Below are 72,089 nucleotides of genomic sequence, written 5' to 3'. Positions count from 1 at the left end.
GTTAATTTTTTTACCATTATATAGGATAGGAAAGTAATACTTTTAATCTTATTGACAAGGTTTTGCAGTGGGAAGGTTGGACAGGTGAAGCAGCAAGTGTTGCAGCTGTAGTACCTCGATAGTTTAAAATTAAAGATATGAAAGCTATTAAAGTTGAGCAAAACCTCATTAATTCAGTGAATTCAAGTTGAGGAACATCTATAGCACAGCTGGATCCCACAAAGCAGAACAGCAAACTGTGCAAGTCTTACTTATTTGTAAGTGTGACATATTAAATCCAATACATTATAGTAACAAAAAATACAGTTAAGCACAAAATTACTCACGCTCCTGGTAGGTTTAGGTTGAATGAAATCTTGTCATTTTAACAGTGTTCTTTATATGGCTGGAAGTAATAAGAGTTTTTAAGTTACCCAGTCAGTGTTGTGGCTAAAATCTGTGGACAGAGCTAAAATTTAGGGTAATGGCAGGGAGGTGTTGCAGCAGCCTGAAAGACTTGGAGCGCATCAACCAAGAAATGGTCAACCAGTGAAAATGTCTAAAACACTGATGGGCATTACGAAGATATATTTAATGATTTTTTTGAGACGGTCATAAATGTTTTTTGGCAGGGCTTTTTTTTTCAAGATATACACTATTCAAACTTTTAAAGTCTGAATTAATTTATATAACCATTTCTATATGCTGCACAGCATACTTCACTTCAGGGAGTGGATTGACAGACATGCAGTAGCATGTCTGAAACTATCAATTCAAGCAGAAAAGGTGAAGTGGCAGGGTGAGAGTTTCATAGGGAGGGTGAGAGTTTCATAGGGAGGTGTGTAACAATGGGTGTTGTGTCAACCCGTGTAGAGATGGTGAGTGAGTGGGGGGGGTTTGGGGATAAGTTCATGCCAAAGGTGTTACAGTGAGACTCACAGTCACCGGGTAAAATTGTTCTATAGTTTTGTGGGTTTTGTCATCCTGCTTTGATTCAATCTGGCACACTGCATGAGTGGGAGCAGACATTGTCTGTGGTAGCCTTGACAATTGAAGATCAGTAAGAGAGCAGCTCTGACAGTGTGATTTTCACAACCCACTAAACGGACTGTCGTTATTTTTATAACTCAATATGTGCTAACGTTTCATTTGACATGAACACGGTTTACCAAGATACATTTCTCTATTAAAAGGACAACGAATTGGGTCTCGCATGAAGATAATCCAGCTTGATGCAAATGTTACCTCTTTAAGCCAGCTGCTTGGAGACCTACCAAAATGGCCTCCTACCAGCTAAAACCCTGTCCAATGCGGGGGCTCAGCAGTGGCTGACCAGGTATGAGCTGTGAATGAAGATGGTGGATATTAGCACCAGTAGTTACTGGATGTGCGCCTTTTGTATGCTGCCATGCTTTCAATGCACCGGATAGAAATACTTTGCACACTATTTAGAACAGTGCATCAGCCAGGGCTCACTTCAGATGCAAACTATATAAAACTGAATCAAGTGGTATAAAAACATGAGGTTATTGGATTAATGAATTAAAAATAATTTTCTTGAATGCTGAATAAAGACATAATTCTCAGCCATCTTGTCTGTGGTTAATAACATAATGAAATTTCATTTCTGAATAAAAAAACACTTCATATTGGTGTTATGTGATATTCTTATATTCTGAGAAATTAGCAAATGATGAGTTGGTAGATTTTCAGTCATATTTTCGCTCACTCAATATTTAAGAGACCTCTGACAGGTCTCTTACTAGCTAACTTTATTTCGTTTGAAAAGGGAGACTCCTCCCACTCAGCTTTGTCATCATCTCTTAGTGGGTCATTGCCTGGAGAACTGTTAGATTTTTTATGGCTTGTTTTTAATTGATATTTGCAGTCTTTTGTACAAGTGAGTTCAAATGTTGATGTTTTTAAGATTGAGCACACCAGGATAAGTTTTTCTTTTCTTTCTTCTGGCAAACTTGATCTAAACAGTTGAACTATAATCTTAAACTGATGTTTCAGTAAACATTTTAACTACAACAGTCAAAGGCAATCCTAAACAAATGGGTTGTTAATCTTGAAGAGCTCAGGCTTTCAGAACTTTTGCAGTTTTCTGGAGGTTTGTTCCAGATAAATGGAGCATAGGAACTAAATGCTGCTTCTCTGTCTTTGGTTCTGGTTCTAGGTATGCAGAGTAGGCTGGAGCTAGAAGACTTCAGTGGTCTGGAGGGTTGATACGCTGATAACAAGTCTGTAATGTATTTAGGTGCTAAGCCATTTAGGGATTTATAGACTAACAGAAGTATTTTAAAGTCTATTCTCTGAGATACAGGGAGCCAGTGTAAGGACTTTAGAACTGGGGTTATGTGCTCTACTTTCTTAGTCTTAATGAGGACCCGGGCAGCAGCGTTCTGGATCAGCTGCAGCCGTCTGATCCACTTTTTAGGCAGACCTGTGAAAACACTGTTGCAGTAATCTATTCGACTAAAGATAAATGCATGGGTTAGTTTTTTCCAGATCCTGCTGAGAAATTTGTTGTTTAATCCTGGAAATGTTCTTTGGGTGATAGAAGGCCAACCTTGTAATTGTCTTTAGATGCTTTTGGAGTTTTAGGTCTGAGTCCATCACTACTCCCAGATTGCGGGCCTGATCAGTGGTTACTAGCTCAAGCAACTGAAGCTGTATGCTAACCACTAATCGCTCCTCCGTCGGTCCAAAGATTATCACTTGAGTTTTGTTTTTATTCAATTGAAGAAAATTTTGGCACATCCATCCATTGATTTCTTCTAAGCATTTATTCAGCGCTTGAATGGATTCATAGTCACCTGGAGACATGGTGATGTAGAGCTGTGTGTCGTCTGCATAGTTATTGTATCTGGTGTTTTGTTTGATTTTTTTACAATCTGAGCTAGAGGGAGCATGTAGATATTGAATAGAAGGGGACCCAGGATGGTCTTTTGGGGAATCCCACATGTGACTTTTGTCATCTCTGATGTAAAGTTACCTGCTGACACAAGAAAGTCCCTGTCCTTTAAATATGATTTAAGCCAGTTGAGAGCTGTACCAGAGATGAGATTGTGGGCTGCAGGTCAAAGTGGTAAAAATCGAAGTAATCTATGGGTACAAAGCAATAAAATACATTTGAGAAAATAATAATAATAATAATAATAATAATAATAATAATAATAATAATAATAATAATAATAATAATAATAATAATACATCTAACTTATATAGCGCTTTTATGAACACTCAAAGTTGCTTTACAATAAAAAAAAAAACAATATGACAGTATGACAAAAGCAAACTGTAACTTCCATAACGTTATTCACCTGTCAAACATTTTAACTTTTGCCACTTTCACCATCACTGCAATTGATGGCTGTCGATTGTTATATTATGCTAAGAAACATCTTTTTGGTCTATCAAATAATCTGACCTCATCTATGACAATACAAGTCCTCGCTCTCTGCTCTTCCAAACAATAATTGCGTCCTTTCATATAGATCAATTGGATGTTTAGGTTTACATATACATTTGTGCTCATGTGCACGGCGCTGCCTGATATAAAGCAGGTGAGGATTGTGAAATTAGTGCAAATAAAAATTACTATTGCATGTATTAAAACTGTGCTTTTTAAAAGATAGTGTGATAAATGAGCTGTTGTGTGTACCAGCAGAGCACTACAATGGGTTAATATGGAAGATCAGGTTTCATTTTAAGAAGGTCTATATAAGGCATGTTTTTAATGTGTGTGAAAAGAGCCTTTCAAAGAAAAAATATATTACAGCTTTGAAAATCAGGTTAAAGGCCAAATGTGATGTAATGTTAATGCTATCAAGATAGATTTCTGGCACCAAAGTATATTGAAATACGCCCTTTAAATAGAGGATTTCTAGTTTGCCATTGTATAAACAGTGTATCACAGTTACTAGTTTTCATCATATATTTAATGATATATTTATAATCATATGTTTTTCAGTCATTTTTGGGTTGGAAACATTTATATTTCAAACGCAAGGAAAGCTGACTGTCTTCAACTATCTCATTTCTGTACTTTACAGTTGTGTAAATGTCAGTCTGTGTAAATGAACCTTCCAAAATTGAGTTTACTTTATGAAATGTCATTTGATGTGCGTAACGGATTTTTTTAAAACGGTGACTATGCTAATGTTTTAAAAGGTCATCTTATTCTTTTCCCCATTTTCTGTTTTCTTTAGTGTGTTTGTGATTTTGAAATAGTCAGTTACAGACCTTTAATAGAGACTGCTTGTAGCAGTGAGACCAGGAATGAGCCACAAACTCTTAGAATCGTTAATGCAAGAGTCATATTTTCCTTTGTCTTCAAGCAGAGCCCAAGCAGGAGAAACTCCTAAATCTCCAGATAGGCCATGAAGTAATGTTGACTCCAGAGACAACACTTACATTCCTGAACCCTTCCTCAACTCTTTCCATCAGATGTGTTTCTCTAAGGATCATAATCCCAGAATATTAAAACTGTTTCTGAAACCCTTCTTATTCCAAATTCACAGGTTTAAACTTAGATTGCTGGAAGATTTATTCATCAGAACATACAGTTGTTGAAATCTTAGTTTATTTTGGATACTTGAATCTTGTAAACCTCACTGATGAGGCTGTTTAGTCTCCAGCAATAGAAATTATGCCCAGAAAATGCTTACAACACTACAGTATATTTTATATTACCTTAACCACAACCACATTTGTTTCCTATTAGGGTTTGTTTGGCTGTCACTCTCAGAGCTCAGCAAACCTCTACCTTTGTTCGAGACAGACAGGAAGTCCTGCTGATCTGCGACGCACAAGAGGAGCAGGAGCCGAAGACGCACTTCCAGAGGGCTTAAGGGAGAAGCTCATCCAACTGCTTCATTCAGACGGCTGGCAGTAAATACAATAAAGTCCACAGTGTTAGACGTTGGGAGAGACCAAGATTTTTGGCGATTAAAACGTATTTCACTTATATCTCCATATGCTCTAATAAGTTAGATGCCTTATTGTATATTAGCCCCATGATATTTATCTGTATTCCCCATTTCATGAACCTCAATTTTATTCCTCATAATCCTTTTAGAAATAATTTTCATAACATATTCAATTGCAGTTCTATTTATTTAGATTTAAAGGTCATGTTTCTTGGTATTTCTCCTGTGTGCAAGATCCCACAACTAGCATAATTTGCAAATTAATAAGCTTATAAATAATTCCCCCAAATTCATAATATATTAATAAATCCCACATTTCTCTTTTAAGACTCAGGTAATCAGACAAAACAATTGTTTTGACAATACAGACAAAACTACAATTTCACGACACTGCTACATGGTATTCTATTGTTTGTTTCCCATTAAAGAATTTAATGCTTTTTTTTTTCAAACATATAAGAATAAAATGCATTTGGGTAGAAACACTATGCTTCCTAGTATATTCAATCACTTCATAAACTGTATGATGTGTGTTTATGATAAGGGATGATTTTAATTACTATTAAAAATATCTCTCCCAAGTCCGTCTTCATTTGTTTAGCTGCATTTGTATGTCTTATGCGTACTTTCATAAACATCTTAGAGTATGACTCTGTGATGCTGATAACTGGTTTCAAAGATATCATTCTAAGAAGATTTGGGTACCACATTTACTCACAGGCTCATGATGACCACAGTCCTGGTTGCTCTGAAAGCAGAACATGTCCTCTGCTCCACCTTTACCAGCAATAAGACTAGAGTCATGTTTCATCTGGCCAGAATAACTCAGCGAGGTTCAACACAATTGTTAATGGTGGAACTGCGCTTGAGAGGTACTTGTCCAGGATTATTATTTTGTTTTTCTAGAAACTGTTAACTTGAGACTAACCAAGGGAGCAGAAAGTTTCACTTTTAAATCAATCCTTCATGTCCTCCAAGTTCAGAAAGTACACACCGTTGCCTCAAGCTTCACTTTTTTTCAGTCAATTAGCTGAACAATTAAACCAGAGTGGCCTTAAACGGCTGAATCGTCTCAAAGCTCCAAAACAATTGTGATTCAGATGAAAGGTGCTGCAAAATGTAAAGAAACGTCAATAAGCTACACTCAGCCTTGTGTCGTCTTACTCTTTTGAACAGATTCAGAACCGCAGTGATCGTGACAACTGAGTTCAAGGATTATTTTAAAATTAAGTGAGTCAATCCGAAGATGAAAAGAGCGTTATTTTACTGCATGCATTTTCACCGCATAATTTACGCATGAAAAGGATGTCATCGTTCCTCCTCCAAACCCGTAGCCTCTCTACTTGTCCAGTAGTCATCCTGTCCTCCAGCCAAGGTGTCTGTATGCCACAGAGTAACACAGCCCGTCATTAGCGCTATTATAGCTGTCACGGGAACTGCAGTATTGCTGACTGGGATGAGGTTCTGATCAGCTGCTCTTCCACTCCCCAGTCATTTCTTCTTCCAGAAATATAAAATGGCAATTAAATTGACACATAATGGCTAGAAATCCAGTTTTGTACATTGAAACCCGAACAACTTTGGTCTGTTTAGTAGTTTGCCCCACCTGTGCCCCCCCACCCCCACCCCCACCCTACATTATACTTTTACATAATGTGCTTTTTGTTACAGTGGATTATGGAGAGACATCGTTTTAGGTAAATAACTTGCCAGCAATGCCTTTTCCCACATCTGACACTGTAGTGTATGTATTTTGTTCTAGCTCTTTCTTTTAAATTTTATCTTTATGTAAATTTTCCTGCTGGGGTTGCACCTCCCATCAACACTCTAAATGTGTTTTAAGTGACAAAATCAGACATTTTTAAATTGGCTTTCTGAAGTAGGAAAAGTCAGTTTGTGGTGTACATGTTGACTCGAAATCCTGAGACTATTAAAAAAGATGACATTGAAGCCCATGTTTGCACATACCTATTGCTGTGCTACAAATAATCACAATGAAGTCATTTTATGTTTTCCTCCACATATCTGTCTTGTTTAGTCCTGACTCTTTTTCCATTAAAATTCAAATACCACGAGCTGAAAATGTTCAAGGGGAGAGGTTTAAATAGTCCAAAAAACTGGCTTTTTGAAGTGAACACTACAAACCTTTGTTTTCTTTCAAACCTATTGCAGTAGGGATGGGGGAATCAAATATATTTTTGCAAGGCACTGCGGGCAGACATGGACAATTCCAGCCAAATCAGAAGGCTCATATAGGAATTGCTTGGATGAGGGACGTGGCGCACGTCCTTGCAAAATGTGTCAATAATCCTGCACACAGAGGACTATGCAAAGCCGAAGAGGTTAGCCAGCGTGCGGTAATCTGCCCCCGTTGCAATGCAAAACAATGGATTGCAGCAAGTGTCCTGCCTTAGGAGTCAAGAGGAGAAGCACTGACATGTATAATTAAAAGTTGTCCTCAACATGCTGGAGTTCTGAATGAACTCAGAGTCTCTGAAGTTGTTGATATCCCTGCCCCACCATTCATGGCTGTGTCCCCATATCCAAAACAGACCAAAATAACAGCCAACTTTCTGTAAGAAAGGTGAGTTGGCATTTCACTCTTTTTTTTTCATCTGACCTCTCCTGGACTGTCAACACCTCTCACCTGGTGTAGAAGGGCCAACAACGGCTCTTCTTTCTCAGGAAACTGAAAAAGACTTTCTAGCTGCTTATAAACTTTTATAGGGCTACAATCAAAGGCCTCTTGTGTCTCAGCGTGGCAGTGATGTATGACGGGCTGCATGGCACAGGAGAGGAAGGATCTAGCACTGGTGGCAGGGATGCTGTCTACAAGATACAGACGTGGTCTGTGCTGTATGAGTCCAGAAAAGGAGCAGACGTTTTTCCACACCTGAGTTTGTCCCACCTCCATCAGGTAAACAATTCAGGAACATTAATTCAAAAACTAATAAAATTAAAAACAGCTTCTTTTACAAAGCTGTGAAGGCAATTGTTCCCTGTTGAAAATTAGATAAACCATCAGCCCAGTTCATAGTCTGTTTAGATGTCTATAAACATGCTGCTGGTTCCAGTGTTGTGTGTTATATTCAACTTCAGTGTTTTATTTTATATCTGAATATGCGTTATTTTCTATTAGCTATTGCACAGTATTTTTCTCCTTCTAGTAAGTCTTTTTCTTCTGTTTTGCAGTTTAAGGTTAAATTGAGCTTTTTCTTTCATTTTTTTGCTCCATGGATGTCTTATGTCTGTGTGTTGTATGTGAATTCTGAGCCGGCGTCTCACCAAACTTTCCTTATGGTTATATAATGGCAATAAAAACTCTTGATTATGGATTCTTTTATTTGTATGTTTCCCCCTCAGCACCCGCTGACACAATAAATTGCTTCTGTTGGATACTTCTAATCATAACACCTATTTTTTTTTTCATGCTTCTTGGACCAAAGCATGCTGAGCGTGATTGTTATTGTTCTTTTGTGCATGAGGGTCAGTTTGGAGCAGTAAACAGTTCACACTAGAGTGAGATATAGGCAACATTTTCAAATTAATATGAACAACCTCACAATATTTCAGGAAAAAAATCTGAATTGATCATTAAGACCTGCATTAAGACAGATTTAATTTTGGTTACAGATGAGTGGGAGATCTTGGAAACTTTATTCACTTGTGAAATACTTAAACTTTCTATTCATTTGGAATGTGCTGAGGTCCACATAGTTTTCTTTCAGAGGCGGTGGTAAATTTTTTGCATTGTATTTTAACTTTTTTGCCTTGGGTATTTAACCTTACTTTCGGTTAAACTTAAAGTTGTTCGGCTCTTATTTTCTTTCTCTATTATTTTTGTGGGGATTGGAATGTGTGTGTGTGTGTGTGTGTGTGTGTGTGTGTGTGTGTGTGTGTGTGTGCGTGCATTTGTTTGTCTATCACAGTGCAGACCAAAACTTGACAGTAGACCAATGTTGTGTAGACAATTGGTATTGTGAGGACATTTTCCAAGGTCCACACGATGCAAATTGGGCTAAAACTTAGGTTTAGGGCTAAGGTGGGAATTGAGTTTACGTTAAGTATGTACCTGTGACCTTAAGTTTAGGGTTAGAGCATAGAAAGTGATAGAATTATTCTTACCATTTTCTACATATTTTATGTTATTTACTATGTTCATTGCATTTATCATATATATTTACTCTTTACTACTAAGAAGTTTTGAGGTTTTAGATATTAAAGTGTATTTTATGTGGCTGATCTCTCGCTTATCATTGCAGAAGGTCTACAGAAAGTAGAGAAATATGTTATGACTATAATAAGTGTTTTTATTAACTCTATTCAGCCATCTGGAGTGTTTACGCATAACTGTACTGTGTGAACTGCTTGGTTTTATCTCGAAGGTCACAGTTGTTTTGCTTATCCCTACCCCTTAGCTTGACTATGGAACCAGGGATAACCTAATAAAAAGAGAGGAGGCAACCGAGTTGCTTTTAGAGCGTATTTAGAGATCTGTATTAAGCATCTCCATTTAGCTCTTCTTGCAAGTTTTGAAAATGAACTCTTCTGTTGTCTCTCCTCCTTGTGTTTGTTTAATGAATGTTTTAGGTGTTTGAACCTGACAGAAAGCAATCCAAAATGAATGGAAGGTCCACATAGTGTTGTACATATCAACGTGTGTGTACGTACACACTTGTACCTGAGGCTGAGGGAGAACAAAGTGAGGACATGTTTTTGTCCTCACTTTTCTTTTGAGCCAGAAGTTAGGTTTAGGCCTAAGGTGTCAATTAGGTATAAGGTTAGGGTCAGGGTAGATAGAGTTAAAAATGAATGGGAAATGAATCAGTGGAAATCAAGTCAAGGTTCTCGGTAAGTATTTAAAACAAGGATGTGTGTGTGTTGGGGGGGAGGGGGGGCTCTTGTTACTTCAGTAGCTAATTTATAATTGAATGGCCGCCTTCTCAATCCTAATTAAACTGTGAAGTGCCAGAAAATCTTAACCCCTTCAGTGTAGCTGGGGCCTCAGAAATGCCATATTTTCATAGACATGTCACTGTAATTGGATTTACACAAGTGTAACCGAAAACGTTGCAGCTAAAACCCGATATGTTTCTCATGCTCTAAACTCTGTCTACAGCACTGAAGATTCATCCAACCCTACATGCAGTACGTTTCAAGTGTCTCATTCTGATGGCAGCCCAAGCTACCTACTTCCTGATTAAATGAGCCAATGTTTATTTCCTAATCTGGGGTCTCTGATACACTGTGCGTAGATCACTGAACTCTCACCCCAACATTTACAAGATTAATGTTATGTAGGGAACAATATAAATCAGAAGATGTCACAGTGAAGTAAATTACTATGTCATGGTTCAATAGCAGGCACCAGATTTTATACCCCTCATTCCAGTATATATGCAAATACAAAACATAGTTAGAATAGTAAATTATACCCACTTCATGTCATGAATGAGTTCTGAGAACCCAATTTTCAGCCAGGCAACAATGTTCCATTTTAAAAGGTTTATTGAGGAGGATGAGAAATGGTAGAGAAGGCAGGAGGGGATGAAAGTGAGACCAGAGGATGCAGACTGACCAGGAGTAGCAGGGGTGAAGAACTTGAGCCGAAGATGAAGGCAGGAATTGACGGGCTGAGCAAGCAAGGAGACCTCACAAGAAACTGAGCAGACTGGCAGCACACAGACACTGGAAACCTTTTTCACTGAGGGCTGAGCACAAGCAGAGTTTTGTAATCCAGCAGGCAGACCACACAGAAACTGGGAGCGTCACGGCGGCAGAGCATAGGAGAGGTAAGAGGTAGTGTGGCAGTGAGGCGGGTATATGAAGGCAGGGGAACAGGTAAGCAGAGTTGGGACTAATTAGCGGCACAAGGTGGAACTGGTGTGAGCTGATGACTGGTGACCGAGGAGTGGAAGGAGCTGATAGGATGGTGACAGATGGCAGAAGGCTGATGGGAGTGGAACTAATTAGTCCGAAATGTCCAAAGACTATGACGCTTCATATATGTGACAGGAGTTGATGTTTTGCAAAATTTGTCTGCTTTTTTATGTTTAGACCAATGCAAAACACATCTTTTGATATACCAGCATACATGACAAGATGTCAATAATCAGTGACAGTAGTTTCAGGTTCATCTTTATTTTTTATGTATTTATTTTTCATAGTGGAGTTACACAGTGGTCTGTGGTTGCTTAGCACCAAGAAGGTTCTGGGTTCAATTGCAAACTTGGGTCTTTCAGTTGGGAGTTTGCATGTTCTCACTGTTGGTTTTCTCTGAGTACTCCTGCTTTCCTACCAAAAATTCATGTTGAGGTTATTGGTTTCTGAATTCCCCTAGCAGTCTAGAGGAATTCTGGCTCAATGACTGCTAAAGATAGACACCAGATCCCCCACCACCACCATCGCCAGGGTCAATGATAAGGGTGTGCAGATATAAATAACATATAATTTTACTGCCTTGATTTCTCTTATTTTATTCCCAAAAAAATACGTCCTTTGTGTGTTTTGAACATAAAGAAATCCGGTAACCAAGGAAAACACCTACACAGATACTTTTACCAGAACAACATGAATCCTGGCAAAACCCTGTTATCAGTGCAACTGTACCACAGGAGACAACAGCGTCCCTGCAGAGCTGTCACTAATCAACTTTCATTTCGGTTTTCAGCAGCTGCTGGTTGGACTTCACTGAATAGCTTCAGAACTGTCAAACACCGTCACACTTCTTCATGAACTGGCAGCTCCTGAGAGGAATTCATTAGACAAACCCTGGCTGTGCACACATCCAGCTTCTACGCTTCATTTAAAATCACCATATACTGAAGATGAGCTGCTTGGGCCTAAACAACGGCTATAATGTTCAGTATACTTTGTGCTTGAATCTATATTATACCTTCAAAGTGTACCCACTGGGCTTATGTAAAGACCAACAGCTTCCACTTCCAGTACATGCTGCTGCAGAGTCCTTTGACAGTGATGTATATTCTCTCATAAACACCAGAGATTAAAGAATAATAAAATGCCACCCTCGCTGTAGCTCAGACATGGTACATCTTCAGCAAGAATCCAGATTTCTAAATGAAGATGAACTAAGTGAAATGTAGCTAGCATATTGGTCTGAGAGCAAACACAGAGGAAGCTTGCTGCTCGACGTCCTGCTGAGATAACTCATTTCTCTGCTTTTCCCCCCCCTTTTTCATTTCATTTTTCAGTGTGGCAAAAACAAAACAACAGAGCAGAGTTTTTTTTTTTTTTTTTAAGAAATCCTGTGACATGAACTCTTAAACTGATCATACTGAGCTGTGCCACGTTCTGGGAGTTCTTTATTTGGATTCGTTCTTCAGTGTCCTGCCTCAAATCAGCGTGGGAAAGTTGTGACTGCACATGTCATATAACAGACAAACCCCAGCTCACATGGATTTAATTGTGTTTTGTTAGACAATTTAGAGGGTTTCAGAAAAACAACACATGTTATTGGGCTTTTGGTAACTTCCCACAGATTAGAAGGGTGCTTGTTATATTAGCTTGTCTTTACCCGTTTGTTGTCAAGTGCACACCTTCCTGGTCAAAAGAATGGATCCCAAATGAATGGCATGCTAATAAAGTGGAGACAATAGCTGAAAGTGGTGAAGCAAGAGGAGGACATTTTGTTTCATTTTCCAGATAAAAAGTGTGGCACTCCTCTCAGCATGCTGCTCACTGCAAGGGTTTCAAAAAAGTTAAATCTAGTGTTATTTTAGGCGGAATCTGGTACATTTGTTGACAGCTATTATACTTTTGTAATACAATAGGCCTTTTGAGATGAAATATGATAATCTTTCATGTTAGCAAATAAGATATTGTGCTATATATCAGACAGAAATGACCTCAAATAAATGCAAAATGTAGTTTTGAAGTGTTCATTTATTTTTTATTTAAGGGGAAAAAGCTACCCAAACCAACCTGGCCCTATGTGAAAAAAAAATCAAAGTTTTAAATAGTTGCGCCACCTATGACATCTAGAAATGCCAGCAAGTGTTTGTGACATCATTGTAAAGGACGTATGGACCACTTTTTTGCAGAAGAGTTGTTTTTTTTTTGTTGTTGTTGTTTTTTTGCACTAGTGGCCTTTATTTGTCAGTAGGCTGACAGGAAATGGGTTTGAGAAAAAGGGGGAAGACATGAAGCATTGGTCCATGGGCCGGGACTCAAACCTGGGACGGCTGCGTCAAGGACTGATTCCTCCGTACATCACCCGGTGACATCACTCCGCCCTGCAGACGTGTTTTAATTGGGACACAGAGGGGGTTTTCAAGCATGAACAAACTCCTTAAGGTCATGCCACAGCTACTTAAAAAGGTTGCACTGTTGTCTCATCAGTCCACAGAAGATTTGGTGGATCATTAGAATGATTTGTTGTTTTGTTTTTTTGTGGGAAATGTGAGATGGGCCTTTGTGTGCCTTTGTTCTGGTTTCTTTGGTGACTTCCTGAAATGTGCTATTAAAGTAATTTGGGTAGAAGTCAATGACTTTGTTTCTCATCAGTTATCAAATTAGTTTAGGTCAAGGCATGATGTGTTACATTTTGACATCTTATAACCTACTTCATATTGCCAGAGAGGTTCAATTTAAATTATTTCTTTAGTGTATGGTTTTGGCATTATTCCGGCCTAGGTGGGGACAATACAATTGTACTCAGTTTTCCAGAAAATGTGATTAATCAAAATTAATTAATGATATCACAAGGGGGAATTATTTTTCATATAAGGCATATACTTAAATAATTATATGAAAATTGGGCTAGACGGTGGCGCAGTCGTTAGCTGTGTTACCTTGTAGATATAAGGTCATGGGTTAAAATCCTTCACTGGAGTTTTCCTGTTTGGGGTTTACATGGTTTCCCTGTGCATGGGTTCTCTCTGGGTACCCCAGTGTCCCCTAAAGTCCCAAAAATATGCCTGTAAGGTTAATTGGTCACTCCATGGCGTATCCCGCCTCTCACCCTAAGACTGTTGGAAATACGCACCAGCTCCCTGCATGGATAAACTGGATAGGTGGTTAATTTGAAATGCATTTTGTACTTAATTGGGTGATTTAACATTTGAGTCACAATGTAAAACATTACAATGTGAAAAAGCAGAAACAACCTTTTACAGCATTGTAACAATAACCAAGCATATCATGTTCAATTTAGTTGTAGTTCAATGATATAGTAACAAATTGCAACAAATATATTGATGCCCTTTACAAACAGGTTAAATTAAAATGCATGAATCTAAAATCCAAATGGGTGAAAACCTGTTCAAATCAACCCATTCCAATGTAATCCAGCCATAGTTCAATGCAGAGCCCACTGCACAGAGTGCAGCTCAATCTGAGTTTTAATATGGTGCAGTAGATGTCTGTTGATGGTTTAATGCTAATTGGTCAAAAGTTGTCTGTCTGAGGAAGATAGTTGGTGAGTTGTTGACTGTGGAGCTGTCTGTAATTATTAGTAAGGATGCAGCCATAGCAGAAAGGAATGACTCCTTACTATTGCTATCCATTTTGGAGGTTTGTTTTTCTGCCTTTATCTCAAAGACTAAAGTAAACTACTAGCACACAGTTTCAGATAAAATCTTTATATCATCTAAAATTGTAGACTTCCTTTTTAAAAACTGTGTCACAACCTAACTTCAGGAGGCAATGATTTAAATCATCACTGTGTAGGTTGGTTTATTTTAATTTGCTAAATGTTGAGAGAAACTCATTTCCAGCATCCTCTAAGGTCATAACTGTTTGATTAAGGCCTTATTAAGAAATTCAAACCGGTTTCATCTTCTCCATTCATCCATTCTTTGATTATATAAAGTGCCATGTTTTGTAGGAGAACCCATACTTATGACGTTCCCACCTGCAAACTTCATATTTGGCATGGCTTTTTGGATGATGTGCAGAAACATGTTTCTTCTAAACACGTTGTGTGCATTTGGTTCCAAATAGTTCAGCTTTTGCTTCAGTTGACCAGACTATATTCTCCCAGTACTTCACTGCCTTAGTCAACTGGCACCATGGCATAAAGGCCTTTGTGGTTGAGAGCACTACTCTTTTTCTTCTGTGGGAAAAACTATGCCTGCTATGAACATAACTTTCTGAAGGTCTCTGAGTGCTCCTAGTCTCTTGGGCCACGTCTTTAATTATACGTTTGACTTTAGGAGGGACACCTGGTCATGATTAGTTTTAAGGTAAAATTACATTATTTCTACTTACTGATTTGCATATAGCAGCAAGAAGTCTTTCTAATACTGACTGGTTACAGCTGTTTTTGGCTTTCTATGCATTTTAGCCAATCCTTCTCTTCAGGTCTTTAGTGCTTATTGCATGTACCATTTTACTTTATTACCAATAACTTAATTTGTGGACTTTGTCCTGATATCTTTCTGTCTGTGAATCATTTGGGTTCTTATCTTTGGTAAGAACCACGTCATTAGAAATATTACAAATACAATTTACATAGAAAAACAAAACTTTGACATGTTCAGTACTTAATTTGCCTACTGTATTTAAGACCTAGCAGCATGTTAGGATTTGACAAAGAGCAATGTTAACGAAAAACAATTGAAAACAGAAAAGAGTAAGTCCTTAATATGACTAAATATTTCCTAAAAACCAAATCATTGCTTGGGCTCATGAACACCTTAAGAACCTTAGTCAGTGAACAGAATTAATGCAATAGATGGATTCAAACATCCAGGTAGATAGCACTGACTCCAGTAGTTTTTTTTTGTTTTATTTTTTTTATGACTACTTTTTACATCTATTTGAGTAAAAGTATATTGAAGCAGTGCTATTCTTACTAAAAAATATTTTCTTGGCTACTGTACCCACTTCTGCCAAAAATCTGTTAGATTATTTTGAGCTTTTATTGCATTGGACAGTCCTGAATCTAAATTGATTCCCCATCTAACAGCAAAGTCTACTTTCCCCTCAAAAAAAAGGCACAGCTGTGTGTAACAGGAGGAAGCAACGTGACACCCATGTATAAAATGCTATATCATTTAATCATAAAAGTGGTCACACATAGGGTCACATTTGGGTGAGACCCTGATGAAAACAGTCTACGCGTGTTTTGTGTCACGACTGCACTCTGAACAAAATTAATAGATGTGATTTGTTAAAACAAGTTGCTTTATAGTTATGGTGTAATGTTTTTTGCATGAAACTGTTTTGTGTGGACTGTTGGATTATCGATGGACTAAAAACATACCAGTTGTTGGTCAGGAAGGCCTTGAAAGTATAGTGTGTTTGCTTCATTTGGAAAATCAATCAGTTGCTTTTATCAGAAGTGCTCAAATGGCTTTCCCAACATAATAGCCAACCTTGAGACATAAAAAACAATTATGAACATTTTTTCTATCAATGTCCTTAGAAAACCTGAGGCAACTTAAAAAAAAGAACATATTCACATTGATTGCTTTGTCAGCACATTCTATGGGATCAAAGGTTAAGGTGAAGACAAACAGTTCCCAAAAAATAAGATGCACTTCTGATATTAAATCCTCCCACACTAGGTTCATGCAGGAAGTCAAATCTTTATTTAATTATTTAACCCCCATCTACATTTGAAAATCGTGGGCTTATACACAGGAATTGAGTCCGACTCTACATGTGTTCCCATTTTGTGTGTATGTTCCAAGTTGTAGTTTTAAGACGGTACACCTACAAACAGTCAATATTGATTTCTTTTATTCAGGATCACATTTGGTTTTGAATCTCCTTGAGAAACAGTTTGCATTCTTTCAGAAAATTATGCAAAGGAAAGTACACACACATATCCATGTTTTTTAAAATGAGCAAAAAATGTTCTCGCTCAGCTGAAAGTACAAGAACGCAAATTTAAAGTACAAAATGTTGTTTGTTTAGATTAAAAAGGAGAGGCGTTAGTTTGCATATTTAGCAGAGTATGGCTTTGTTAAATGTATGATTTTGGAGCATTGCATGGTTTCTCTGTTTTTGTAAAAATTGTGGAATAGTTAGTGTAAGACTTCAAGTTCTCCAGAGACATTGGACAAATACATCACCTTAACCCAGTAATTTAAATCAAGTAATTTTTCTCTTCATCGTAGGATTTTCATTATAAGCAAGGCCAGATTATCCAGTTAGCCATACTGGGCATGGACCCCGGCCCATTTGGGGTCAGGTGAGAAGTTCAAGGAAGAAAGTTTGAATTTAAGTATCACATATGGCACTCAACACTCTGTGCACAGGTGCCTCTGCAATTTTAAATCCAGCCCTGAATATAGGGTAAGTTCACATCAGATGCATACAGCCCGCTTCCTGTGCCAGACAGAACAGCACCACTGCCTGCCATCCACAGAGCGACCAAGGGCAAATCAATAAGCTTGTGTGTTGAGATAGGCTTGAATTGTCTGATAGTACATCTTGTTCTTTTTTAGTTATTTTAGTTTGTTCCAGCTCCTTTCAATTTCTAATTTTTTAATTGAAGTGTTAACCTTTACTTTAATTTTACATACATTATGAAAAAACACAGAGACTTCACCTCCTTTTCTCTTGTAATAGCAATGGCTCCCGGGAAAGGAAGTACGTATGCATACCTCAGATTGATTTGAAGAAGATGTGACTGATTAAGGAACATTAATTTAATTTCATGTAGCTTAACTTAAATACATGATAAGAAATGTCCTGCTAGTCATGTGGCTTTTCAATTTGAAACATTAGTTTAACGGCTATTTGTTAATATTATAACAAAGTCTTGACACCGAAGTAGCTCTGTCCAGCAATGCATATACCAGCACCTTTAGAGGTCACTAATTGAACCATCATTGCAACATGTTATGTCTCATTTGATGGGACGACATAGCAACTAATCAATGAATGGATAAAGCATAAACACAACCTTGCAGTTGCTTACATATTTCAATGACATACTCACGTCTGTAGTTTAGTTAACTGATGTAACATTAAATTTACAAGACTGGTGAGAACGATGTTGTATTGATTGTCTCAGACATGTCAGCCTAACTAGAATTTACAACTACTTCTATAACTGGATCCTAGTTTAAAAATAAATAAATCAAAGGTGTAGCTTAACCATGGGGTAGTAGCATGAAGACAAACCTCTGAGTATTTGCTCTGAGTAAAAATGGATCAGGTGAATGCTATAAATAAAGCACGATAAGCCTTTAGTTATTAATTGCTAGTTGACAGCTTACACATTTAAACCAACCATAACTGTAGAAACAAACCTCTATGCTATACCTTATTTTAGGGTAAAGTGATCAAAGCCATTGTCCAAACCTTTATATTTTCTGACTGTGAATTTAAATAGCTGGGTGACCATTAAAATGAAGTTATGTTTCTCTCGCCATCCAGTTTTTGACCTGCTCTTGTTAGCTTTAAATGACAACCTGAAGGCGTTTCCAAGATGTCTTTAGCCCGGTGTGACATGCCTGGAAGGATGTTAGTGATTTAAACATGTGATCTCCTTCATCCCTGTTAGAGGGCATTGTTGCTTGGTAAAGGTAAAGTTTTGAGGTAATGACAAAAAAAAAAAAGTTCAGCTGTTTGTTAAAGGTTGCTGCATGTCTTACCTTTTCATTCTCAACCCTCTCTGCCTAAACTCATATTCTATATGCCCTGCACCTCTTTGGTGAAGCAGAAGGCTTTCCTCAAACACTAAATGACATTTTTTTTTTCTCTGCCGTTGTTTTAGAAACATTTGGAGCCAAAAGGTTCCCCGCTATGTTTGCACACAGACCGAACAGTCTCGCGTGGGAAAAGCGTGTCCTCCGCCTCTGTTGTCTCCATCACAGAGCTGTCCCCAAGGAGAAACTTCCAACAGAAAAACAAGGCTATTAGCAAAGCAACCTGCAACAGAAAATGACTCACCATGCAGCTTCAGCACAGACACAGGCTTTTATAGCAGCTGTTACTCTCCGCTGTCTGCAACTAATAGCTAACTTTGCTTAATTTGTCACATAACTTAACGTTTCCAAGGAAGTACAGGTGTGTTCTCGTAATTGGCCACCAGAAATGGAAGCGACGTCCTCATAGCGGTGCCAGTAAAGATTAAAAAAATCAATTTAGTGACTTTCACACAAGACCTGCATGGATATTCATCTCAACATATGGGTAGGAGCAGCATGCATGTCTCTCGCCTGATGCTGATTAGGAATGGAGAATCAGATCAACCTATCCTGACTCCAATCTCTGTTCAGGCAAAACACTTGCCACCATTTTTTACTTTGATCTGCCTTTCTAAGATAGAACGATAACGCTGAGAAATATAAGACGCTGCCACAGCGGGGGTAAAACTTCTTAAACAACTCCTCCCCCAAGGATCATATCCAGCATCAAGTGTCTTTGTTGAAATCTCGCAGATCTGACAGGTGATAATTTACGATGGCAGCTTCGGAGCAGGGGACAAGTGTTAGCACAATCTCAATCCATTACATCTGCATGCCAGCTCATCCCTTTATGGCGATAAAGATATTGGCTTCAGCGGGCGTCTGGGTGCATGGCGTGCATTTCAACTCCGCTTATCATTGTGTTGTGAATTTTCTTCAAACATGTCAGTTATAAGTGTCTTATGGTCCCTGTGTCCCCTTGAACAGGGAATAAATACCTATCCTGCTTTACAGTTTTTATTGGTTGCTTTGACGCAGCAGTCAACTCAAAACCCACATTTTTCAAAACAGTTAACGCAGAGGTCTAAACAGTGGCACCAATGGTCAAAATTAAACATTTTGTTTGCAAAAGGCTCAAACTCTGCCAAAACATTTAACATATGATCCAAAAGCACATTTTGCCTTCAAACAACACAACTTGCACACAAATGTTTGAGCCCTTCCAATCATTCGTTACACAAGGGGCAACAAAATACAGAATACCACACTCAATGTGAATCAGTGCAGCATTGCTGGTTCATTGTAGCCAAAGACTGTATGCAGCTTACATGGCAGTGCCATTTGTAATCAAATTTGCCTTTTTGCCAAAAAAAATGGATCCAGAAGCAAATATGTTGTGATGTAAATTTTATTGATTCTTCATTCTTTTTTTCCACATAAACAAATGAAATAGTCCAAAAAAATGAAAGATTCCAACAGAAAATACTAGGGCTATTTGTTCCTTCTAGTCCATTTTGTCCTGACGAATAGGCCACATGGCTTCATCTACATCACATTCAATATTTTCCCTTGTGATGCACCTAGGGAAAAATCTTCTTGCATGCCTGATCCATCCTTGACATGCCTCTGCATCTAGATCATGGGCAGCAGCAGTCATTGCATTGAGCAAGGACATCTGCTCAACGGGACAGTGATCTTATACTTTCCATCACCATGCACTGAAGAATTCCTCTATAGGAATAGATACAGATGTATATACTGTATAGCAGCAATACCTGCTGTCCCGTTGCAAAACTCTTATCATGGATGCAGCCGTGTTTCTATTGAGAAAGGTTGGACTCTTTGTCCTGCCCTTCTAAGTCAAAGGCCATGATTTACCACATGATCAATCATAGTTGCCCAAATTTCATCTGTAACTTCAGCCCTTCCAGCTACACTGCCACCTCACACATGGATTCATCTTCCTCATAATCTTCTTCCCCTGACTCATCTACCTCTTACTGTGACTCTCATCTGCCTTACGTTGACCATTCATGCTTGCAAAGAACAACACACAACATTGCACCTTTTAGGTAAAGACTGCAAACTGACTGCAATTTGAAAAATTGTGCAAAGAGGTGTCAATCAGGTGCTTTGGTGATTTCATTCTGATCAAGAAGTTTCTAAGAGCTTGGAACATTTGGTTTCTGTTTTGCTACCACAGCTAAAGCAATGAAGTTTGGACTGCATGAATGACATCTGCGTTAACTGTTTTGCAAAAGGGTGGGGAAAATGAGTCAAACCAATGAAAATGGGTTAACTCATTTGCAAGAGGTGTCTTTTGCTCTGCAGAGATGGTGATGCTGAAAACTGAGAGGTTGCAAGTTTCTTCAAACAGGTCAAAGCAATCAATAAAAACTGTAAAAGCTCAACAATATCAATGTTGTACACCAATCCAAAGTCTCCCCCAGCCCCCGTGAGTGATTCATGACCTACTGCTATATATAGCCATGACTGGCATTAAATGCATAAATAGCTTGGCTAATGCGGTACAGCTCAGTGTGAAATCACGCGTGCACGCACCTGCTTGTTGTGTGGATGAGGCGCTCTTCCTCCAGCATAATGGGTGTGATGCTTCAACCACCGCCACCCCGGCCACAGATAGCTCCTCAAGCCGGCGGTGCATTCGTGAGCCTGCTGTCAACTTTTATAACGCACACACTACTTGAAATCTGTGTTGTTACAAATGAGCATTTGCATACAGAAATTGTTCAGGTTGATATTTTCCAGTCATTAGTGGCAGGAGTGTAAGAGAAAAACAGAAACTGACAGAGCTACAAATATTGTGTCAGTTTCGGTCTACTCGATGTTTTTATTCACCGTGAAATGATTAAAAATGTCTGCGTTTACATGAAAACCTAAAAGGGAATGCGACATAAATGTATGTATTGTTGCAACCATATAAATATGTAGCCTGTATAAAAAGATAGGACATTTATTTCACACAGCCTTACACAGAATCAGACTGAACATCTCCTGTTTTAGCTCAGATTATTTGGAAAAATTTCTATTGGCTAAATGCTTGAATAACAACAGGTATGTTTTTAAACTTAAGTTCCTCGGGTTCCAGACTTGTTTGCACTTTGCACATTGTGCTGTTTCTCATCTAGGTCAGGACATTTCTGTAAAAGAGATTAACAGTCTCAATGGATTTCTTTCCTGTAAAACTAAAGTTTAAATAAAAAAACGTAAAAGTTGAGATACACCAAGATTACTCTGCCTTTAAACCATTTGGAAAGGCCCAGCTGATGACGTCATACACAGTAAAAAACAAAGTGTCACTTTAACACCTACAGAGTTGAGTTTAACTCTGTTTCAGATAATATTTGGTCCCACTCAAAAATAGTATAAAATGTACTCTATAGCCAGTGTCAAATTTTCAGTTAATTTTACTCATTTTAGTGTCAAAATCAACAGGTCAGTGAGTCAAATTATTTAACACTATTGTTTGTTTACACTTTTCAGAGTAATTCTGTTATGTTTATGGAGTAAATTTTACACTAAATTTACTTAAAAATATATAATGTTTCCGCCCCCCCCCCCCCCCCCACACCTCTTTGTTTTTTTTTTGTTTTTTTTAAACACATATACCATATAATGCTAAATTTTTGTATATGGCTTCGTAAAATGGGGAATATTCCCAATCATTTAAAAGGAGACAACCCTGTGGATCTGTGGATGTATTTTAAGGCACACCTCAAACACAAAGAACTCAGCCAAGATATTGGGAAGATAATTGTGGACCTCCACAAGTCTGGTTCATTCTTGTGTACAATTTCCTATGAGGAAATGTATGTAGACTAATAATTCAGTCAGTCATTATTCTGGCCTTTAACGAACAGAAACTATTTCTGTTATAACTGACACTATATAGGCAAAATTTAGTCTGATTAAATGTAAGACAGTGAAGGGTTTTTTACAGTATAAATATTTGGTTTCAACTGAATGTAGCAACGTACCCCCCCCCCCAAAAAAAAAAAAAAACTGTTGTCACATATTCAGGTGCTATTTTTAAATAAAATAGCACTTTAGGGTCAACTCAATTAGCCTACATCCTTCCCTCAAATTGAAAACCTATTTGCATTTGCTCTTCAATATCATGAAACCAGTCAGCTGTGGAGAATTTGTAATGTAGTCATGTGTGCCAAGGCTTATATATTTCTTAATTACAACATAAATGATGGCTAATATTTCGTGGCAGAGAGAAGACCTGTTTTTAGTTTTGCAGGAATATGAGCAGAGGAGGTAAAACCTGCCTATGGCTGAGCAGCTAAAGTTATTGTTTCATTAGACCTTGGGACATGTGTGGCTCCACAACTGAGGTGCATAGCTATTGGCCTGGAAAATCACGCAGAGACCGTGTTTACACGGCAATAGGTATTCAATGTGCACGGGTCATGATCAGGAGAATTAATCTAATTACCGTTATCATTTTTTTATTATCTGATAAATTGGCTGTCTTGACAAATGCTCCCTGAGGATATACACGTGGAAAATTAAAAAAGCTGGTTCTGCTAAAAGTAATAAATTAAAACTTATTTTCTATCTAGGCCTGTACAAGGGCAAGGACATAATGACATTAAGTATAAAAACTTTAGTTTTTATACTTAACCTGGCTGACTGTGCTTTATGGGATGCACTTTTGTGTATCATTCCTTTTAAAAGTAATACATTAAATCAGGTATTGTGAGCATAGCAGAATCTGAAGAAATGGTAAAACTGTTAAGGTTAATTGATTTCCACACTTCTAATTACATAAATATACACATTACTTTGTCCTCAAGCTTTCTATAAAAGCATTATTTTAACATTTCTTCTCGTGAATAAAACTGCTGTCATAATAATGTGAACCAATATTCTCAAGTTTTTTTAACAAACAGCCCTCGCATTAATGTTACAAGGTAATAAAAACGATCACATGACAGACTTAGCTAAAAGTTAATAATTCAAATGCAACAATTTGCTGTGAGTGACTTAATTTACCATTTGGTGTTCTTCGTAACCTTGGAAGTGTTCTCAAAGTGTATTTTTCTGGAACTTACTCAGTACTTTTGTTGGAAACTAGAGATTACTTTCTCAAAACTTAGAAGCAACCACCAGCAACTGTCTCAGAACTTACACCGTATTTTCCAGATCCTGTGCTTTTATGTTGTGGACATTCCTTGGGACCTAATGATTACTCTCTGGAACTCGCAGGTTACTTTGCTGAAAACTGGTTACTATTTAATTTTCAGAAATTTCTGTTTTTAAAGTGTACCCAGTACTTTCCTGGAACTTACTAAGTCTTGTCTGGGTACTTGATGTTTTATTTCTTAAAACTTTACCAAAACTCAAAGGTTACTTTGAGGAACCTTCCCAGAACTCGCTTATTTTCTTTTACTTACCCAGGAAAAAAATTATTTACAAACTTAAAGTTTGCTTTTCTGGAAGTTACCAGCTAATCTAAGACTATTTTCTGGGCTTACTGCCTACTTTTCAATGTTTTATTTTCTTTGTACTTTCCTGGAACTTTATGCTGAATTGGTACTTACAACTTTTTTTGGAACTTTCCTAAAGCTTATTGGAAACCTTTTGGAACTACTGCTTACTTTTCAACCTTTTTCCAGAACTGCCTTATTACTTTCTTAACACTACCTGGTACTGTGCTGAAACTTTTTGGTTACGTTCCCAGAACCTATTTGGTATTTTTCTGGAAGAGACTTTTCTAATACATATTAGGTACTTTCAGGAACCAGGCTGTGTAATTAGGTGACGGGTAACTATGTACCTACCTGGAACTTACGCTGTACTTTCCTGTAAAGTAACTTTTCAGCTACATAGTGGGATTGGAACTTTTTGATGATTATTTTTTGCCAAATTCCTTAATAGCAAATGTAGATTATTTCATATTTAAACCAATTCAATTTAGTTTGATTATATAGAGCTAACTCACAACACATCTAACTAAGATTGTCTTTAAATGTGTCCCTGCATAAACAAAGATTTTGCACTTAATTAATGGCTGAAATCAAGGCTGGAATTGTCACACAGCTGTGTCTGAAGAACCTGAACTCACTGTTGACTCTCACAGATGAAAATGTCTTGTCTTACACAAGAAAATCATCACTCCTGAGTTGAAGCTGATATTTATTAGTTGTCAACCTTTGATGTTCTGAGGGTAATTGATTGGTGTCCTTTCAACGTGTGATGCTGAGGATCAGAATGGGTGAGATGCATATGTTGCGCCTCTGTTAGCATTTCAACATGAAGGTCTAATCTCCTCTTCGCAAGGAAAATACCAAACTGAACATACTTCAAAAACCATTCTTGAGGTATTACTGAGTAAGTACTTGTCAGCATATCACATTACATGTCAGTAAGCACACTCAAATACCATGTCCCTATGTCTTAGACCTTTTGTATTTTTGATTATGAACATAAAATATGAATTTGCTTCTAGCTTTTTAGTAGTTTTTAAAGTTTTATTCTACACATATGAAATGTACTTTCATACTTAAAGCAGCACCATGTAACTTTTACCCACTAGGGGCGCTTGATTTGCAACTTTCAGGTTTAGCACAGCCGAAGGCCACTGGCAACGGTACACTGTTGCAAAATTAAACAGTCTCCCTCCGTGTTTTGGAGTCTGATAGCAGACCACTTTGGACCAACAGAATGAGAAGTCATCAAGTTACTTGTAAAGACAAGGCCACATTCACCCCTCTAGATTAAATCCTACATCAGAGAGCAGAAAATATGTCTGATCAGGTAACTGTCATATGTGTTTTGTTGCATAACCTAGAAAGGGTCTAGGTTATGCAACCTAGACTAGCTGCTCTAGGTCACATGACCTATTCAGCTAATCATCCGACCCTCTCAAATCAAACAGGCGAGTTTTTGAGAAAGGGGAGCCCACACGGAGAATCCATACATGCCAAGTGCTGTTTATTGACCTGGAAAGTCATTTAATATTTCTCAAATTAAGCTAATACTTGGTTCAAAACATACACGGTGCTGCTGTAGTGTCTCTGGTTAGTGCTCTTTCCCACTAAATAATCATATTATTTTACACTCTAGTCAACTCCTGAAAAAACTATCTGTTCAGTTCTTGAAAGTCAACAATGCAAAGACACATTTACTTCCCTGCGGCACAGAACAGATGAGACGCAGACGTTGAGCTTCTGTCAGCATTTCAACACAGAGTTTAATTATGCTTCTATGTCACCAACTCTACAGGTGCCCTCTAGCAGCTGGACGTGGAATAGCACTCCAAGAACGGAAGTTAGGGATAGAAACAGATAAAATAATATTAATGTTGCCTGTTTTTTTTTCTCTCTTTGAACTTATTTACTAATAATTTGTTTTTCACCCCTCTACACATTTAAGGAGGAATGAGATGAAATTGTACAAACAATTAACAGAAACTAATTTAAGAGTGTTATTGTTCAACGTTCTTATGTGACGTTTTTGTTAGTTTCACTTTGTAGCTTTCATCTGGACACGAGCTTTTTAGGTGTGTAACACTTATACACATTATAGATACCATTTCTGACATATTTTAATGCATTAATCATGTGATTGACTACCGATAGGCTATACATGGTTGTTTATTTTGTTTATACATAGTTAATCCATTACAATTAATGTTATCAAAAGTTAAGAAAGTTACTTGGCACACTGAAACTGCACCATAGAGAAAGTTCTGCCTGGTTTCCTTTCATTACAGAGGGCTGTTTGCCTGGTAGAAGGAGAGAGACTGATTACTAACATTTTCTGCTTGCCTGGCTGCTGGGCCGGTATGTGACATGACATTAACGGAAGATGTTTACAGGTCATATTTGCACTGATAGCAACTTTTACAGGAAACCTCTTAGAGAATAATACGCTTCCTATAAAAGGGAGAAAATCACAAATAGGACAAGAACCACTAGAGAAACAACATTTCACTTTTATGGAGCCATAATGAACCCTCTGATAACTGCACAATTAACTCTGAGCTCGTTGTTGCTCCCTCTTTAAATGTGCTGTTTATTTTATTTTTTTTATATGCTGTTTTTCTCCCCGCAGTGTGGAGCCTGTTAATGGTTCTGGGTGAATGTGTAGAATGAATGGTGACCTGTTGGCCTCGCCTTAGCTACCGCACAGTAGCTTGACATAATAAGCAGTTAGTCACACCTCGGTGCCCCCTTTCATTCACTCTCCCCTACTGTATTCTGACCTCGAGATGGTCTGGCCTGTGGCACCTGGCAGAAAGCTGCTGACTGACAACATGATTCATTGTTGTCCATAATAATTAGTTTAGCTCTGGCCAGTGTGATACCCGAGGGACAAAGGATAATGTTTGTAGCAGTGATTTATATAATGCACATTCTCACATAAATGGAGGAGACGTTGTGGCACTCTGCCCCATCAGCCCGCGCAGCCGTCTAGACAGGTTTCCCAGATGTTTTCATGAGATGCATCAAGAAACACTGCTGTAAGCGAGATGCGTCACACTGGCAGCACTTCAAAAATAAACCCCACAGTCACATAGATTGCTATATTTATTAATTTATTTGTTTCACAGTTTTATGCTTAGGCGTTTGTTTGTAACATCACAAACTGAATCAGACCTCCCACATGGATATGGCAGAAACTCCACGAAGAAAGATTAGATTTAATTTAAACCTAAAGGAACTTAGTGCACAAATGTATCTGTGCCTCCTCTGAAATATTAATTCCACAATTTAAACTTGTTTACATGAAACCCTTCTTATGATAAATGGCTTATTTCTGCAGGTGTGTGGTGGCCAGGATACAGATCGTTCTCATCCCTTTTAATAAGCTGCAGAGCAACCATAGGTGCTATTCTGGCCTGTGGTGATACTGCCTGTTGTGGTGCTTCAGATGGTAAATAATCAGAATGAGATGTACATAATCAGATGCTGTGTGGATGCTAATATGAGTGGAAATCCAAAACAATGCTGCCTAATTAATGAAGAGTGTGCTGCTTTTGCAGTTTGACAGAAATTGAAATGTTAATTTTCTCTGTTCTAGAATGTATTGATATGTCTCCCGTAAATAAAGACGTGCAGTAAAACAAGGAAAGTATTATATCAACACAGTGATAATAATTCTGGTTAATCTCTAACAAAGTATACAATCCCTTTGAAAACAAATTAAAATTGACTGAAAGGATCCATTGTGTGCATCTTTATGTAATCACAAATATTTTCCCACATTTTATGGCTGACCTAATGTTTTTTTTTTTTCAGGTTTATGAAAACAATATATCTTGGATATGCTGGAGTTGTCTTTACATGGAGTTTGCTTACAATATTGAACCCAGGCGCAGAGCCAGTGTCACATTACAGAGGGGGCGGAGAGCTGTGATCTATAAAGGGAAACTGCGTGCTGCGTGTGTGCGCGCATGGTTAATAAAAACAAATTTGCCATACGCCATTTAATTTTTCTTGTCTTACGTAGACTTTTAGTATGAATTCTATGCAGAGTTTTATAAATGAGACCCTGGTTCTTTTCAGGGCTGGTTCTCTCTGAGCTCATGTGAAAGTAACTGGAGAAGCTGAGGCGAACGTTATGCTGCCTGTAACGTTGTCCAGGGAGGATGGGTTTGGTGGTGGGTCGGCGTTGGTCTCGGGGAGGCGTCTCCCTGGAGGGTCACACAGACCTCTAGAGGATAAATGATGGAACCCTGACAGCCATTTGGTATCGAGATGAGATCCTTAGAGCCATTGTTGGACCTTCGCTGGTTCAGCGGGTCCTGGGTTCCTCCAGATGCACAATAATGTGAGGAGCAGGCAGTTCCCAGAAGGATGAAGGAATTGAAACCACTGACTGGCCTCCATGTTCCTCTGACCTAGATCCTGCAGAATATCTCTGAGACATCATGTTTAGATCCTCCTGATGCCACCAGGTTCTCCAGGAGCTCAGTGAAGCCCTGGTCAGGATCTGTGAGGAGATGCATAGGGACACCATCCATCATCTCATAAGGAGCACGCCCTGATGTTCCTAGACATGCATGCAGCATGTGGAGGCCGTACCATCTACTGAGAACCACTTTAAATTCCTGTAATCACATTTCAGCAAATTCAGCTAGCCTGCTGCATCAGTTGTTCAGTTTAACTTTGCTTGTGACTTCAGAGTAAGCCCTTCTGTTGGTTGATATTTTTTATTTTCCTCAACTAATGCAGCATCCTTTGTTCCATTCCACAGCAGTATGGATATCCAGAATGAGTATTTCTCCCAATTGAGATCTAATGTTTTTTCAAAGTGTTCCTTCAGTTTTTTTAGCACCATATTTAATAGTATAAAATTATTCTGTGTGAACCTTTTCCTTAAAAGGTCTGTTACTAACTAAAGTAGTTAAATTGAGTATGATAACATAAAACATTGTATTTAAGACTAATCTGGTGCTGTCAACCTAGAAAAACATGGGACAATTATGAGCCTTTATGTAATAAGTGCTCTCTTGAGGGAAGGATCTAGTTTTCTCACTGGTCAGGGTCTTGTATTGTCTTGCCTATAAATAAATTACCTCATCCCTCACCTAAACTTCACTAAAGAATCAATAGGCCTTTGCTTTAACAGCAAAACTCAAATCTCATGTGAAGGTGTGTATGCACGTCTTACAAAAACTGGAAGCAGTACAATGTCTTAAAACAAATATTCATGACTAGCTGTCAGCTGTATGACTGTTAGCACGGGCATTATCTTTAATTCATATATTTGTTTTATTAGTTGTCGCTATGCTAAAACATAATCATGATTTTGCTCAAGTATCACATCCAACTTGTAGAGCTTTGAAAGTGATTACGATGGAAATTTATAACCCAACAGGCTGGTTTCAGGGTAACAGAAACGGACAAGAATGAGCATTGGTTCATGCAAAATGAAGTTGTATTCAAATACTGCAAACGTGCGCACAGAAAACAGGGGCAAGTCTAGCAAATGGTAATAAGCTGACAGATCAGATCGCAAATGCGACATGAAGATGCGATCAGCATGCTAAATGGTACATCAGATTATCTTGCTACACTGGACAAGTTCTTTTAGAAGACTTTAAAAACAAACATGAATTAGTTCTCGTCTGGAATGTAAATTCGGCCATGAATTTTTAAGCGATTAACACTGAAAATGAAATATTCATTTTTAATCTGTGTGAGCTGAATCTAGAAGTGGTTCTTGGGATGGACAAATTACGTCAACATGTGAATTTCACAGTAAAGAAAAAGTACTGGATGTTTTTAATGGTATTTTTAATTTACAACACAACTACCTTAACCTTTAACGTTAAATAATTGATTATTTTTAATATCTTATCTTCCACATTGTTAAAATATGTCTGCACAGCTGCACAATATGAAGTCATTTTGATTCCTCTTTACCCCTCCCCACTGTGGGATTTCTTTTTTATATAATGTGAGAGGAAGGAGGAGGAGAAGAAAGTGGAATAGAGCATGCACACTATAATAAAAGTCCCATATGGATATGCAGAGAGCAGATACCTCTGCTGTCAAGATTGGTGTAATCAGTGTATTCATAAACTGACAATAGAGCAACAATAGAAGCAGCCACCTGAAGCGCTAGAAGTGGAGGAAGTTCAGCTCCTTAATTTTCGAGGACAAAGCAGCCATTTATGCCTTGTTTCACGGAGGGTGAATCTGACTTAAGCAACGAGACACTACCAGAATTCAATTTTGGATATTGCAGTTCAAATGAAGTTACTCTGAGCTGAACTAATGTAAAATCTCGGGTGCGCTCTCTGCCATTATGTCCAATAAAAACGGGGTGTATGTCAAACTGTAAAAAAAAAAAAATTAACATGCAAAGCAGAATTTTTTTTTCTCCCAATCTACTTTTTAATTATTTGTTTCATGCAGTCAGCAGGAAGGGGTGATTACAGGGTTGGTTTTCTTCTGACAAGGCGCTGTGAATGGAGGAAACAGGAATGAGAATGTCAGGAGATGGTGACAGCTTTGGCTTTTGATCAGAGGATCTCACAGTGGCACTTCGTGGCCAGCTGATGATGTGTGAGTGGAGTGACAGGAAGGGATCCATGCATACAGAAACAGCAGGGAGAGGCATTGTCACATCTGTTACTCACAGCCCCTCACATCAAGACGTTCACCAGCTGTACTCCGGCGCATGCATACACTGTCAGCATCACTTCCTGTAAGACATTTATTTATAATCTTGTTGCAGCTATAAACATGACTTACAATGTGAAATAATGGGAGCAATTTTCAAGTATGAACATTTCTAAAGAGGCTTAATGATGAAAATGTACAGAAGCTTAACATGGAAATTCAGGAAACATAATTTTACTTGTTTCGTTTAATTGCTCACAGCTGCTACTTTAAAAAATATATATATATATATATCCACACAGATTTCACTTGTTTGGATTTGCAGCACTATCATTGCCAGTTTCTGTTGTTTCTGTTTCTGCACAGCCTCAGATGACAAATAACAACCCAGCTAAAAAAAATGTTTTGGTCAAACATAATCACTGTCACGCTTTATAAAAACTGGAGCCATGGCCTCTACAACCAGAAACCAGTCGGTTGACTGACAAAACAAGCATCCGCAGTCTCACCTGAAAGCCGACTGGGATAAACAATTCTCTCCTGTGCCAATTTGTACCCATGAGCAGCTATTTTGTCGCTTCCTTCCTCCATTTCATATCCATAATCAAACCAGGATGCACCCAGGTGCTCAAACTGGTTGGATTATTTTTCTTTCTCGTTTAGTATCATCATCAATTAGGGAAATGAATAGTTAGAAAATACTCTAATGTCACAATTTAACTGTGTATTATTTTCGGAAAACTTTGTATTTCAACCTGGGTAAACATTTTCGGCGAGGGTGTTTTTTATTTTTATTTTTATTAATAAGCCCTGTGTCGGTTGGGGAAGTATGACAGCTGACTCCATCCTATTTCGTGTTGCTGTTTAGTTGCTACGCATGTTTTCTGCCCTCTCCTCTTCAGACTTTTTTTTATCAAGAAAGCTACCCATTTTCTGTTAAAGATTAAAGGCAGGTGCACTCGGTGGTCCCAGATGAAACATCATCATTCCTATAAGGCAGAGGATTTCCATTTTAGGGTTTTGGAGCCAAAAGGCTCTTTTGGGGCCTTTTTAAGAGGTTTCTTAGCTTTGATAAACAATAGATATATGGCTGATTCACACTTAGACTAAATATGCCAAAAAATAACCCCTCAAAGACAAGTGCTTAACCCTTGTTTATAGTTGTTTCAACAAAAATATACAAATATGTTTCTGCTTCAAAAACGGCACCATTGGAACTGAAACTATGTTATCTGGATATTTTTGGTGTTGAAGGTCAGCTTTTACAGCGAGGACAGGACACATGTCCCGTTGTTTCCTCAGGACATCATCCTGGGGACGGTTGAGAAAAAAGTTTCTCTACAAGAAAGATTGGGAAGCACCATTAGGTGTAGAGTGTTCTATAGACTGTTTAGGTGGAGAATGATTTGGAACAGAAGTTTTTAATGACTTTGCTGATCAGTAATGCAGAATTATAGGGGAACAAGTAAACTGACTGATATATGCCTCTCTACATTTATAAAAACTGAGAAATGGAAAGGGTCAAAACAAAGGTTGAATGTCATGTCCTCGGTTTTAGCTTTTAGTCTTTTTCCTTTGTCACTTTTTGACCTGACTCACCAAGTATCCAGCTTTTTATCTGGTAGGCTGACACAAACCATAACCATAGATCATAATGCAGGTACGTATAGGGTTAAAGGTCAACCTGTACATCCACTCATTTAAAAAAAAAAAAAAATACTTTCAGAAAAAAAGATTATTTGGAAGACAATAAAACATTAACAGATCTGATTTATTCTGTTTAATGTAGTGAAAAACATAGAACAACTAATGCATAAGTAGTTAACTTTTCCTGAAAGAAAATGTATTACATTGAGTTCCCAAAGAGTTTTATATTTTTAATGTTTACAGCCTAGTAAAATTAAGATAATTTAAACTAACAGAGGGTGAAACAAGATCTAGTTGTCCAATTCAGTCAACATGACATAATTTGGTGAAATAAGTCAAACCTATTATAAAACAGAAGGATGTAAAGGTGAGTAAAGGTGATATAAAGCTTGATACCATGTATTAATTTTTGTTTTGAATTGTGTTGTGTTCAAGTCAACTACTAAAGACTTCAGGTTGACTGATAAAACAGAAGCCAGGAAGAAGCCTTCAGGACTTTTTAGTTGGTTGTGTGGCTGCATTTTTTTGTACCGGGTAGAAAAGAGAAACATCTTGTTTCCAATTTGCTAGCATAAGATTTGAAGCTTCCTGTGTGTTCTAAAGAAAAAAGGCTATTTCACAGTTTTGTTAGGAAATCTGGTCTGTAATTAATCAAGTCCAAAACAACTAAAACAAGTAGACATGTCAACCCTAAACAGTTGTTCTTTCTACAAGATCACATTGAGATTCATGAAAACAGTAGCATATTTTTGAAAAATTTAGTTTTTATTTTTATGGCACTAGAGGCATTTATTTAACAGTAGGCTGATAGGAAATGGGTCTGAGTGAGAGGAGGAAGACGAGCGGCAAAGGTCCATGGGTAGGTACTCCAACCCAGGAAGACTGAGGCCTCTGTACATGAATCACGCACACTACCAACCCCCCTCCCCCTCCCCATCGCCGTGCCATAAAATACACAAGAACACCAATAATGTTCCTGTGACAATAATAACATTTTGAATGTTGGGTGACAGGGAGCGAGAGCTTCTATCCGCCTCTCTCACTAATCAATAATCATTATCTCATCAATACTTTATCTGGGGTCGTTTAACTGAAAGTTGTTGATCATACTGTTGAGCTGTTCATGGGTATATAATTAAATGAACTTATAATTACTATTGGGTGGGTACCAACCAATCAATAGCACAGCCTGCTTTCTAAACTTTGTGGAGTTCCTAACTGTTAAAACACAGGAATTATTTCAATAATACATCACAGTTTAAGCTCAAAGTTTTCACTGATAATCTAAATCATTACTTTAAAATTGTAGGAGGCTGTACACGGTCTTCATCATGAAGACAAATCCCAAATTCTTGCAAACACACTAGCGTCAAATAAAGCACAATACTAAAACCCACAGCTTGAAAGGATAATTAAAAGAACAAAATGGCTCAAAAAATACAACCAAAGCAAAAACTAAATATTTCATTGAGGACAATAAGACAAAAGAAAAGTAGCCACCGTTTACAAACCAAAAAACTGTCAAAATTACAAGATTTTTCTTTATTATTTATTTATTTTTTAAATTATATATATATATATATATATATATATATATATATATATATATATATATATATATATATATATATATATATGCTATATATACTACTGCTTTAACTAAAGGGGAAAAAAACAAACATTAAGTGTTGGGTTTCAAAAATGTAGCAACCACTGAGTGCAGTTGCAGCTTAAAAAAACTACAATAGAAACTAGAAACTCTTATTATGCAGATGTATTAGTGTAAATACATATCAAGCTTTTATTTCTTGTAATATGGGTCAAAGATAATGAAAACCCAACATTCAGTGCATCAGAAAATTTGATTATTAAATGAGATCAATCAAATGAGATATTCTAAATAGAAATATCAGGTTTCTGAAAATGATATTAATTTCTATGCACTCAATACTCCTCTAGGATTCGTTCTTTTGGACTGATGCAGTCCTATTGGTCATTCAGGTGCTGGTATTTATTGGCAGTATGGGAAGGTGCCAAATCCTGCTGGAAAATAAAAACAGCTCCTCCATAAAGGTTGTCAGCAGAGGGAAGCATAAGGTGCTTCATATTTCCCAGTAGATGACTGTGTTGTGGAAAACACAGTGGACCAACACCAGCAGATGACATGGCACCCTAAACACTCACTGACTGTGGAAACCTCACACCGATCTCACTGATCCAGATTATGTGCCTCTCCACTCTTCCTTCAGACTCTGGGACCTTGATGTCCAAACAAAATGGACACTTTACTTTCATCTTAAAAAGAGGAATTCGGACCAACCGAACAACAGTCCAGTTCATTTTCTGTGTAGCTCAGTAAGATGCTTCTGCATTGTCTCTGGTTCAGGAGTGGGTTGGCAAAAAGGTATGCAGCATTTTGTAATTAATGTGAAGGTTTCATCTGTGCATAGTTGCTCCAGCCTCAGTCCACCGCCTTTGAAGCGTCCGGAAATTCATTTTTTCTTCACTATTCTCTCAAGCCTCAGTTATCCAAGTCGCTGCTGAAAAAGAGACTTTTTTCTTTCTCTCAACCTTTTATTTATTTAACATTTTCACAATAGTTAGATTTCCTGAGACACCGAATTTTGGGGTTTCATGATCTGTATGTCATAATGCAAATGCCAAATTACAACAATTTGGCATTTGCATTATGACAATACAACAATTATTTGTATTAATTAATACAAATATTTAAATTTTACTCTCTGACATAAGTGACAAATAACATTGAACTTTTTTTTTTACAATATTCATATTGTTTGAGATATATTTTAGGTAGCATTAAACAACCAAAAAAAATGTTGGAAAATAAAACTACATTTTGGTAGTAATTAGAGACTGCTCAGAAATCATCAGATTTCAACATACTTGTTACCAGTTAACTTTGAGGCCCCCTGTGATAAAATGCTATGATACTGCGGTAATGAAAAAACAAAACAAAACAAAACAAAACAAAAACAAAAAAACAGAAAGTTGCCAATAACATCAAAAATAAATTGTTGAAATTGTTAAATTGCTCTAATGAGTATGACACAATAGCCCCTTTGTTTTGTGGGAATTTAGGTTTATTGTGTAATTATGTGGCAGGCTCCTTGTCACACTGTAAGACATTTTAGTTGGATTTGCCAAACAAAGACAGCGTGAAGATTTTGAGAACAAAACCAAATTGCCCATACACCAAGATTGAAGCGTGAAATGATTGCTAATAACACTCATTTTCCTTTAATTTGTTTCTCAAAACTAGCCCTATAATGTTCCTGTTTCTCCTAACATTCTCCCCTGGTATTGCACTCTAGTAACACTTTGTCAGTTCACTTCTAATACAAGTCTTTTTTTCAACACTCTCTCAACAATGTCTGATATATCAAATGGGTTTAAAGTGCACTTTGTAGCAAGTGGGAAGATTTTGTCTTTGACCTCCAATTTAAAATAAGATGACAGAAGCGCCACGAGTGGTCACATTTCCACTTTGGTAATTCTGTTTAAGTTTTCAGCTACAATTTCCTCAGATTTTGAGATTTTTCTGACATAAAGGGTCTCGATAAGTAGATATAAAAAAACCTTTAGCTTTCTGTCATGATTTCGGCACTGTTCTGTCTGGTCTAATCTCTCATGTCACACACCTGCTTAGCTCCGCCCATTCCTCATCACTTCAGATATGTTCCACCTGCTCTCACTAGTATATAACCAGCTCTAAAACCAGACAACCAGTTTACAGTTGGTGGCGGTAATGCACCAAAAGTTGTTTGCCAACCGCCATAAAACAATAGAAGAAGACAACCAGTTTATTTCGAGCATTTGTGAGACTTATTCCAGCGTTATTTGTTCTGACTTCTGATCCTGACCTGTTTGCCTTTCGACCTCTGAGCCTGCCTGTTGCCGTCTGATCCTGTTTGCCTGATCTGATTCCTGACTTCTGCCTGACCTGACTACCTGCTTGATCTCTGCCCACTGTGTCCTGACCGGATTAGTTTCCTGACTACCAAGCTTGCCTGCCCTCGTTCAGTCTGTCTGCTGATCTGTGTTTCGAACCTGGAACTGTGACCTGACTCCGTCCTGGATTGTCCTTCGGCACCTCACCGGCTCTCTGATCTCCTGGCTCTGACCTTCAACCACGTCCCCGACTTCGTCTTTGGCCTTGCTCTACGGCTCATCCTCCTCACGTTTGCCCTCACGGTTATGATCTCCTGCCTGTCCTCCGACTTCCGATACACCTGCCTCTTGGACTCTCTGGGCGGCAACCGCCGCAGCAGATTGGCTACCCGCCAGCTGGGACCTACCTCTGCTACTGGATCCGAACTGAACATTAAGACCAGGTTAGTGACTGACACGTTTGTGTGCAAACACTTTCAGATAAGCGTGGTCACTAACCTGCTGTCTCCTCCTGCAGAGGCTCCCGCTGTAGATGCTTACGCCTCCCGCTCTGTTGCTGATCTTAAACTGTTAAACCTAAACTGTTTGTCTGCCTTGAATACTGGGTCCACCCGTTCTAAACCTAACAGCTTTCCATATTTAATCACATTAGAGCACCCAAAAACACAGCTTTATAACCTTTTTAACCTTAAATTCCATAAAATTTTATTTATGTAGCGCCAATTCACAACACATTATCTCAAAAGCACTTTACGAAATTAAATTCAATCACATCATACAGATTGGACAAAAAGGTTCCTATGTAAGGAAACCCAGCAGATTGCATCAAGTGTTGACAAGCAGCATTCACTCCTCCTGAAGGAGCGTAGAGCCACAGTGGACAGTCGTCTGCATTGTCCATGGCTTTGCAGCAATCCCTCATACTGAGCATGCATGAAACGACAGTGGAGAGGAAAACTCCTCTTTAATAGAAAGCAAAAACCTCCAGTAGAACCGGGCTCAGTATGAACGGTCATCTGCCTCGACCGACTGGGGTTAGAGAAAACAGAGCAGAGACACAACAAGCACAGAAGCACACATTGATCCAGGAATCCTTTCTACATTATATGGTAAAAGTAGATGGTCTGTCTCCCCTGGATGGTGTCACAGCTAACAGAACACCAGACCAGGTGTACCTACTATGAAGAAAAAGATGACAGAGAACAAAAAGCTAAAAGATGAAATGACAACAACAAATGCAAATTGGAGAACAGTAGGATAACTCAGCAGAGTTAGACAAATAGACCCTGATGTCCTCCAGTAGCCTAAGCCTATAGCAGCATAACTATAGAGGTAGCTCAGGGTAACATGAGCCACTCTAACTATAAGCTTTGTCAAAAAGGAAAGTTTTAATTCTAGTCTTAAAAGTAGACAAGGTGTCTGCCTTACAGACCAAAACTGGGAGTTGGTTCCACAGGAGAGGAGCCTGATAGCTAAAGGATCTGCCTCCCATTCTACTTTTAGAGACCTTTAACCTACATTTTAATTCACTGTATACATAGAACTAGCCTATTTACAAGTGCAGCTTTCTCCTCCTGAGATGTCACTGTTAATTTTATTAATTTGACCTCTTCTGTTCTTTGTGTTTATCATTTTACCTGTTACATTAGGAGTTCCTTTTCTGTGATTGGGTTTACCTCTTTATTCTAACTACATCACTACTGCTAGATTCTAATTACATTAGTATTACTATGGTCAAACGTTGATGGTCCAAAAACATGCAAATGGTTTATTATTCAGCTTCCTGTACGTTTAAAGGAATTGTTTTTAGTTCCTCATTTAGCAAACAGTTTTTGTCAGAAATACCCTTTTCTTTTGAGTAAAAATACTTATTTATTGTAAATCCAAGTTTGCTTTTATGCAGAGATGTGTTGGATAGGCTTTATTGTTATCCATTCATATGCTTTATTTCCCTTATAGAGGACCGGGCCACGGAGGTGATGAGTCCAGGAGGAAGTCCAAGGCAATCCTTCTCCTTTGCAAGCCTCTCCTGCTCATTGTGGGTGACTTTGTTTTCAGGCTAGAAGGGATATCAGGCACCTCTAGCGAGTACTGGGTCTGCACTGAGGCCTCTTCATTGTGGGAAGCGCCTGGAGCTTTTATTGTCCTTTATGTTGCTCAAAATAAATGCCCAAAGCCGGCCTTTTTGCTGGTTCTGTAATTGTCACAAATAATGAGTTATCGGTGATAAATCAAACTTTTCTAGTGGCATATTGTTGTTGTTAAATTCTTGCATCTTTTTTTTTTTTACATGTACAATTAGATTCCTCTTATTCATGAATGTAATGAACATGGACCATGCAGAAAGAGATGGAGGACCATTGCCTTGATTCCGGCAATCAGATAATAGGGTCATGACCAAAATCTGATTATTGTCTTGGTCCATCTTTAAACATGAGATGTAGGTAATTTTCTGAGCAGGTGCAGTTATTGAACTTGCATATTAAGTTTTGCAACTAGCATAAGAGCACTTTTAGAAGGTAATCAGAGGATATTTTTCTCTCACACAGTCCAAAGACGTGGCTGTTAGGTTAATTGGTCTCTCTAAATTGCCCTAAGGTGTGAGTGGGTGCATGCACGGTTGATGGTTGTCTGTCCCATTTGTCTCTGTGTTGCCCTGAATAACTGCAGCAATGTAACGTGTCATAACGGCGATACTCATGCGGCTTTGCTGAAGAGTTAAGAAAAGGCCAGGTTGTTTTAATAGTGGCCTTCAGCTGGTCTGCATTAATTGGTTTGGGGTCGCTCATCTTCATCTTCACAATACCTCATAGGTTGTTAATGTGGCTTAGGTCAGATCAGTTTGCTGGACAATAAAGCAAAGTGGTACCATAGTCATTAAATAAGTTATTAGTACCTTTGCAATGTGCGCATGTGTCAAGTCATGCTTAAAAACGAAACGGGCATCTGCTAAACAAAGAGGATAAGTAATATCGTGCTCTTCTGTGAAGCAACTGACAAACCTATCAAACTCTAAAACAGCATCATTCAGTCTCCTGATTGCCAGGGGCATCTAATCTTAGTACATTAGAAGTGATTATTTGCTTTCTTTTCCCCTTAAAAAACATGTGATGTTTTGTTTTATGAATAGATGAGGGAATAAAAAAATAAATGGTAACCCCTCAATGGTTGCTAGCCTCTGGCGTTCCTCTTGAAATGATGTGAGGGTCATAAACAGAAGAGATCACACTGAAGGAAGAAAAGTAGTAAAGTCTATCCTGGGATTGTTTGGGATCCCTATCATGGCTGGGGCCTAAATCACTCTCATAAATAATTACTGAATCCCACCGGGATAAAAAAGTTGAGCTATAAACTATTCTTTCTGGTATTTGTTTCTCTTTGAGGCGGCAGCACATCAGTTTGTGTCATTTCTGCGCACACGGTTCACTCATCTCTCGCATTGTTCAGATGTTTCTTGAACTTTATGCCTCCCACAACAAGGAGATGCCAAAAGGAGACGAAAAGCACCTGCAGTCTCAGTGTGCGAAAGCTTTCAAACATAATAGAATCATTCACTACCACCAAACAGAGCTGCCGCCGTTTCATGAGGCAAACGTCAGGTGTGAAAATGTTGTATATTTAGCATTACAGAAACGTGAATCCAGCAGATTGGCTGTGTATGCAAAAGATTTCTCTCCGTTGTCTCAAGTGTGTGATTGTTAGGAGGGAAAACAGACAGCAAAAGACATCCAATCAACATTTTAATTTAATGCTATAGAAGGACATGTGCACAAAGGGAAATGTTCATAACTAAATTTGTCTCAGAATTATGCTGATGTTTCAGCCCCTTGTAGAAGAAAACATAATGTCAAAATAAAAGAAGAAACAGATCAAACTGCAACCTTCACATTTTGTCAGATGAAAACATTGTTGCATATATAAACCTTCAGACGAAAAAAAAACAAACAAAGAATGCATCCTGGATGAAAGGAAAAAAACTGTATTGTCTGGTGTGACAGGATAAAAAATCATCCTCTCTCACCGGCCTGGTAATCCTCAGGCGGATAATTAAAAAGTGCGCGCCACTGTTGGAAAAGGGAAAAAGAAAGATTAAAATAAATAAATAAGTTGGAGAAAAGGAAAGAGGCTCGGCGCACATCTCGAGGGGATCCATTAAAGAATGTTTTCTTGAATTGAGGTTAGGTGCATTGATCTCTGTCGAAGCTGGCACCGCTGAGAGTTAACACTCCCTGCCTGCGACGCTGACTCATTTCATACATTATTCCAATTAAATCACTGCAGCCTCGTTGGCTGCCTGCCTTTCTATTTTCTAGGAATGAATTGGCACCTGCCATACCAAATCTAGTGTCATGCATATGACTTAAAAAGAGGTTGAAGGAGAGGGGGCTAACAAGCTGAAGAAGATGGTAATCAGTAGAAAGTATGGCAGTGATTTAAGCTCTAATGTGTTGGGTTTTGTCCACATTAGGAACACACTTGGCAGTTTAGTTTCATACCCCTGGAAGCTTTATTTATCACATACCAAACTAAAAGTTCAATTTATTCTATTGGGATTATATGTCAGAGAGCAACACAACATAGTTTAGAATGGGAAGTGGAGATGTTCCTCAATTTTTACTTACAAATTATAATATGAAAAGTGTATTGTGTATTTGGACTATATACCCTTACTCTGAAACCATAAATTCCAGTCCAAAGCAACCAACTGCCTTGAAATATTGTCATATTTTTGAGCAAAGTCCACCTGAGTTTAAGTCAGTCTCAATAGAAATCTAAATGTTATTTTGGGATCCAAGAGGTCTCTTAAAGAACATTAAAGGATATACAGTAACATGAAGAAACAAACACAGCATAGAAATAAAGTTCTGGAGAAGTTTAAAGCAGGGTTAGGTAAGAAAACAATACCCCAGGCTTTGAATATCTCACAGAGTATTATTCAATCTATAAATTTATCAAACTGGCTTAAATATATCCATAAGAAATCCCACTTGCAGATCGCAACAGCAAACATGAAGAAGAAGATCCTTAAGTTAAATGAAAGCAAAGTTGACATTTTATTTCCTAGATATAAAATAGGCCGAAATGAGGAGAAACTAAAACCCCAAACACACCATCCCCACTGTGAAACAATGGATCTGAAGGCTGCATCCTTCGAAGGACCCGGGCCACGTAGACCGAGTCCTTCATGGACCGCGAAAAGAGACGACCGGAAGAAATCGGCTTGTGAATTGGAACGGTCTTGCCTCCATCGGCTGTCCCTGCCTTTACTTTAGCGTCATTTTGCCAAGCAACCGAGAAACCAAACAAACAGAACCCGATGATTAATCCCATTTTCTCCTCTCCTAAATAACTGTATACGGTTTTCCCCTTTACATATTCATTATGGTCCAAAATCTTTTATTTAAAATGTTGCCTTATCATCTTTTACATTGTAATCCATTAATTAGTCAAATGTTTAATTTTATGCTGAAATATACCAATAAACAAAATTAATTGATGACAAATACAATTTATGTGATTTAGTAAAACATTTTAAAATGTATGACTTTCTGAGCAAAGCTTAAATCAGTTTTTTTGTACAGAATAATAATAATGAACTAACTAAACATTGGCATACGATATCTGAACTATTTCTTATTGCGGAAAGCCAGCAGGAGTTGGAAATAATATATAACAATATAATAATATAAAGCAATGTGCAATGAGAAAGGCGTTCTTTCGCGGTATAGCAGGCAAGCTAGAAGCTGTCTCGTGTTCAGACCACAGCCAGCTGGTCTGAACACGTCCGAGCATTTTTAAAATCAAGCAATACTCAACAAACTGAGCAGATATTTCAGTTTACCATTACCTATGTTTACATGCAAAAAATGTCACGATTGGTTTAAAATGTATTAAATAATCATATTGTACCGTTTAAATGGGCACACAATCAATTAATCTGATCACAATGTGTGTATATGTACCTGGCTTTATTCAGAATAGAACCGCTTTGACTCAGTTATCAATTTCCCTTAAAAAAAACACAGAAGTACTTCCGTCTTTGCTAAAGAACAAAAAATAGGTAACAAACCAGTATTATACAAGTTTGTCTTCCGAGCATTCAGGATAGACTTGCACCAGGTGCTAATTGCGGTTGAAACATCACTGAGTAAGCAATAAGAAAGGTTGTATTGGGAGCCCCGTACAGTTTTGCTTCCCAACGCATTTCCGCCACTCAACAATGCGGAAATAAGTCACGTTTACGTCGGGAGCACACGGGTCAGTTTGCCACATTCGGAATAATTTGAGCCTGATAAGCGTTTAAATGCACATTGATCGGATTATCAATCGACATAACCCCCCCCTCCCAATTCGGATTACAATCTCATTCCGATTGATCTTAATCCGATCAAAATATTCCGATTGGCTTCTTTACATGACACATTTTTATTCCGTTTGGCACTTTATTCCCATTACTTTTGTCCATTGAAACATAGCTAGACTTAACTTCTCGCCTGAAAACGTTTAAAAGTTACCTTTATGTCACAGCGCATTAAATCCAAGTTTATTCGCAGCTTTTTACTCCCCTCCACCATTGTCCTCTTCAACCTGCAATGAATCATGGGATAGGACTAGCAATGAAGGACACAACGACCCCATCCTGCAAACCGGGGTGAAAAAGGACACATTCATTTTTACTTTTACTTAATTAAAAATATGTTGTAGTAATGCTACTTTTACTTTAGTAAAATGTTTGACTACTCAACCCACCTTTGGGTAGGACTTAAAATTAAATGTTTACAGGCGCTCTCCTTTCAATCTGAGAGCACTGGAGCTATTTTAGAAAGATACTGTGTAATATGAGCAGGTTGGCAAGACACACTGTACATGAATGATGATTTAATTTGTTCTGCTCATGCAAATTGTTTAATAATGGTTCATCGCAAACACACACAATGTTGCAGTATATTTAGCAGTCTTGCATTTCCAGAAGTAGGTGACCACAACACTGTAGTGTTAAATGAGTCTTTTCAATCAGAAGTTAATTTGAAAGCATTTGAGTTGATACATTTTTCTATTATATTCTATATCACAGTTATTCATCATCACCACATACCAGCTGTAGGTTAGTAGAAAGCACTGATTTTCACAATTACTTCCTGACCATAGGATGAATTTTCCCTCTTTTAAGCTTTCATGAACCAAAACAAAATGAGCTACTAGGAGTCCTAAAGGGCCCCCAAGGGCATGGTAGATGTTGCACAGGAGAATCTGATATACGTATTTTTCTTTTTTTCTCCTTTTCTGAGATTTTATGTAAGCCATAAAAAAAATCATATTAGTGCTCCTCAGCAGACTGGTAAGCAAATAATGGTTTGGCTCCTTTCTGCCTCTGTCAGAGGTGGTGTCATGTTCATGTACACCATAAAGGACATTTACGGCACTTTGATGGAAATACTGTCAGCCAGACTGCTGTAGTTACTGTCCTTTGCTTGGAGCTTGCAAAACCAATCTGTTTCTCTGTGGCCCAGAGGCCTGGATGTCTGTCCAATCAATCGTTATGTGGCTATATGATATGATGGGAAAGAGAGCATAAAATGATGCTACCTGAGCAGCTGTTTCAGGAGTGTTACTGAAACAGAAAAGGAAAACAAAACCAGAAAAGAAGCGAGAGGCAAAAGTTAAATATAGTAAAACATTTTTATTTTTGTGACTTGAATACAGTTGAGTATTTGGCTTATTCTGGCACAAAAAGTTGAAATGTGACACAGAACGGGTCAAAATCGCATAAGTTTTCATCTGGATGCAAACAAACATCCACCAAGACTACTTTTCACATAAACATAAACAATATACCCTATTTTTGACTTCCTACTAGTCTTTCCTTGGTGTATCTGTGCTTTTCAAAGTCTCAAACACCACTTTAGATGCTACTACCATTAGATTGGCATGTTTTATTTCCATGATTACCTGCCAGTAACTGAGGTCCACGTATGAAAGAGAAATGCTGTCGCTTACAGCAAACTGAAACTTCCTACCAGAAGATAAACAACCCAGCATGATCATGCCTCTGTATAACGTGTGCAGGATAATAAGCACAGCAATAGAGTTTTGTTTAAACTCCACAGTTTGTCTGCAGAGAATAATTTGAAATTTAAAATATTTTTTTTCCAGCCATGTCTTGGTTTAAAATTAATAAGCACAGCATTTCTGAAAATGGTGACCACATCAACCGTTAGATCTTGTTGGCTTCATTTCCTGTGACTTGCCATGCACAATCTCAGAACCCTTCAAAGAAGAAAATTATATACACATCCTCCTCGGCCCTCTCCACTTTGCTCCTGCTCTATAAAATCATTATTTACCCTGTACGTAGGGTCTGTCTCAGACATTAGGGGGTCTTTAGAACGATCAGCTACTCCCACGTCTAAACAACTTTCCTGCTGGCAGGGTCATCAGCCATAACAAAAGTTAAAATGGGCCAGAATTACCAGAACAAAAGCCTTTAAGGCACAAGATTAAAAGCAAAATAAATAAATCAATGCCCAAGAAGTAAAAATATTCACATAAAAAGGAGAACAAAGGGAACAGTGAATGACTCAATATGACAAGAAGTACTTGTGTTGAGCAGTTCTTAGTCACAAAACTGATTTGAATTTTTCCCTCAGGGTGCAGTAAAGGTTTTTACAAATGCTCCTATAGATCCACTGCATGGTAATAGGCGTATTTTAGTTTGAATCAGTGACCTGCTAATCTCTGAGGGCCAACTGTTGCGAACGGTAAATGAAAATCTGACAGACATCTTGCAAAATCTACCAGAGGTAGAAAAATAATAAAGGTTATAAATCCTTTTGACTCATAAAATAAGGACTGCCGCTTTATACCTATAAATAAAAAGAAAACAAACAACAACAACGACCAAAAAAACGCTTTTATCTGCATGCTTCCGTTTTGTCACGGCACACAAATTTCAGTGTCAAACCAGCAGAAAAATGGGGAGCATTACCCCTGCCGCTCAATAACACACACAAAAAAAAACAAATTGTTTCAGGTTTTTTTTCCCCCCACAGGAGTAATATGCAGCTAACTGGCAGAGGGATTAAATTGCTTTTTCCAGCTTGTTTCTCTCACCTTACCACACCCCTCCACTTTGTGCAAACACCGGCGAAAACACACCGAGTGAACGCACGGGCCACGGCACCACGTTTGTAATCAGATCTAGCTCTGCGATAGCAGGCAGAAAATGTATTTTCAGGTTCGCTGTCAGACTGTGGGGATGATATGAGAAGCAACGCACATGCAGAGACTCGGGTGCATGGCTTAGGCCGTTAGACCAGATCCTCTCAACTCCAGCAGATGCGCTTTACGTAAATGTTATTTATCATACAGCTTTTATTGATATGATTTCAGCAGCCCAATGAGGACCGGCTGGACACAGCGCACATCAAACTGCCATTCGTCTTGGCGAAGAGAGATTAGATGAAACATTTTCTTGTGAAGGGCGGTGTGCTTTAAAGCCCCTTTGCCATCAGGAATATCGTTCAAACCTGAGTTAGGGGAATGAAATCAAGACATCTTATTGTGGAGCCGCCTCACGGTTATCTGATATATTATCTCATTTTTCTTCCTCTCTCCATCTCTGAACAAAATTCATTGATCTGGCATGTTGAAATTATTGCAAGACAGAAGAGACGGCGAGAAAGGCCGGCACACAAACAAGGCTGAATCGTCTGGAAAGAGCAGCGGAATGGAACATTTGGCTAACAAGCAGATTGGGAAAGCACTTTGCTGTTGTCTCCTTAGACATGCAGAACCTCCTCGTCCCTTATTGATCATCTCCGGCTGATGGACGGGTCATACATGGGAATGAGCGCACAGGCGGGAGGAGCAGATGAGAGAGACATGTCACGGTGCTGCAAATAGATATCCACCAATTTCTTTTGTTTTTCCCCTCCTTTGTCTTTTGTGAAATGCTTCAGATCATAAAGCAAATTTTAATATCAGAAGGAAGACTGTCAGGATCCCCAGTGGTTTGATTACTTACTGTATTGTAGCTCCCTGAGGATCGCGCAGACTGTTTATGTTTTGCACTTTTAGTATTGTTTATCCTTAGATCCCTGTTTCTGTCATTAGTTTAGTTTTCTGTTCTATGTTAGTAGTGTATTATTGTATCTGTTAGATTCAGTGCTTGTTTTAGTTAGCGTCTGTTCATTATGATTTCAGTAGTTCTGTTAGATCTTTATTATCTGCCTGCCGTTCCTAAGTTTAGTTAGCTCAGTCATAACAAGTTGTTATATCCTCCGTCTATCTACCCAATTTTAGTCATCTTTGCTGTGTTCCTAGTTCCTGTATCCCTGTTGTCCTGTAATTTTTTTAATAAATCACTCATTACTCTACTGTCGGTTTTCCTGGTCTTGTCTGTGCTTTGGTTCTTTACAACTCAACACAACCTGACAAAGACAACCTGGTTAAACACAAAACGTTTTAAAACTATGATTTTGTTTACTACGACAAAAAAATATATATCTAACATGGCCGTACCTGAAAACATAATTAAGTCATGAATTATTGCCCCCCCCCCCCCCCCCCACACACACACACACACACACACACCCACCCACACTCACACACACACAACCAGAGTTTTCCTGTCTGCAACAGTTTCTGGATGATCCTCCTGTTACAGAAACAAAACTGACACAAATCTTAAAAATGAAGAAATGATTATACTGTTGTTACATGTTATTATAATGATGTTGCAATATTGTTGGAAATGTATATAAAATATGTTTTAATTATTTTTAATGTTAATTAATTACTCAGTGGAGTAAAATATAATACATAGATTTTTTTTGTATTACTGTTTTGCTGTCTGTGCTAAAGTACATCTTGAAATGTTTGCTAACTGCTGCCGTATATCTCATAATAGACCCCAGCACCTGACTGGTTAACCTGCACAGTGACTCAGCTGCAGACAACCTTGCAATTCAAAATCACTGAGTGGCTAGCACTACTATAGGAAAGGCAGTGTTAGCCCCTTTGAGTGATTTTGATTTGATTTATAAGGCGGAGAGATAAGTTAAATTCCCAATCGTATGTATGACGTAGGTCATGACTGAAAAAACGATCCGGGATATTCCAAAAAAAGTAAAAATCAAAACAACTGGACTTGTTTTCCGAAGTTTGAAGACGTTTTGGAAAACAAATCCAGTTGTTTTGTTTTTTACATTTTTTGGAATGACCATGACCTGAATGACTGAGAATCTTCACCAGCAATGAGATTCCGGATACAAGCGGCTGAAATGAGTTTTCTCCGTAGTGTGTCTGGGCTCTCCCTTAGAGATAAGGTGAGGAGCTCAGTCATCCGGGGAGGACTCAGAGTAGAGCCGCTGCTCCTCCACGTCGAGAGGAGCCAGTTGAGGTGGCTCGGGCATCTGGTCAGGATGCCTCCTGGACGCCTCCCTGGTGAGGTGTTCCGTGCACGTCCCACCGGGAGGAGGCCCAGGGGAAGACCCAGGACACGCTGGAGGGACCATGTCTCCCGGCTGGCCTGAGAACGCCTTGGGATTCCTCCTGAGGAGCTGGCCCAAGAGGCTGGGGAGAGGGACGTCTATCATTTAAATTGCAAAACAATTTTTAATATATTTATTTATTTCAGATAGAATAACGCATGCATCTCAAGTTTTATTAAAACTTTCAACTCTATAAATATAAATTTTTTGGACTTTTTAATTTATTGAATGTGGAACCTTCAGCTTGTCATACATGGTGCAGTTCTAATTGTTCGTATTTTAGGATTGTGTGACATGTTTAAATTTAAACCAGTTGAGGTTGTACAGCAGTGTCTTTATTTTATTCATAAATGTTCACCTCTCGCCGCAAATCCCGTAGGCAGGTGCACCGGTGAGGACACATATGCTAGTAACATAAATCTAGAGTAGGTTGCGAAACAGTGCAGCCAACTTTACCTACTGGTCTTGTTCTAATTACAACTTCAACTTCACTAGCAGGGACCATGCCACAAACATATCTGATTGAAGGAAAGTGTTGAAGGGATGGATGAATGCAAGTGAGGACTGGGCCATCTGAGGAGACTTGGTTGAATTCTTAGTGTGGAGGTGCAGTCTTCTAGAAATGGCTATCTTGAGGCCACTGAGGATGCCCCAAATGGAGTTTACGATAAAGAGAAGGAGATAATTAGGGATGATGGTGATGGGATGAAGGGAAGGATGAGGGAAATGGGATGAAGAAGAGAAGAAAGAAGTGTGAACTGGGTAGAAATAGACTGCTGGCTGATTAGAGGTGTAGTTGGTCCTGATCCTGAACTTAAGTTAACATATTAACTTCATTAGCAAGAATACACAACACTAATTTAAGGAAAATTAGGAAGATAAACTATATGAAAAGTTTTTTGTTAATTAAATATTATGCCTGTTTTTCTTCACTAATGCTACTATTTAAAAAAATAGTTTTGTTCCTAATTTGATAGTTGGAGGGCTCAGTTCTGGGAACCCCCTTTACCCTGAGCTTACCTGGTTGGCCCCACCTGTCGACGCTCACTGGTCTGCTGCTTTGCTACTTGAGGACGTAGGCAAATATCAGTATTCTTCTCTTTAGCAAAAAAAAAAAAAAAAACTAAAGGTGAATAATCTTCAGGTCAAGACCTTAAGCTCTAGCAAAGTTTTAGCAGCTGAAGATCAGCATGATGCTGCCATCAACAACTTTTACTTTGGGGATGGATTGGAAAGATTGAAGATGTACTGATCTGTTTTTCCACAACAGACGTGTCAGGTCTTCACAGATCAGCTTTATTTTTACGGAGATTAAATTACACAAAGGTGGACCATTTTGGGTGTGGGAGTGGAGACCCAGTGGTTAGGGAGGAGGGTGTTTTCCTCTTGGAGAGGCTTCAAAGCTCGACGGGTCTGTTACTCTAAGTCCCTGAGCAAGACCCTTGACCACAGATTGCTCCCCATGCACCACTAAGTGTTGGCAGCACACTGCTCTCTAAGGGGTGGGTTAAACGCAACGGGTTAAAGAGACAAATTTCCCCTCTGTGGGACTATAAAGAGATTTTTTTCTTGATTTTTTTTTTTTTTTTTTGTTATTAAACTGAACTGCTGCAATTGCTTCCACACAATTGTATTGGGGTTATCACAATAAAAGGGGCTGAATACAATTACAAATCTTTTTTTTTTTTTTCAAATGTTTCTTTACAACAAAAAAAAAACACATTTTAAAACCCACACACAAAATACATTGAGGAATACATGAGGGTAAAAAAAGTTGAAAGGATAGCAAAACGTTTGCAATGCATATGCTAATGCCTGATTGTAATGAGCTCAAAAACAAGGTTAAGTCCAGCATCCATTGAAGGAGAACACAGCCCAGCTCATAATTGTCTCCTAAAAGCAGCAGGTTGATTTATCTCTCCAGAGCTGCGCTAGGACTTGCTCTTACACCGCAGAGGGAAGGGGGAAAAAAAACAAAGCTCTTGGAGTCAACATTCAATAATGTAAGGTTTGGAAATGTTTATTTGTGCGTAATTTACATGTTTCTATTTATGGTTGATTAGGACCAGCCCCAACAAATGTGTGAACAATATTACCCACAGTTCTTTGTATCATAAATATGCAAATGAGCACCATGTTTAGATGCAGCTTGTTCTTCTCTGGATTGTCCAAATCGTCTTTCACCGCACATTCAGGAGTCGATAACTTGCACCTTCCTCGGGCACGCGTTTGATAACATAATTTTTCTGTTTCATGAATACTTATCCTCCATTGACTCAACTGTAATCATATTACAAGCAATCTGGTGAGTCATTTGACCTTCTCTGTACCCACGATATGCACCAAGCTGTAATCTAATGGTGTGTAATCTAATGTCTGATATAATTACATCTATTGCTCACTTTAAACAACACAAAGCCTAAAATGATTGTATCTCCTAATTGAGACCTTGCACATTTTCGCAAAGCAAAACAATTATGCTGTCACTTAAAGAGCTTACATGAGCATTAGGCTGCCTTACTTGAATATTCATAAACATTCAAAAGGAAAAAAACTAATACAACATTTTACTACCGTCCCCTACTTTCAGCCTGCATCTATAAACTTCCTTCTAGTGAAAACTAATGGAAAATGCATGCAGAGGCTCCAATCCATTTTAATCCTGAAGGCAATTATAGCGAGGGGTTTTAGGGTCAGCACCGCTGTTGATTGATGGCAAGGAAAAGTCACTTTAACAAAGTGATGTGAACTTCAACCACCTGCATGCAACAAGCCAAAGGTTTGAAGCTTTGTCAACAAGCAGAAAATGAAGAATTAATGACGGGTCCACCAAATTTGCAAATATGAGTGATGGCTTTTTAAAATTGTACTTAATTACTTAATTTCTCTACCTCTGTTAACCATTTTGCGTTGGATAGGGTGGTAATCCCAACTCCACCAGCATCACAGGTTGAAAAAAAATAAATATTTTAGACTGAATAGTATATTGGGCAGGTACATATTTGCAATGCCTGAAAAGCCAAGGGTGTTTGTAAGGAAAATCATCCACTTCTCCAGCCTTTTTTTCCTTCGAGCTCCTTTTAAGAGCCATGATCTGTATCCTAGCAACAGGACTCACTCGCCCCCATTTATCTCTAGAGTCACTTGCGTAGAAAAAGGGCACGGGCGCTGAGCCCCCACCGACTCCTGTAGCTGTCAACACATAGTGGTCAGAATTAGCTAGTAGACAACTTCATGCAATACCAAGGGCATTACAAAGGAATCCTACACTTATAATTTAATATGTTACCTTCAAAACAACATTATTTTACTCAGGGATGCTCACCGATGTTGTCTAGTATTTTACCTCTATCTCTATCCCATCCATCCATCTATCCATTGTCTATACCTGCTTGCCCGGGGGGGCTGGTGCCTCACTCCAGCATTCATTGGGCATGAGGCAGAGTACACCCTGGACAGTTCACCAGTCCATCACAGGGCAACACAGAGACACACAAGTCAGTCAACCATGCACGCACACACTCAAAACCTGGGGCAATTTAGAGACACCAACCAGCCATGTCTCTGGACTTTGGAAAAAAGCTGGAGTACCTGGAGAGAACCCATGCATACATGGGGAGAACATGCAAAATCCATGCAGAGCGATCCCAGGATCGTCATCCTGCAGAGCAACAGTGCCATCAACTATGCCTCCGTGCAGCTATCTCTCTCCCTGCACAAGAAAAATAATGTTGCCTAATTATCAATCTTGCCAAGGGTAGCCAAAATAATGACCATCTTGATATAATCGACACTGAGAAAATACGGCAATAACAGAAACTCAGCTAACCCCTTACCTGCAGCCACTCCTTTCGACAATGATCTGGTGCTGGAAGCACGTATAGTATGAAAAACATCGGTGACCCTCTTTATTAAAACAAGACAAATACAAAAGTGCTGTTTGGAGGAACTTTCTTTTTAAGGTAGATGGACAAAAAAAAACATGGAATAGGTCTACTGAATGATTCCAACTGACCAGATGCTCTGACTAATAACCTCATTATAACAGCAAATAAGCTCATTTGAGTCCGTAGAAATTATTCTTTCAGATCCATACAGGGTGGACTTGCTGAAATGCAGGGGTTTCACTGGTAAAGACTGAAGAAGTTGTACCAGCCTGATCAGAAAGTGGTGCCTGATAAAAATGTGCTGAGAAAGTAAATTTAAAAAACAAAATAGAAACAAGGAACTCAGTCGGCGCAGAGTTAGAGCAAGCCTAGGAGGGCAATTTTACGACAACAGCTCATTTAAAGCCCAACTACAACCTCACACAACAAGCTAATGCTACAAGTAAGAGCTACAAAATGCAGGTTTGAAGGCATTGCAAAAAGGTCAGTAAAGCTCCTGTATCTGCAAAAGTAAAGTAGTAAACCTCCTGGACGACATATACCATCTGTTCACGGACACAGACAGCCCAGTAATGGTGTTCTGTCGATATGAGCTCACCTGTCAGGATGCGCTTCTGCTCCTTTCTGCAGTACAAATCAACACAGGAAAGTGTTATCAGCTGACGGCTCAGACGGCTAATAAATAGTTAAGCAACAAAACAAGCTAGAGCACCCCCTTCATTATTTCACTGTTTAGTTTCAAAGGCATTGGAGGCTAATGACATAGGTCATGGTAGAGAAGGGTTTTGCCAGCTGTCCCATGTTAGCTGGGCCGTATCAGACTCAAGCTGACGATTACAGCTGAAAAAAGTAGGAACCAGTAGCAACCTAACCTGCTGCTTTAGCTGATTACTGAAGAAATTATTATGCACAATTACCAGAAAAGAAGAAAATGGGAAGGGCTGCTGTTGAATGCATTTGAATGGACGATATCCTTGTTTACAATGTAAAAATTTGTTTTGTATGTGCCAAATCCATGTTTGTTTGGACACACAAATTGTTTTAGTTTGTAATAATTCTTTGTTATTTTCCTCAGGGGTAAGGTTTAACAACGGTAGATTTACAGGCAAATAGAAAAACACAGTGGGACCCTGAAGATAAGCAATTATAACAACATAACATAATTGCCGTCCTCCTATAAAGGATACTGACACTTATACTATTAGTGTTATCTACTGTTTTGCCAAACAAGCAAGTGACATTTGGATTATATATTTCTCTAAACGATGGCTGAATTGTCCTCTACTTATTAGTTTTTCCCTAATAAAGGTAATTAAATTTAATTTTGTCATATTGCAATTGATCATATTTTTTGCTATTTAAGCTGTAGCAGGACGTTCTGAGAAAGTCATGGTCAGAAATTTTTTAACAAGCACAACAGGTCCATCCCCGTTGCTCTCTGCAGAGTTGCTGCCATCCCTCCACAGCTCTTGCACACAGTTCTCATGTACGCAGCGTGTCAATGTGTGATTGATATTACAAAAACATTTCTCCTGACTCTGATTGGTTGTTTCTGACAGGGAGCAGTATATTCCTGCAAATGGCAGTAGGACCACTGGGATTTATTTTCACTGATTATCTGTCTCATATCTGACTGTCAGGACTTAGTAACCATTTTAACAAATATATAAAAGTTACCTACTGCAGCTTAATAGTTGGGTACTTTTGAAAAAGGTTGCCACAGTTTGAAAAATGATGTCAAGTATAAAGTATTTCTCCTAGTATCAATGTCGAGTTTAACATTTTGGTATTGTGACGATCCTAATTTAGTTGTGAGTAAGTCATAGTTTATTTGCAAATTAAAATCGTATATTGGAAATTACACATTTCAGCGCTCTTAACTGACTAGCCAAATGGTTTAAATTAGACACAAACAGGACGTGGAGGTGATAAATTTGTCTTCTGAGAGTCTTCCTTGGTTGTTTGTGCTCAAAGTTTAATTCCTTAAATTGTACTGGAAGCAGGTATTGCAGTGTTTCTCTCTCTATTGATTTGTGTTTCCTTGAAGAAGCTTTAGTGACAGATTACATGAAAAAAGTCACTACAAGTACACCTTAAGAAGTTTTGTATTGCATGCTTTCAAACATTACAAAAACATGCTTAAAATAGAATGTTGTATCTTTTAAATATAATTTGGAATTTAAAGTGGAATTTTATTCAATAAATTTACTATTGTAATTTTTTTTCTACTTAATCTAATCTGGTGTTTTTCTTTTCTATATTAAAATAAACTTACACAAACACATACAAATATTTGTTTTGATGTATTCATTTTTTTGTATTATTTGTTTGTTTTTTGTCCAAATAGGCATGGTTCTATTGTAGTTTAATTTAATTACCGGTTCAAATACATTGCATTTTCTGCAAGAAGCCTGTACATGAACATCTACAGCTGTTTTCATGTTTTCTTCATTTTCTGTTTTATTGCAAACAAAAAATACAAAGTGCTAAGAGTGGAGAAAAGTTATTTTGTCAAGCTGTAATTTTTGAGTTTCAAATAATTATATATACCTTGTTTGTTTATTTCAAGAAAGATACAATTTTAGGCTTTTTGGCTTTCCTTAACCAAAAAAAAAAAAAGGGTTACTTTAAATTTGAATAGTTTGTAGAATAACTCAAACTAAATAATTAATCTAATCTTCTGCAACTATTTGGATAGCTACTAATTATACTTGGATATAATTCCTGACTAATCTATTCATATAAAATAAAATAAAAGTTTCCTGATTGAAATTCAACTTCAAAAATATGTTAAGGTACATTGTGATAATTAGAATGGCTTGAATTTGAAATAAACATAACGTGAAGGTTAGACATTTGTCTTGATTCAGTCTTATTATTAGGTACCCCTGTTCAACGTTGAATTCTCTGAATTAAATTTGAAGCAGGTATTGCAGTCAGTCTCTCACTATTGATTCGTAGTTCCTTGAATAAGCTCTGTTTAGAAAATAAAATCACTACAGTGACACCTGAAGAGGCTCTGAATTCCTTACCTGTAAATATTACACAAATCTGCTTAAAACTGTACCTATTTGATGGTTTGTTGCATCTTTTATTAAATAGTTTTGTTATGCTTTTTTGGTTAAATGTATCTTCCTCGGTGATAAGCAGAAGTAAAAATTTCTAAATTTACATACTTAGCACTGACAAGACCTGTGTTTACATGGACACAGATTTATTTTGTACTATTACTAGCCTTTGCAATATTGGCTAGACTTTTTTACTTACTTTGTGATATCGCTGTTATTACTTTTTCGTTTACACATCTGGTATTATCTGGGGCTTTACATAAACTCTTAGATCTTTCCGCGTCTCCTTGCACTTTTGTCTTTATATAAGATATAATAATAAAAGAACCTGCTTTGCGATGGGTTAAAAAAAATACAAGTTTAGCTTTCCTGAAGTTATTTTTAAAGTGACAGAAACTCTCATGAAAATAAAAAGTTTAATTCTGCTGGATTGTTTATTCCTTCCAAGAAGAGAAAGGCAAATTTGCAATTTTAATCATCCTTTTGCCGCTGGGTAAATGTCCAAAGAAAGACACTAACTAAAGGTACTGTATATTGTAAGATGTTTGTTTTGCCTTAAAATGTTAGTAAGAGTTTAAAATACATATAAACATATTTTTCATCTTACACAACAATTACAATCCTTTTCACCATCTAGGGAGCCGTCACTGGGTTAGACTACATTGCGCCAAAATATAACTCCTGCACTAAAACATGATAAAATGTAAATAAAATAAGACCCTTTAAGATCTTTAGCTAACTCCAAACATTAAATAATATGTTTTTAAACTATTCACATTTATATTACTGCTTTAAAAAGTGTAGCTGTCACATCATTTCATTGTTGCCAACTCGTCAGTAAGGAAAGTAGGTATTGGCTGTCCAAAAGTCACTAAAAGTTGTTGAATCCCAGCATTGCTTAGTTTGCTAAAGAGTCCCCAGAGTTGAACTGACAAGATGCTAAACTTAGTGACAGAGTAGCTAAGTTGGCAATCCTGAATGCTTTCCGACAGATCATGGACATCTTTTATTGGCTAACTGTTTGGTAACTTTCACAGGTCGGAAAATCCTGACATGAAGATAAACCCAATTGAAACCACTTAACCTACAGTTAATAGAAATAATGCACACAAGAACCAGCAAAGGACATTGGACCCCTGACCATACAAATCAGAAGAAGGAGGAAGCTTCAGAGCTGCTGAGAGGCTGAGTGTTTGGCTCTGGGTCACTTTTATTATCTCTAAATCCAAAATCTAAATAAAAAAATCAAGCAAACAAATAAACAGAACAAAGGCTATGCCCAAAGATGGGTTCAGATGAGTGTGTGAGTGTGCAATATGATGGCAGTTGTAACGAGAAAGAAGTATGGCTTTTCTTTTTCGTCATATTGCCTCATTCAGACAGTGAGCTCTAAATGGACAGCATGTTTAAAAGAGCCCCTTCACAAATGTTATGACATGCAGAGGTGTGTGAAAAGTCATTAGTTTTAAATTAAAATTATCATAGGGTATTTCCTGAAACTGGAAATATTTTCAAGGGTTAATAACTGGATAAAAAAAAAACGAATTTGACTCCTAGCTGTTACTAATAATCTCTGAATGTATGAGGTAAGTCCTTTCCTACGCTCCACCTCTTGTCCCAATGCCCTCTGAATATTATCAGATAAAGAAGAGCAGTGGGACTCCAATCTGCCAAGCCGCACCACAAAGCCAGTGCGATTTCCTGGGATGGATCACAAAGCACTGCAGGAATGCTCTCAATTTAAAAAAAAAAATAACAGGGCCTCAAAGCTCTGCTTATTCCTTTTATAATCGCAATTTACAAATTGTTGAATTTGTTGCAGGATAATACAAAAGAGCACGGCAACAACAACAAAAAAATGAAAAGAAACAAAATGTTCTGAATGTTTTTCTGCCAGCTTTTTTTTTATGGTTTCAAGGCAGCATTTGGGTGTACAAGGTTTCCGTGATGGCCTGGTAAATGAAAACTTCTTCCAGGAAATAGTTTTCATCGGGCCATGATGTCCCCTCCTGGTGAGAGTCATCAGCTAAGGGGCTGATTTGCCTGTGGTTTCCTGACTCCTCCAGGCTAGGCATGCAGTGACCAGGCTGCAGAAAACTGTTAGAAGGCAAGTGTAGCACTTCGCCAGTGCAAGCTATATAAGACTGACTCATAGTAATAGTGCTTCCCGTACCAAACAGGAAAAAAATATTTTATCTCTATTTATTCATGCCAGAAGCTAAGGAGGAGGCAGTGAGCCTTGAAGATGTCCCCTCCTTCTTTTCTGAAAATGTAAAAGCTACAATATCATTGAAAACGAGGAACTGCAGCCTGCCATAGTGACAGAACAGAGATAGTGACTCAAATTTGAGACTCCAACTTGAGACGCACTTTAGTCGCAAGAAATAAGACTTCAGACTCGACTTGAGTTGTTGCCCTAAAGACCTGAGACTTGATTTGGACTCCAGGTCTGAGACTTGAGCTTGAGTAACAGCTTTTATCTCATGTAATGAAGAGTGAAAGGAAGCCAGTATGTGAGCTACAGACTGCGGCTGCTGTGACGGTCTACTCTGAAAGGATGTGCTTGATTATTAGCCATTGACATTGGTGGATACTTCGCTTTTAATGCTCATAAAAGTATTCATGTTAGGTGTAGCTTCATAATAATGAACGCTTGAATGTCTCTCCAAATGAACACTATAATAAATTATTTCAGATAATTTCAGCACTAAATAAACTTAACTTACCTCCGACATTTTCCTACTGTTAAGGGAGATTCAACATTATAAGAACACTTACCACTGAAAATATCAAAATAAAAGCTTTAACTGTTTTGTGTATCTGAAAATATTTGAATAAACGCGCACCCTGTCTCGTTCGTTCATGACTTCATAACATATTCACTGCAATGTGCCTCGTTTCTTATGTGGATTGTATACGTTAAATTTGAACAGCTTTACTATTTAGAAATGAGAACAATGGTTTTAAGTGAAGTTTTAAAAAAAAAAATGGTTTCTCAATATTATAAAAAAAAAATGGAAAGAAGAAAACCTTCCAAATCGCATTTAGTACAATATATAATGGAGTGGACAATATTAAGGCAGATAAAGAGGTTTTAACTTAATCATTACAAAGACAAAACAATAACTCTTTTTGATTTATATATCAAATTCAATATTTTTCTATTAGTATTTGTCTTTCTCCTGTTTTGTCTCCAAAACTCAACAACAGCACCAGATCCGACACTCAACACACAATTTCCAATACAATGCAGCGAGCAGCGATCAAACAAAATACTTCCCTGGTGTTTCCCCCTTGTGCTAACCCATTCTCTGTGTTTGCCTTTCTTTCCAGAGTTGCTCACCTCGCTGATCTTCAGCCAGCTGAGTCCGCGACCGATCCTCCCCTCCCGGACGCTGCCACTGCGACTCATCCTCAACTCCGCGGCTGGGTGTTCGCCGGTCGGTGCCTTCCTCCTCTGGGTCTCTTTTGTCAGTCGCTCCCTGGTCACCTGGGTTAATCCTCCCGCTCCGCGTCCCCGTCCCAGCGCTCCCTATTCCGGGTTACCGCATTCCCCGTTGTGTTTAATCCTTTTCCTGCCCTAATTAAAACAAACCTTTTTTCAGAGTGGTTGCGTGTGGGTCCGTTCTGTCTAACCCCTAACAATGCCCCCTCCTATTTTTTTTATTTTTATTTATTTTTTTATTTAAGGGGCATAAAAGTGTAGTATATACTTTGGGTTATTTCTTGTCCGTTGTTGCTGTTCTATTTTGCTATTATGATTGTCTTTTTTTTATCTGAGCAATACTGGTGGGAGGAGTCAACAGCACCGAAGCATTTGTTATTGACATATTTATTTTTTATTAATTCTTTATTTATACAGGTTAGTCCCTTGAGACATTTACAAGACAGACCCATGTAAACACATAAAATAACAACAATTTAACATATGGTCGGGACACTCTACAAAAGTAGAGGCATTTTTAATGGCCAAATGTTCATTGCCAATGTTCTTAGTGAGAAACAATGATTCAAGTGTGGGTTCAGGGCCTGCTACTTACAGCGTTATCTGGATCGTGTACTTTGAGCCTGAATAAACTCAATTGACGGAGCAGCAGGTTTATCATTGCTTTAATGTCCTCCATTGTTGCATTGTGTTTTTGTCATATATAAATCACGTTACTACTTTTTGGACTCTAGGGCCGCCTTTCTCTGACAACCCCAGCCACATTGAGATGCCACTAAATTGTCATTGAAAACAACCCAAACTCTGTAGAGTCGAGTAGAGTTCAGATTGATTTGAGCCAAGTAAGTACAAAAAGAAAAGAGGCACTGCTCCTAAATGTACCTTTAAGTAACATTAATACGTCATACATACATGTTGGTGTGTGCTATGGCTGATCACAGCACAAAGAGAATAAGCTTTTGTGGCAAAGATAGCAAAACTTATTGCATTAGTAGAGGTTTAGCATTAGCGTGGTGGGATATTAGTAAAGGAGGACTATGCGGACACATTTTAAGCAGGTCAGTGAGAGGAGATGAAGGGAAAACTGATCAAATGGAATAAACTCACACTGTAGAAGTAAAGAGAATCTTTACCAGTCATCAACTTTTCAAAACCGATTTGTAGGATTAAACTCAGTGGCCTATTTGCACTAAAGCAGTTAAACACCACAAACACAGCAAAACACAATGAAAAGAATAATATTTAGACTGTTTTATCCTGAGGTAATTTTCTCTGCCAAGACGCGACCTCTTACATGAAACTTTTATGATGAACTGGAGGACGTCCAATAGGGCCAGCGAGTTGTGGGGAGGCCGCTCTCGGTCTATCAGCTGGGGTGAGCATCTGCTTGGGTTGACGCGCACAGCAGGCATGTGAACCTGCGGTTTCAAATATTGTTTTCGTTCAGTGCATTGGAAGGAAAACCATGTTTTTGACCTTTTCAGAGAAACTTTTCGGGTAATTATAATTCTTTCAGGTTATTTTCAGCAGTGGCTTAGATAGCAACGTTGCCGGCAGCTCGTCTTCTATTTAGGCTTCTTCAAAGACGCAGTGTTTTACTTGGCCAGCGAGTAAAAGACGTACATGTCCTCCCCAATGCAGACTGGAGAACTGCGGGCAAAGGGAGAGAACCCCATTCTGCACAATGTTGTAGCTCTAAAATGTCACATGGATTCAAGCTGTGTGACGCTTCCTTCCTGGGAGCTGTCATGGAAATGGATTCATACTGTGCAACAAAGTATTTCTTGGGTCTAAAGCAGTTATTTCAGTTTCTTTTCATGTGTTCTCCATAAATGGCTGGGCCCTAAAGATTTTTACCGTATCAAATTTGTGGCAAATGCGGCACTTTAAAAGGTGATTTTGTTTATTTTTCCAAACACCAATCTGAAAATCGTGGCATGTATATGTATTCAGCTCCTTTTACTAAGATATTTTTAACATCTGGTAAAACCAATTTGCTTCTAAAGTTACCAAACTAGTAAATAGAGTCCTTGTGTGTAATTTAATCTCAGTATGAAAGCCTCAGAGGAATGTTGGGGAACATTTGCACAAACATACTCTAATGGCCTCTTTTCAATAGGGCCTGTATCTTTGCTTTGTCTTTTTGTTTTGTTTGCTGTGGCCTGACTGGCCACAGCTAATCAGGACTGACTTGACTGACTGGGAGCATCTGGCCAGTCTTCCCAGGATCTTAAAGCTGACTGAAGTGTGCCACAGGGCTCGCTCTTCCAATCAGACACGGAGGAAAGCTGCCAAGCCTGGTTTCTACTGGCACAAATATACAACTAAAGAGGCTCCTTATGTTCCATTTAATTTAGTTAATAAATTATATTTTCTACCAATTTATGTCTCAGTGGTTTTTTTTTGTCAGTGCCAATAAGCTGTCACAATACAAACAGCATCATAATCCATCACCAAAAATATTATAATGGAAATATTATAATGCAACTGAAAACTGAAGACTTGGCCGTCCACCTAAACTGAAAGGCTTATAGAAGGACAGCATTAATTAGAGAATCATCCAAGAGGCCCATGGCATCACTGGAGGAGCAGCAGAGATTCACAGACAAGGTGGGGAAAGCTCACTAGAACAACTATTAGCCGTAAAAATCATCAGGTTGCATTTTGTGCGAGCAGTGGGGGTACACAACTAAAATGTGATCTGTTCAGTTGAGAAAAAAAACTTAAACTTGTTTGCCTACATGAAAAACAATATATGGGGTAGAAAAACCTAACTCTGTACATCATTGCTGCTCAGAAATGCTCCCCAATAAATCTGTCCCAAGACAGGCCATTTTTCAAAAATATATTTCAGTATCTAGACGTGCAAAGCTGGGGGAGACATGCCTGAAAAGACTGGAAGCTGTAATTGCAGCAAAATGTGGTTCTGACTCAGGGGCTGAATACACACGCACACCGCCCATTATTCATACCTTCATTAATATATTGAAAAGATTGCATGTAGACATTTGACATATTAAAGGTAATGGCCCTCATGTTTTTGTCACACAATGTATGTCTGCAAAAGTTACAGCCATCCAGTGACTGTGTGCTATGTTTGTCACTTGTGTAAGATTAAATATTTAAACTGTAACATATCACTGCAAACTCATCTTTTTTTAAAATCCCCCTAGTAGTACTATGGATTCTGCTTGCTGCATCTAATTAATTTAAAGCGGTTTTCTTTTCTATATAGTTCTTAAGATCATATGCTAATATTGCTGCTTCACATCTTGCTTAATCTTTTGCAGATCCGAACCTTAAGCAAAATTTTAATATTTTATTTATATCCGAGGTGTCAAACATTAGAGATTAGACACTCAACCAGAAACTCTTTCAATCAATCTTCTAAATGTTTCATAAAAATAACAAGCTTGATTAAACCTCCAATGTAAAAGATTAATGTCATTTATGAAGTTTTCATTTTTGCTTTAATAATTGGCCACATCAAAAATCTAATTAGAGATTTATTTGCATCTCAAATTAGATCTCAAAAATAAACTCTGATTTAGTTTTGACAAAATGTGTCCAAGAAAGAGTAATAGACAGACACAAACAAAACAAAGCTGAGTCTTGTTCTTCACCACTAACAATTATTTAAAAAAAAAGTAATTAAACATGCTAAAAAAAATGTAAGAACTTTAAATTTAAGACCTGCTGGTTGCTTGAGTTTTAAGTGGAGTGATTGTTTGAATGAACTACAGTGATTAAAGGGATCTCAGTCAGTATCAAACAGGGACATTCCTCTGTGGCGGCCTGGTGGTCAGAGCAGCATAGTTGTGTTCTGAAAAGGCTGCAAGTTTGAACCCCACAGATTAATACGACAAGACCACCAGCCCCAGATTTCTCCCCGGGAGCTATACCAGCTACCCACTGCTCTCTAAGGGATGGGTTAAATGCAGAAAAACATTTTTTGGAATGTAGAGTTGCAATGACAAATAAAGATTTCTTTATTTCTTTCCCTATGCACTGCTCACATGTTTTACTTCTACACAAATGAAACTTTTAGGGATCTGTGAGCTTAACAGTAGTTCTTCTATTTAGTTGAAGACTTTCTTGTTTCTCACGATGGGATTATAATCTGTACTTAAAGGAGCCATGCCATAACTGTATAAACCGTTTCATGTAGTTGATATCGCTGCATATGTAAGTTTATATGTAAGAATTTCACACACACAAAAAAAAATAGTCAACTTATTATTTTATCAGGCTAAAAGTCCCTCCCCAGTAACAGGGTTGGTTGCAGTAATGATATGCAGCTCCACCAAGTTGACTTCACTCTGATTGGCTACAACCATATTTGGAAAACTGGTCAAACCACACCTCCGTTCTCGCCGCAACATCCATCCATCGTCTTCCGCTTATCCGGGGTCGGGTCGCGGGGGTAGCAGCTTCAGTAGGGAGGCCCAGACGTCCCTCTCCCCAGCCACTTGGGCCAGCTCCTCAGGAGGAATCCCAAGGCGTTTCCAGGCCAGCCGGGAGACATAGTCCCTCCAGCGTGTCTGTGAGCAGACACGCTGAACCTTCAAAAGCATCTAAAGACAATTACAAGGTCAGCTTTCTATCACCTGAGGAACATTTCTAGGATTAAAGGACTGATGTCTCAGCAGGATCTGGAAAAACTAATCCATGCGTTTATATTTTAGTCAGAATTGATTACTGCAACAGTGTTTTCACAGGTCTGCCTAAAAAGTGGATCAGACAGCTGCAGCTGATCCAGAACGCTGCTGCCCGCGTCCTCACTAAGACTAAGAAAGTAGAGCACATAACCCCAGTTCTAAAGTCCTTACACTGGCTCCCTGTATCTCAGGGAATAGACTTTAAAATCCTTCTGTTAATCTATAAATCCCTAAATGGCTTAGCACCTAAATACATCACAGACTTGTTATCAGCATATAAACCCTCCAGACCACTCAAGTCTTCTGGCTCCAGCCTACTTTGCATATCTAGAACCAGAACCAAACACGGAGAAACAGCATTTAGTTCCTATGCTCCGCTTATCTGGAACAAACTTCCAGAAAACTGTAAAAGTGCGGAAAGCCTGAGTTCCTTTAAATCAAGATTAAAAACACATTTGTTTAAAATTGCCTTTGACTGTTCTAGTTAAACAGTTTTACTGTTTTTAATGTTCTTTTTTGTTACTACATTCTATCCCTACTTGCTTTTATTCTATTTTCTATCTACATTTTATTATTTTGCTATATCTTAATCATGTAAAGCACTTTGTATTGTCTTGTACTGAATTGTGCTATATAAATAAATTTGCCTTGCCTTGCCCTGCCTTGCCTTGCCTCATTGGTGAACAACAGACCATATTATACCCCCAAAACCTCAGAAAAAAGAAATTTGTTGTCAAGGCCCCTCTGTAAGCTACATTCACCACTAGGTGGCTGTTGAGCAACGTCTGAAGACCAAAACAAGATGTGTGACAAGCTCTGAGTAAAACTGAAGCTGCTTCTGCTCACAAAGTGCTCTCCACCTTGGAAATGTGACGCCAATGTTAATCCTCATTTTGTCCTTATCTAACAACTTCTTTGCCAAAGACTATTGTTTTATTTTTTTTTTGTGGTAATAATGGGTCCTGATCGTCTTCAGGTGAATGTTTCGATCCACTGGATGTGCTCGGCGCCATTTTGCTACCACGCTACACTGCTCTGGCGTTGGTATTTTATGGGAGGGAGGGGCTAAGCCCTGAGTGGCAGCTGTTCACACGGACATACCTGGCCACAGGCGGCCGGCCCGGCATGTAAACAACAGACTTCAAAGACGACAATATTCCATCTAAAAACATACTTTTGGTTCTTCACATCATAAAAAGCTTGAACTCTGAAAGGTTCCTTTTTAAATCTTTTATAATTAAATGAAGGAAACAGCCTTTGGGAAATGAATCTCAGCGTTTCAGTTGTTTCAGTTACCTGATGGTATTACATTTTATGACATCTCCATAAACGTTGGCTCCTACTCGTAGAGTCTCCGGCCTTTGTTGCTGATAACTTGGTTTTACAGTCATTATATTGACCTATTTCTTCCTCTGAGACACTGAACATGATGTACAGCGTTATGATACAATCTGTTCCTGAACCTGGGCCTGTTTTAGACACAAGATTATGAGCAGCTTCATCACCCTGTTGATTCAGCTGCAGCAAGGTTCCTCATTGCTGTGTCCTATTTAATGCAACAGCCAAAACACAACCAGGTTATCCACAAGGTCACATTTTGTATTCCATCCAAAAAAAAGAGAATTTTCAATATAACCTTTCGTTTTAGTCTAGATTAATCACATTTAAGCGGATGTCACATAGTTTCCCATCTTGCCATGTGTGTTGGAGTGTTGAAAAAATTCATATGGACCTAAACGTGAGAAAATTAAGCACATTTTGTGGAACGTGAACTCCTGTCAAGTCTTTGAAGTATGTGTCTTGCTCTGGTGTGCCTCAGTTTTGTGTAATGTATGTATGTGTAGTGTGTGTATTAGAATGAACGCTAGGCTGTTGCATCAGAATGGTTTACCTTACTGTTGCATTGAAATCAAATTGAGGTTATATTTGTCATATATATATATATATATATAAAACTTGTGCTATACAGGTCAAAACATGAGGACATGAAGGTGATTGAAATCCAGCATAGTCTTGTAAAGTCTTTGAAATACGAGTGTTACTTTTGAAACACTTCCTTTCTGCTTGTGTGCGTCCGTATTGGGATCAAGGGTAATTCGAGATTGCAGCGACCGGCTGTGTCAGGTAGGCAACGTTTTCTTTGCCTTGACCTAACCCTCTGGGTTTTTTTTTTTTTTCGTCATTGACGCATCTATTGACCATATGGGGATGAAAGTCTGAAGCACACAAAGTGTCCCCAGGTGTTCAGATATTTATTAGCCAAAATAATCAGAAAGTAGGGCAAGCCCTCTTCCAGTTTGAAGCATCCCATATGATGGGGTTAGTGATGAGGTTAAATAATGTCTCCCTGGGTTATTGCTGCAATATTTGAGTTGCAGTCGTGTCAATGCAGCAGCAGTGGCACACATATGGTGAATGTGGCATCAGCGGGCCTGGAGTCCATGTGACAAAATGTTCCATCATGTCCACAGAAATTATGGCAGCCTGACATAGCTGATGATCAAATGTATATGCTACAGTCTACATGTAAAATGCCTTATATATATATATATATATATATATATATATATATATATATATATATATATATATATATATATATATATATATATATATATCCGAAGGTGAGTTGTGCTGTCATTACTCCAAGAGTTCAGAATATGGATATAAGTTAAATACTAATCAATTAAGCTGGTATGAGGTATCCATTTTGACATACTTGGGTTCAGAACATTTTTGTCCCAGTTCCTGTGTTGTGTAGATTTCACTATGTTCATGTTAACAAATAGAAGCAACACATGGCTGCAAATTAAACAACACAAAATTGAATATGCCCATCTGCAATATATTGAGTGACAAGTTTTGATAGGAAGTTGGAAAGTGTTTGTTATCCTCCTGTCACAGCCAAAAGAATAGCTGCATCACAATCAGGTGAACTGTTATATTTCATACTCAGCGCTTTTGGAATGTGTTGCAAACCTATAATGTAGAAATGGATATAAAGTAACATTGATAATAAAATGGAGTAACCAGAAACATTTTTAAATATCTTTAGCTCAAAATGTATGCAATTAAATAGAATTATAGAAATGCTCTACTGTTGTAAGGTGGTTTAAAAAACTCATCATGAATCCAAATAAAACCATCAGAAAAATAATCAAACAAAATGATTGAAAAAAGTAAAATCAGTACAATTTACTCACCATTATCTCTTGCAATCCAGCAGCTCCATACTATTTCTAATCACCATCACAATTCCTGACATGCTGCACACCAGTAGCCACTCAATAATCTAATCACAAGCTTTAGTGCTCATTACAACCTTTAAATTGCGGGCTATAGACAGAGCAATATAGCGGCACTGCTTTGTAATTGGATGTATCCGAAAACGTCTACTGATTCATCAAAAGTTTCCCAGCTGTGAAATAATGAAACAGCAAAGATCTGAACAGCTTAATCTAGTAAAATAACAATAAATAGTTTGTTAGATGAGAAGCCTTTGAGTTAAAAATGGTCACAACATTTAAAAGGACTCAGGTCAAGGTCAACATAACTGTTTTTTTTTTTTTTATAAAAGGGAAATTATTTTTTTCCCTTGTCTTGATGTCTTTGTTCTTTTTTTAGCCCTGAAATCAAACTAGTTAACTGCCCCATATTTATGACAATGACCCAGATTTTATGATAATAATGTAATGTAATGAAAGTAGGCGCACGTAGTACACCGTGCACTGAGAAAATGCATAGTCCCGACTCTGAAGCAGCTGGAGGTGGTGTTCTATTTAACATAACTTTTTATTATTATTTGCACAGAGGCTAGGATGGTGGGTAGCAGGACAGCCCTTCTTTAATGAGCCCTTGTTTAATGAAACAAGGGATTAAGGGACACCCCTAAGCTTTATTTCCACCCATGGTCAGTTCCTATAGTCTCCTTCCCTGCAGTCCTCACTAAATGCCCCCTAAATGCTGCTTTGCTTTGGTCTATGTGTCCTATAGATGTGTCTAGTTAGCTCTATTCCTGCAATTATGTGAACTTGGGGGCAAAAAAAGGAACTATAAACCTCAGCCCCATGGAAGAAATTGCCCTTTTTGCTGCCCCTCAGAGAGTCACACACCAATGTTTCCATAAGATTAAATCAGATTGCTCTGAGTTTTGTGCAGGAGGAGTGTGAGTTTTCCTCAAAATGCATGTAAACAGCGAATCGCTGCCGATTTAACATGTTTACTGGAAAACTGCCACTGCTTCGTAATACACCCCTGTTGGCAGATCGGTATAACCTAGCATGTGGTTGTGTTATGGAAAAGACTCTTCAATAAAAAAATCACACCCCTGGATTTAGGTTCATCGTTACTCATGTTCTACATGCTCCAAATTGTACGGCAAAATAGAAAGTCTTCCCTCTAGAACAAGACTTCTGATACTCTAACAATATTGTCAGCAGGATTTTGTAAAGGTTAATTTATTCTGTAAATTCAAATACACAGTTTACCAAATGCACGTTTGATGTGGTGATTACTGAGCAGAGGCAGTCCTTTTTTTGCTTGACAATGTAGCACTAAAACTGAGTGGATGAATGTGCTTTTAGGATTTGATAATTGCATTTTAGCTGTGCACCAAACTGTCTTTTACACTTCTAATAAAGATATCATTCATGGGTTTATAAATGGGATGAGCTTCACTTAGTTCATTGAACCGCAGCTCCTGTGGTCCAGAAATCAAAGCCCTGCTGTGGGAGGAGACATAAGAGGCGGCCTTCTGGTTGGCCTCAAAACAGTTTTGGCAAACACAAAAATGGCTCAGAGGAAAGAAGTGCTCTGTCCAAATTGCCCTCAGAGAAGATAGGGAGCAGCAGACCTTGACTGGAAACACTTTTTTATAACTTTATTTCTTTTCTTCAATATGTTATTGAACCAAAATTTACCTCTAGGCTTTTTGCAGCTAAATATAAGCTTTCATGAGTGGCAGCATGAAGATGCTGGTACTACAGCAACGGCTGAAAACCTTTTCTCATAGAATTTTCTGATTTTTTTTTTTTCTTAGCAAACACACCAGGTGGTTGTAAAGAGAAATAAAAAGCACATTGAACTGAAACCTTTCCGCTTTGCTCTCAGTTATATTTAGTGGCTCAGCATCCAGACTATAAGTGCAAATTATCATTATTACCCAACAAATGACTGGGAATAGTTCACATTTTCAGCTCAAATCCATCTTCATGCCAACCTTGGTCATGTTTGGCTTTGAATTGCAATGTTTATACATTTCAAATATGTATTCAAAGAGCGGCATGTCGTATTGACCACACTTTGTTTCACTAAAACCTCTCAGCATGCAGACATAAAACAAGTCTACAACAAGCATACTGAAAACATAACAAACCAAGCTGCCTGCTGTGACCTACGCTATTTTCCACTTGAAGGTATGACTGGGATGTTTAAATTCAGAGGATAAGGGAGATCGGAGGAAAGTATTTTCAGTTGCTGAAGTCTTAGGTTTTTCTTTTTTTTTTCTTTTTTTTTTGGCCTGAGGGGAAGCATCTTGGAGAAATTGTGAGGAAGATGCTGTGATCCTCAAAGGATGTTATCTGCCAGCCCACTAACTGCCTCCAGGAGAGGGCTGGCAGGAAGAGGAGTTGGCAGTCATCCTGTGATTTTGGTCTCTGAATAAGGTGGGTGAATGAGAAGACAAACTCTATTCAAAAGGGGCTATACGGCTGAAATTACCGTGTCTCTAAAGCTGTGTTAAGTATGATGGGGTATTTTGTTCAAAGATTCATTATTGTACAAAAACAATAAAGATTGATTTCATGTCCGCTCCGATGGCTACCATGCAGTAAAATCAATGAATAACAGAAACTCCTGGAGTTAATGATGGTGCGAGGCAGCTGCAGTGCATTATAAACAGGCTTTATAAGAATACAACTGCATTCTCTGAAAGAAGAAATTAACTGCAACAAAAAAAAAAAAAAACTGAGGCTCCCCCCCCCCATGCGTCTGACTATTTATCCAACTCTCTGGATTCACCAACCCGACATCAAAATCATCTGCATGTAAAAATTGGCTATATGAGTGAGAAGAAACTGTGAGCTGCTTCTTTCATTTTTCTGTACTTGTGACAATTTTATGTGATATGTAATATGATTTAACAGAATCGGCTACATTTTTCAAATGAATCTGAAATGTATGACAGATTACAACAAATCTAAATTTACATTAGTAATAGATATGTTAGCAAATTGTATTACTTCATCTTAAATAAACATACCATGTGATTGTAATGAGTAACAAAACTAAATTTCTGTTGGACGGTGAACCTATGCTTCAGTCTTAAATCTTTTCCATCCTCCAACATGTTTTCAGACAGGATTGCCCTGTATTTAGTCTCATCCATCCTTCCACCAACCCTGACCAGCTTCCCTGTTTCTTTTTAAAAACTGACATTTCCGCATATGGTGGTGATGCTGCCACCACCATATTTCACCATATTGATGTTCAGTTCCGGGTAATATGCAGGGTTGTTTTTCTGATGCCCATGATGTTTTGCATTTAGACCAAAAAGCTGGCTTTAGGTCTTCTATTAGCTGAGTACTTTTTTTCCCCACGGGTTTCCTGTGACCCCCTAAATGGCCCAAGGGGAACCACAAACAGGACTACGGGTTGCTTTCCAGCATAAAAGTCAGATTTGAGAGTGTTGTGTAAACAGATCGGAGCTGTGGATTTCTGCAGCTCCTCCAGAGATAACGTGGCCTTTTTGCTGCCCCTCTGATTACCTCTCTATTTCTCTGGCTTGTCAGTTTAGGTGAAGAGACATGTTTGATTCGGTTTGCTTTTGCCATACACTATCCATTTATAAAGAACTACTGAGCAGTGTTGTGTAAGATTTCCAAAGCTTATATTTCTTCACAACTTTATCCCTGACCAGTCTGCTGGGTTCCTCGGTCTTTATGATACTTCGTGTTCGGTGATATTCTCTAACAAACCTTCATGGGTATGAATACCTTGCAAAGCTCTAGACATATTTCATGTTGTGGGAGCAAGGGCAACAGTGGCTCTTTTAAAGTTTATTCTTTTTTAAGCTTGCTTACCCCAGCTTTACGAATTGTTTTTGTTTTCTAGATCCGAGCCATATGGTGCTTGTTTTACCTTCACATTCCTCGTTGAAGTGACATTAACGTGGTATATTTTTCATAATTCTCAGTTATCGTGACACAGGACTAGATGATGAAGCATATCTGTTGTTTTCAGTGATGCTGATGAATCGGGTATGGCCACAGAGAATATTCGTTGCAGCGTCAATGATATTTCAAAGTAGTTCAGTTAGCCTTTAGTCGAGTGCAACACAGCAAGTAGTTAAAGCCAGCGGCCTTTGTTGTAAAGAATCCGTTAGAAGCAGGCTGCTCTTTTGTTGGTTAAAAAATGTTTTACATGCGCACTGTGAACATGCCCAGTGCTGAAAGCTGTCAGCTATGTTTCCCATCCCTCTCCTTAGTAAACACTGAGGGGAGAAAAAAAAAAAAAGAAAAAAAAGAAAATCATTTTTGCAACCAGAAGTCCCAGCAGGCATACAGCCTTAAAGCTGAGTGGGTTAGCCAGCAGTTGAGCTGACTCAATCTGTTTGAGTTTCTCTGTGGGGCATATTGAGCCCTGGGCAGGCAACAAGGTCCATGGGTTTGGCCCACATTGATCTACGAATTCAGTTTCCGACTGCTGGCCGACTCTTAAATATTTGGTTTTAATTACTGCCACAACCTTTACTCTGGCAGGTTACTGTTGAAACATAATCCCGAGGGGAGCTGCAAGGTTGAACCGTCATAGAGGGGATGGAAGCCACTTCTATACTCCGGCATTATTCTTTTTTCCTCCAGCTGAAAAATGTGGCATGGCCACAGCTGATTATATAGTCTCCTTCTGAACAAGCACAGCAGAAAATTGTGGAAAAAGAGATGAGGAAAAAAAAACTCCATAACCCTTAATTATGCAGCAGCTAAGTTGGACTGAAGAGAGAGGCTTATCTTTCTGCTGAGGTTGGATGGTTTTTGAACTTCTCATTTAATTTCTTCACCCAGTTCACCTGCCTGCCTAAACAACCCACAGCTGCACTAATGAAGGTCCTCACTGTTCCTCTCACACATCTAATGATGATTCTCCAAATGTGCCTGCTATTGTCCAAGGCAAGATGGTGTGGGGGAGAAAAATCCCACTGTAGATCAGTCGCCGCAGGGTAACATCTGCCTGTGTGTGTGTGTGTGTGTGTGTGTGTGTGTGTGTGTGTGTGTGTGTGTGTGTGTGTGTGTGTGTGTGAGTCTTCCTCTCAGAAGAGTATCTTTATGGAACATTTCTTCTGTTCACTCTGGCATTAATTATCCATTTATGTCGCTGGGATAACAGAAAAAAAGACACTTTCTATTCCGGATTGATTTAGTGTATACTGCCCCAGAGACTCTTTGTGATTCCCAAGGCTGCGTCGTCCAATGATTTAAAAGAAATGTTTCATGGTTCATTTCAAAAAGCCACCCAAGGAACAATTCAAACTTCTCCACATAGACACAGAATGATACGTAATGAAATACAGATCGTCAGCAAATTAGAATATAACCTAAAAGTCAGTTAAAGATTTGTTATATACAGTCCTCAGATAAACTGTGATGTATTTCTTGTTTGTTCTCATTGATTTTGATTATAACAGCTCACAGCTGATGAACCCCCAAAAATCTGTTTCTCACAAAATTAGAGTATTACACGAGGTCACTAAAAGCAGAAGAAAATAACTCAGGAATGTTATGTTGTGGGGTAGCTATGGCTTACACTATCATGGGGAAGACCCCTAAAGCGTCTTGGCCATTGACACCCCATGCAAAGAGGTGAAGCAGCAACAGGTTTAAGACATTTTCTGCTCCGTTCCAGTCCGTCTGGCTCCACAGTTCCAATCGTAGCAAACAGAAATAATGCTGTGTTCAGACCGAACACAATTTGAACATCAAAAAGGCATCCAACGCCTAAACTTGGATGCTTGTGCAGAGCGTTTCGATGCCCTGAGTGGACTGACTCACCTGACACGTGTTGGGAGGAGCTACCTTGTTCTTTTCCTCAAAAGTGGGGAAATATCCACCTTGGTAAAAGCTCTGATAACTTAGCCCAAAATCCCAACTTTCTTCCTGATCCTTACTGTCCCTGTAGTGATAGCTCGACTGATCAAAGACAATGGGATGGGCACAAACAGCAACAATGAATTTGTCCTTCATTGTCGACTTCCCGGCTCTTCACGGTCCTTCCGTCCTGTCAGAAAATCCGCCCCTAAGTAACAAAGTGGGGTGTCACTGATTGGTTGACGCTCCGCATCCAGCTGCAAATGTTCAGATTTT

The sequence above is a fragment of the Fundulus heteroclitus genome, chromosome 9, assembly GCF_011125445.2.
Source record: "Fundulus heteroclitus isolate FHET01 chromosome 9, MU-UCD_Fhet_4.1, whole genome shotgun sequence".
In the NCBI taxonomy this organism is placed as follows: Eukaryota; Metazoa; Chordata; class Actinopteri; order Cyprinodontiformes; family Fundulidae; genus Fundulus; species Fundulus heteroclitus.
The sequence above is the reverse complement of the archived record's forward strand: the minus strand, read 5'-3'. Positions refer to the sequence as shown.